The sequence below is a fragment of the Tenrec ecaudatus genome, chromosome 16, assembly GCF_050624435.1.
Source record: "Tenrec ecaudatus isolate mTenEca1 chromosome 16, mTenEca1.hap1, whole genome shotgun sequence".
NCBI lineage: Eukaryota > Metazoa > Chordata > Mammalia > Afrosoricida > Tenrecidae > Tenrec > Tenrec ecaudatus.
Genome location: NC_134545.1, coordinates 58222908 through 58294996, shown reverse-complemented (window position 1 = coordinate 58294996; position 72089 = coordinate 58222908). Strand labels below are relative to the sequence as shown.

The 72089-nt window shown below is 41.7% G+C and overlaps 2 pseudogenes; both read right to left on the bottom strand.

The window, feature by feature from the left end:
• Window positions 1-15997: 15997 nt before the first annotated feature.
• LOC142428981 (ubiquitin-like FUBI-ribosomal protein eS30 fusion protein pseudogene) lies at window positions 15998-16476 on the bottom strand (annotated as a pseudogene).
• A 1946-nt stretch (window positions 16477-18422) lies between these two features.
• On the bottom strand, window positions 18423-57798 carry LOC142428610 (cyclin-dependent kinase inhibitor 3 pseudogene; annotated as a pseudogene).
• Window positions 57799-72089: the final 14291 nt, after the last annotated feature.

Below are 72089 nucleotides of genomic sequence, written 5' to 3'. Positions count from 1 at the left end.
TGGGTTTGGGCAGCACTGGGTTGGAATGTTTTCTTGATTTACACTTAACCTTTATATAAAACTCTTTTATACATGAGTTTCTGTGGATTTGTTTCTTTAAAGTACCCAGACTAACACAAGCTCCATCACTTTCATGTATCAAGTTTCTATAGGTATGTGAGTCTAATTTAAGGGTCCTCCATTGTGCTCTAAGGGTGTCTTTGTATAGCTTTGTATTGAAACCCACTGCCTCATTTACTATAATTTTATCATAAATGTTTTTATTTGGTAGAACAAAAATTTTTCTATGTGTTTTGCCATAAGCTTCCATTTGGGCATTGAAGCATGAAAGCACTCATGGTTCTGCAAACTTGGGGTGGAAAGAGAGAAAGTGTACCAGACTTGTGGCTCCGGGATCTGACTCTAGTTCTGTTTTATCTGGTTCTGTGTCTTTAGGCAGGCTACATTTTTCTGTGAGTCTAACTAGTCTCATCTCCATAACATCTCATCAGAAAAGCCTGACTGCTTCATACCTATTTTGCTACGCTTCCAACAACCTACTCTTTCTCAATAACCTGTCCTGATGGGATGGAAGGATGGAAGAGAATCACAGGCAAAGCATATCTCTGACCTCTGTTTTATATATATATATCTCCTAACTGAATTTTTATCTCCTAACTGAATTTTCTCACGAAAGGCTCAACTACTTTGCTCAGACTTTCTGAAACAACTTGTTTTACATAAAGACTTTAGTTGGTCTCATTGGGACTGTAAAAATATATCTTCCTCTTTCAGAATAGACTTTTAAAAACAGTGATATATATTAATATTGCCACATAGTTTTATGTTGGTCAGTTGGAATTAGAACCAGCAGAAAAAATGCTCCTGAGTTTTAAAATGCAAATTAATTCTATAGTGACATCCCGTAACTAATGTGCTTTATGTTAAGAAGCATGCTTATTCATCTACAATTCAAAACAAATACTTAGTGGGAGGGTGGGTGTAACTATTCACAGCACTGAAGACATAACTTTCTAAAAATAAGTCTTTATTATGGGGTTTCTTTAAAACATTATTTTCTAACAAATAGTAACTGGCAAGACAGAATGTGAGAAAGTTGAGATTTTCTGATTTGTAGGGGACCTTATGAGGACAGTCATATCTATCCATTTTCAAGTGAGAAAGCTAAGCCTCCCAAGGAAGAAGAGCTACTTAGAGACCCCTGTGCCTCAGGAAAGTCTGTGTGAATTGAAATTGATCACTTTCCCACAATATTTAAAGGCAATGTTGGATATACATTCAACGGCATATCAAGGTTTTGTGTGGAAGCAGACATCATTCAATGTGTGTGGGGTGAGGGACTTCTACTATAAAATTAAATACTAAAAGGAATACGTAGGAGAGGAAAAGATCACAATCAATTACTGAAGATTTAGAAAGTGCAGTTCCTTTTGCTTAGCTCTCTTAGGCCTTCATAACGTTCTGAGTGCAGCCTGCCTTGCTCTTCCTGAGGACAGCTTCCCAAAGCGCTCAGCCATCCCAGCGTTCATAGCTTCATTAGCTTCACTATAAATCCGTGCCTGCACCTGTCATACATATTATTTCCCTGATTATTTAGGTGATCAATTAAGTTAGAAGTAACATAGCACATATTTCATCTTTATGACTTAGAAAAGACCTAACGGCTCAAGTAGACATTAGTTCAAAAGAGCCCACCACCTTCCCAGGGATTTTGACTCACGCTGACCCTACAGCACAGACTGGAACTGTTGCATAACGTTTCTGAGACTAAATTCTTACAGAAGCAGACAAACTCCCTTTTCTCCCTCAGAATGGTTTGTGGGTTTGAACTGTTGACTCTGGTTAGAAGACCCACGTAACCCACTGTGGCACCTAGATTCCTTAGTCAAAAGAAGGATCTAGCAGGATCCAGTATCAGGCATCTAAGACCCAGAATAAAACCATACCCAAGGTGAGGGGAGTGGGTGGAGCATGGAGTGGAAACACACAACTTTCCTCTAGCTCTTTGGTGCTTCCTTCCCCCCAATATCATGATCTCAATTCTACTTTACAAATCGGATTAGGCTACAACATGTGCACTGCTACAGATAAGAGTCTGAAACACAGGGAATCCAGCAAGGAGAGATGAGATAGCAGGAGAATTAGAGGAGGGTCGGGGGGGGGGGTGGGGAGTGGGGGAACCAATCACAAGGATCAACCTAGAACTTCCTCCCAGGGGGATGAATAACAGAAAAGTGAGTGAGGGGCGAAGAAGGACGATGTAAGATATGTGGGGGGGGGGATCTATAATTTATCAAGGGTTTGTGCGAGAGGGGGGGGGGAGGGGGAAGAAATGGGGAGCTGATATCAGGGGCTCAAGTGGGGGAGAGAATGCTTTGAAAACGATGATGGTGGCATGTGTGTAAATGTGCTCAACACACTGGGGGAATGAATGGATTGTGATGAGAGATGTAAGAGCCCCCAATAAAAGTACTTTTTAAAAGAAGAACAAGAAGAAGGATATGGCAAAATGATACTTATTCATTGTCTGTTACAAGCCAGACTCTACCTTGTTTTGAAATAACGATGATTCACCCAGTGATTCAAGAAATGGCTTTATTCAAATGTGCTGTGGAGGACCTAGTGTAGAAGATGCAAAGTGACAAATGAGGCTATTCCCAGGGGTAGGGTTCAGCAGCACAAGCCATCTCTCCAAAGATAGCAGACTTCATCATAAGGTGTACTTTCTTAGCAAAATTATAAATCTCATAGCTTGTCAGAGACATAGTTTGGGTTTCTCCCCAACATCAAGAACTCTAGTCTGCTCTGAAGTCTGCTCTGCATCATTGTGCACGGATGCAAAATGTTTCTTTTTAATTTGTGATTCTATTCCCACCCTATTTTTAAAAATCTGTTTGTAGACTAGAGCTCCTGTTATGAATTGGATTATGTGCCCCCTCCCCCCCAAGATATGTGAAATCCAAAATCCTAGGACTTGTAAACTTGAAAATATTTGGAAATAAGGTCTGATTTTTTGGTTAGAATCTCCACTTACCCCAGTGCTGCAGGTAGACTCCTTACCAAAAATAAGGCACAATTATACATTTTATTCATTGTCTGTACAAGCAAGACTTGACCTTGTTTTTAAAATGGAAAAGGAAGGACCACAGAAGCTAAGCAACTTGTACAAATGACAGGTGTTGAACTGGCAAATGTTACTTACCTATATATTTTTTCTAACAATTAAAAAAATCATATTTTATACACTTGGTAAAGATGAGGGGCTCCAAAGTACTCATGGGAAAATGGAATTGAAAAATAATATAATTCTTCCACCAGCTTTTTGAAGCCTCCTCATATGTTAAGTGCCCCAGAACATGTTGTCCATCCTAATTTTGAAAGAGTTGAGACCAGGTATTTTTCCTGCCTTTGCATTGAATGTTTTTCTCCATTTGATCACTTCTGACCTTTGACTGCAGGTGGCAAAATCCTTAGTTTCTTTCAGTGTCGGGTCCTCAGCTATAAAATAAAAGGGTTAGGCTAAGAACTCTGGAACAGTCTGTGACTTGTTCTTCATGGAGTCCTGATATATCTATTGCCATTGCATGTACATATAGCTTGGCGCTTGTAACAACAGAATAACACCCTGTGGTTACATATCTAACCTATTTGACGTATCCAGGCTTAGTACAGTTCGCTATGTTACTTCCAACTTTCCCCTCCAATACTCCAAATAATTCTGGAATGAACCTTCTCATGCTCCTCCCAGCAAGCCAGTCTCCTGCACAAAAGCACTCAGCTTGACTTTCTTCATGGGGTGGCAAGACCACCACTCTGGTCTGTGTTCTGCCTCCTGGTTTTGCTGTTACTCCACTGATGTTCTACCAGTCTTCTGAGTCCAGGAGGTTCACTGGGCACTTAATTGGGAAAATTAGGCTTGCTGACCTATGGAGAAACCAAATGCCTTTGAGTTGAGGGTTACAGTGGAGTGGTCTGCCCCTTTGGGCATTTATTAGCAGATCTGGAAGAACTCTATGACAGGTACTGGTAAACATCTCAACCCTGCGTTACAACTTGTTAGCTTCCTTAATGAACCTGCTAATCATGAATTTTGTCTGTGCATTTTGTGTTGCCATTGCGATGGGTATTAGAAACTAGAGAGATAAAACAGAGAACACTAATAAAAAACAATGCACTTACAATAGTGCCTGACACATTGTAAGCACTATTCACATGCTTGTTAAGTAAAAGTAATAATATTTCAGGAAGGTTTATTAACGTATCTGTAAGCAGGTTGAGATTGCTATGGTTTTCATTTTATGTCATTTGCTTTTTCACAGTTTCCTGTCTGTTTGCAGCTCACAGTGAAATATATTTCTAGCACCTCCCTTTACTCCCTTATTAACTAATAATTTTAACTGTGGGAGGACCTGGGAAAGAAGATATCAACTTTTTAGAATAATGTTTCAAATGGAATCGCTTGAAGATCTTGTTTCTGAGTTACACATCTGGCCTCTAATCCTTTGCTGAGATCTCCATCTTACTTGTGCGGATCATTCCCTCTTCCTCCTCTTCTAGTTCATATCCAGGTAAATTGCTAAATGTCCTCCGGCTAACTGTCAGATTATTATTTTTTCTCTAAATATATTATGTTGTGCATCGCAGTTCCTCCCCCTGTCCTCCCCATTCTTACAAATGCTTACATGAAGTAGCTATTGCTCTGGGAGAGTGTAGAATATGTTGGATGAAAGGGGCGTAGACAGACATTCATGGTTGATGCCGGCTGGAGTACCTCCTCTCGCCCCAGTCCTCTACTGCTGATTGCAAAGAGCAGTTATAAGGATCTGCTAACAAGGAAAGCAAGGCTTCGTAAAAGCTTTTGATACTCTTGTGCTAAAGCAGGATCATTTCCAATTGTGATATACGAACTGAGGTAAAGCTTCTGAAACGCATGGAAATCACTACTACATTATGTCCTTGCTCCCCCCTCCCACCCCCCTTTTAAAAATGCCACACCCAAAAAGACCAACACACCATTCCGGTGGAATTATTCTTTTTGGCCTTGTAGCTAATGGCAAAAATGAGCTTAAGAGACATCTTGAAGGTAGTCAAAGAGTCCTCAATTTAGGACATGGTTATGACATTTTAGAGTTGGAAGATTTCATAAAGATTATTTAATTCAATCTTCAAATTTTCAGATAAGAAAATTAAGGTCAGGAAATGTAAAGTGAGCTGGAAAAAAATCATAAAACCTGCAACTTGATGAGGCTACATTTTGTTTTTTAAAACAAAATTTGATAAAAGGAAAGTTTTATGCTCTCTAAATGTGGACCATCTTGATCACCACTGTCCAATCACCATGTCTACTACAGGTCCTGAGGCATATTATAAAGTGTACCAGTTTGGTTTCTCTCTGTTGTAAGAGCTTTTTAGAATTCTGCCTGTACCCCCTGGGGCCATTCTACTCTGTCATACGGAGTCACTATGAGTCAGAATTGACTTGGTGCTCCCAACAAAAACAACAAAACTTGCTTAAAGAAAGGGGGAAATTTATTGACTCATGCAATCAACAATCTAGGGAGAGCTTTGGTGTCAGGTTTCCATGACCCAGGGGCTCAAATTATGTCAACAGAACCCAATTTCTTTCATTCTTTTTTTTCTTCACTCTTTAACATTTTATTATTAAAAGAATAATTTTATTAGGGGCACATACAACTCTTATCACAATCCATACATACATACATTGTGTCAAGCTCATTCATACATTTATTGCCATCATCTTTCTCAAAACATTTTTGTTCTACTTGAGCCCTTGGTATCAGTGCCTCATTTTCCCCTCCCACCACCCTCCCTCCCTCACACCCTTGATAATTTATACATTATTATTATTATTTTGTCATGTCTTATACTGTCTGATGTCTCCCTTCCCCCACTTTTCTGTTGTCTGCCCACCAGGGAGGGGGTTATATGTAGATCTTTGTAATTTGTTCCCCCTTTGTCCACCACCTTCCCTCCATCCTCCTGGTTTCGCTACTCTCATTATTTGTCCTGAAGGGTTTATCTGTCCTGGATTCCCTGTGTTTCTGGCTCTGATCTGTAACCTTGTACATCCTCTGGTCTAGCTGGATTTGTAAGGTAGAATTGGGCTCATGATAGTGGGGTTAGGAAGCATTAAAGATCTAGAGGAAAGTTGTATGTTTCATTGGTGCTATACTGCACCCTGACTGGCTCATCTCCTCTCCATAATACTTCTGTAAGGGGATGCTCAGTTGCTTATAGATGGGCTTTGGGTCTCCACTCTGTACCCCTCCTTATTCACAATGATATGATTTTGTGTTCTTTGATGCCTGATACCTGATCCCTTCGACACCTTGTAATTACATAGGTTGGTGTGCTTCTTCCATGTGGGCTTTGTTGCTTCTCAGCTAGATTGGCTGCTTGTTTATCTTTAAGCCTTTAAGACACCAGGCACTATATCTTTTGATAGCCAGGCACCATCAGCTTTCTTCACCACATTTGCTTATGTACCTGCTTTATCTTTAGTGATTGTGTCAGGAAGTGAGCATCGTGGAATGCTAGTTTAAAGAACAAAATATTCTTGCATTGAGGGAGTACTTGACTAGAGATACAATGTCCATCTGCTACCTTAATACTAAACCTATAAATATATGCACATAGATCTATTTCCCCATCGTCGTACATAAATATATTTATGTATACATATGTCTATGCCTATATTTAGACCTCTATAAATGCGCTTTGCCTCCTAGTTCTTTCCTATATTTTCTTTTACTTTCCTCTTGTCCCACTATCATGCTCAGCCTTCATTTGGGTTTCAGTAATTCCTCTCAGTTACATTGTCCTTGATCAAGGCCTACCAGGCCTCCTATACCCTACTCGCCATCGTTTTTGTATCACTTGTTGTTCCCTTGTCCCTGGGTTTGTAAACACCCACTTCCTTTCCCCCACCTCCCCGTCTCCCATATCCCCCAATCACCCTCCTCACCCCAACCATCAGTCCTGTTGTTTTCTCCTCCAGATTGTTTATCTTTCCTATCTTATCTAGATAGGCCTGCAGAGATAAAAATATGCACACACACAAATAAACAAGACAGAGCAAACAAAGCAACAAAAGAAAACAAACAAGACTGTCAATAACAAAAGAAACAACCAAAAAAAAAAGAAGAGAAAAACCTATAAATAGTTCAACGTCTGTTTGTGGACCTTTAGGAGTATTTCCCAGTCAAGACCGATGGGGTGCCATGCCCTGGCCCCAAAGTCTATTTTTGGTATTCCCTGGGGACTTTATTGCTCTGCTCCCCTTGCTGTTTTGTTGCACGTCCTTAGTGTTTTGCCTCAGTGTGGTGGGGTCACATCAGGTGCAATTCCTGCACTGTGTCTCTAATGTTGTACCCCGTAGTGCTATGGGTCAGTGAGGAATGTCATGTCTTGGGGTGGGGCCAGCCCTATGGTCCTCTCTGTGCTTTGAATCTACTCCACATTCTGTCATTCCCAAACAGGTACTTTTCTAAAGTTTGAAAGACGATGGCACCAGCTCTCGGCTCTAATATCCTCTCAGGTTCAAGTCTAATCTCTCCCAGAATTCCCAGAGAGACTGGTCATCTTATTAACATTAAATGAGACCATTGCCAACCATTCATCAATCACAGGGGCCAGGAAAAATGTAATTGATTGATTGGTTTAGGCTTAGGACCAGTATAGTGAGAAGTACATAGTATACTTCCCACTATACTGAGAAGAAAATTCATACACGTGTGTCATTTACTGGCAGTATGTATTCTGCCAAGTTTTCTAACAAGTATACAACATGTACAATGCCAAAGTGTTCTAAGAAGTTAACAAATATTAATACAGTTAATCACCTTTTAACCCAGTGAGATCATTAGTATTTTTAATCCATTGAGATAGGTAGTATTTCATCTCACTTAGCTCTCTTTGGTGGGTATTATTATAATCCCCAAGTTTTTAGAAATTAGAAAACCATGCCACAAAAAAAGGTTAAGTCCCGTGCCCCAGAGAGCCACAATCGGGCATCTGCAGCAGCTGCAAATCCTATTGAGGCAATCTGGCTGTTGAATCCCTGCCCTGATGCTGCTTCTGCGCCACAGGCACTGAGTGATTTCGTTCTTCCTCTTCATATCATTCAGCCACCTTCTTGGCCACGGCAGTTAACTAGAAGGGGGCTCTGGTTGTTTTTGTTTCCTGTTGTTCTCGGGAGAAGGTGCACTGGCAAGGCCTGCAGGAAAGGGGCAGATCCAGCTCTGTGAGGATCCCAACTAATTCATAGTGTCCTGGGCTTTCTTTTTAGAGTCTTTTGGGCGCTTGTAGAATGTGTTCCCATGCATATTATATTTGCTAATTCTGGGAACTGAGAAGATTTGCCAATAAGCTTCTTGGAGATGGATGGCTTCTTAAATGTCATATGAAACACTGAGCAGTTAAATTGTGCTGTTTAAAATGTCAGGAAAAGCCATTATTTCTGCAGACGGAGTTTCAGTGTGGTCTGATTTCAAGTCTGTGAAATGACTCCTGTCTTTGAAAAGAATTATTGTCTTATTTTGAAAACCTGCTGCTGCTTTTGTCCAGAGAAACGTGGTCTTGAGAGGAGAGGCAGTGCTGGCCTCTGAGCCCCACTTTAATGAGAGACAGTTTACTCTCCTCCCTGCCTCTTCTAAGATGCTTCTACCCCGGACTAGTCCATACTTTCCGCTAACCCTGTGGATCGCTAGTGACCTTCCTGTTCTCTTTCTCCTGTCTGAGTAGCAGAACTCCGAATGTTGTGTCCTCCAGAATCCAGTTCCAGCCATGTTACTCTAAACTATTTTTTTTGCAGAGCAGATAATATTGTAATTGTGTCATTTAAAATAGGATAGCCTAAGAACTACATAACAGGTAGCCTCAGTGGAGAGTTAGTTCATCTTGAGGCTTTGGGGTGTGTTTCTCTACACTTGACATTCTCATCCAAGTCTCGTCAAGTGATTAGGAACTTGAACTAACTCTCTAAAAAATAAGCTACAGTTTGGAATTCAAAGGGGGTTAGTGTGTTTGGCTACTAATGAAAAGTTTAGTGGTTTGAGTCCACCCAGAAGTGCCTCAGAGGCAAGACCTGATGGTCTACTTTCTGAAAAATCTGCTGCTGAAAATACTGTGGAGTTCTGCTCTGTGACAGACGTGGAGTCATCTTGGGTTGAAAGCAACAAGACTGCACTGATTTGAACCTGTTGTTTAAATATGTGGCCAGGTAAGCCAGAGAGAGGTCGATGAACATCCTTTGTGGAAGGAAAATGGGAGAGGACGGGTAAGCGCTGACTCCATGTATGTAAGAACTCCAGCCTTTTAAAGCACGATTTTAGTGCGGCCTGCTCCTCCTCCACTCCCTGTTCTCATCATGACCCAGCTTGATCATCTCAAAATTGCTAGGTTGTAGGAGATGACTCCCAATCCCTTTCTGTATCTGAAATTATATGGTAAGGCCTACCACATAATTGACGAGAAACACTTTTTTGTGTGTGTGGCAACCCTAGCTTGAGAATGTAGGAGACTGCCATCTTGTGTCTTACCAAGACTCAATGTGAACATATTGTTGTCCATATTCTAGATCGTCTCATTTATAACGTGCTTTGAATTGGGTGTGCAATATGCCTAGCGCTAAAGGCATTGCACTGCTGTCAATAGACCCAGGTTTTGTTTTTTAGTATCAGTTCTAGAACCATCTAGCTGGGTGACATGGGACAAATAAAGATTGTTCTGATCCTTTAGTCTTCTCATGTGAAATGAGAAGATGAACCATTTCCCCCTTCCGCTCCTTACTTGAACAATCCAGGGTGTATCTATAAAGTCAGACTTTAAATATCTCAACAGTTATTTTCTATCTGTGCAGTCTGGGAAATGCAAATGAATAGTGACTTCAACCTAAGAGACTAGAAAACCAAGACACAGAGATTTATAGCCCATCTAAGAATAGAATCCTGAGTTCTTCAGAGATTTTTTTGTGTTAATGTGTGAGCCACTCTGTCCTCAGGGCATTTACCTGCATCTCACAAACCCGTGCTGGTTCCTCACCTCTTGGGGGACCACAGTAAAGTCAGTAGGTTTGACTGCTTTGGCTCCCAGATTGCTCAGGTGGGGGATGATATTTTGAATGATGACTTAAAAACAATTTGAGCAAGCAAAGCCTTACTCAGCTTGGGAAGAGCTTTATGGCTTGGGAGCAACTTCCGAGGAAGGAGGAGGTAACCGTATATTCTATTCATCCCAGGAGGACTATTTGCCATAAGTCAGTCTGGGAAGAACATGATTTGAGCCCACACAGAGAAAAGAGAGGCAGTGAGAAAAGCCAGCTGGACTGGGTGTTAGAAGACTTAGCTTCTGGCCAAACTCTGTCATATACTTAGCCCTGGGCAAGGTACATAGCATTTCTGGCCTTCACTTCTTCATCTCTAAAATTGGAAAGCAGGCAGATGAGTCAACATCGATTTGACTCTTTTTGAAAGTATACACCCTCTTCTGTGCCACAGACGTGATCCAAAGGCTCTGCACTAGTTTTCAAAACCAATCATAAACAATCAGCACCATTTCTCTCCCCACCCCTTCTCTTTAGCTGTGGGCCCCTCCTTGTAAGCGGCCTTAGATGATACAGTTGGTAAAGTGGTCTGCTGCTAAGGTGGGCGGTTTCAACCCACTAGCCATTGTGTGGGACAAAGGTGTGGCCGTCTGCCTCCATCGAGATGGATCGCCGTGGAAAGCGCAGGAGCCAATGGTACGCTTGTCCTGTGGGGTCTCAATGAATTGGAATTGACCGGGTTGGTTTGTTTGCTAGTCATTTATGTTTCCCTTCTCACTTGTTGTGAGCTCTTGGGAGGCAGGGAGGACCAGATTTTATTCCTTTGAGTGGCTCTGGGGGTTAGAATTTGGGCTGCTAACTGTAATGGTGCCAATTCTGAGCCATCAGAGGCTCCTAGAGAGAAAGATGAAGCTGTCTACTCCACGCCTGGAACCCTCTGACGACTCAATGACAGGGGTTCTATAAAGAATGGCGCAAGCTGTCTTGCCGGCTGTTAAGTAGATTTGCATATCTAGCAAATCGCAAGTCTATTGATTGTTCAGCGTTCTAAATATTATTTCCCAAATTTTCTATGCTAATTATTTAACATGAATTCCTCAGTGCTGCAAATACTGAGTGCACTCAGATACTAACCTAGAGGTTTGAACCCACCCAGAGGCACTTAAGAAGAAAGTCCTGGCGACCTCCTTTGAAAGCTCACCCATTGAAAACCCCGTGGAGCACAATTCTCTCTGACACCCAAGGGGGGCACCATGAGTCCAAAGCAGCTGGGTTTGAAAACACACTGTATTCAACAATGTCCCTGTGTTAGAGAGGGTTCTCTAGAGAAACAAAACCCGAATGCTAATAATTTTATATATATTTATACAGATAGATAGATATATAACATAAGAAATAAACAGTTAATGAAATTATAAAGCAGTACAAATGACTCAGTGTGACTCACTCCTGTGAGTCAGTTGTGAGACACTGGCAGTCATTCAAGTCTTGAAGGCCACCAGGTAATCCTCTGTAGAGCAATTCAGGCTATCCAGGCACAGGCAGCAAACAGCAAGGCAGGTTACCAACAGTCAGCCAGATGATAGAGTCTGACAGTCCCCAGCTCAAAAGATGTAAATTCCAATGGTGTGGCAAATTAGGTCTTGAAGGAACCTCAAATTACAGCGACACAGTCCACGGGTTAGGTGTCTCACAGGTAGTGTAGCTTGCAAATTGAGGCAAAGAACAAGCAAGTCAGCCACACACTGGTCTGATGATCAAAGAGCAAGAGACAAGAAAGGCAAGGCTCACCGAGTCATTTATCTCTCCGCCCTTCAATTAATCTCACATGTGTTTATCGGCCAGGTTGGCACAATAAACTAACTACCTCAGTCCCAAATAACTATCACAGTAGACTGAGAAAGCAAAACATTGAACCTCCTCATAGTAGCCCCATAACACTGATATGTGAATCCAGGACTGCTTCACTTGTGTGTACAATTACTGATTCACAACTACCTGTTTTTGTTTGTTTTTATTGAAGGGAGCAACCGTTTGAATGTGCGCATCTGTGTGTGCATATTTGTATCAAAACCTATATTCTCCTTGCTGGAATATATTGTATTGACTTTTAAGAACTAAGCCATTTTTATATAGACTTTTAAATTTTGTGTTAGAACCCTGGCCACCTGGTTTTTGCAACTTTTTACTATACCTACTTGTTTTCCCCTACTGAGGCACTGATGTAGAATTTTAAAACGAAAGTGTCCTTCAAGGCCATCTGTGATCCAATCTCTCATTTTATAGTTGAGGAAAGGGGCCCAGCGAGAATATGATACCAGTGCTGGTCGGAGCCAAGTGAAAGCTAGAACCGATGGGTCTTGATCTTCTCTTCAGGGATTGCTTCCCTGCTGCTGTGCAGTAATAAATATTTCTGAGCTTGCTTGCATTCTGCTACAGAAAGGTAGAGAAATTCAGGTGTAAATCCCCCCCTTGAATGTATTAGAGATGTGCATCTTTATGAATATTATTCATTGGTTGAAGCAAACACTGCTGGGTAAGTGGAAGATATGTGTTCTCTTTCTTCAGAAGCCTATTTCATGCTGCGCCAAGGGGATGGCGTGCGAGTGCAGGTTAATAATTTATAGAATGCATTCATCTCCATTCCTCTTTGACTAAAATATTAATTCTCCATTGATCATCATTATTTGCTTTTTGCCCAGGCAATATACAATGCAGAGAGTTTGATGAAAGGGTTATTTCCTAGACTAATCATGGCCCCCTGTGCTCTGCCAGTAATTTACTGACTTTATTTACTTGTGGTAATGAGCACACCATGTAGAGCCTGCCAGCAGCTGAAACGCCCTGGAAGCCTTCTCTTTCTAGGGCAGGACAATGCAAGAAGCCCAGCTGCTTCTCTGATTTAGTATTTGCAGCATGATCCTGCATTTTATTACATCTTTAATGGAACAGTGTAGGTAAATATAGTATATAAAAATCTTAACCTGATTTCTATTAACAAAGGGAACTTATTTTAAAATATCTTGAGAAGTGTTGTTCTGTGTGTGTATGTATGCATGTGATTATTATTTTTTTAAGGCCCTAGAAAATGAACCACAGATTTGGTTGATGTTTAGTGATTTAGGAATTATGTCATCTTATACAAGTTGTAATCTAGAAGATAGAAAAAAAATTAGGATGGAAGTCATTCCGTACCATATATAAAAAGAAGGGCCCTTTATATTTGGTTTTGGAAAGGGAAAGGCAACCCATAGAGCATTCTTTGCTTCTTGTGAAATGCATTTTGAATTTTTATTTGCCTGAGGAAATCTGTTTTTGCAAAATGTGAACATTTTGACTAAATTCTGAAGCCGTGCGTGACTGAACAAAGGAAGAGCTAGCGCTTTCCTGCTTCTGCATTTGTCCATTTGTCCATTTCCCTTTTGTCACTGGTTCCACGTTGGAAATTGGCCCCTTCAGCCCCGAGGACCACACAGGCTAGCTATTCTCACCGTCATCTCGGACTTTCACCTGCCTCCTCTTTTGTAGGTTGAAGAACACGCCTGTTTTTATCCTCCCTACCACATCTTAAAATCGTCTATTAATCTCAATAAACTCACATCCTCCAGAGCTCTAGTACACTGGATTGGAGCGGTAACCCCATTTTACACTCTAAGTTCCTCGTAGATGGAGTGATGCTGGTGGGGTGCTTGGTTGCTTAACACACTTTAAGAATAATGGAGTCATATTACAATTGCTCCTCCTCAGCTGGTGGCCCAGTTGTTCCTGAAGCTCAGCGAGACATCCACGGTTTAAATAGTCATTTAGGTAGCTCCTGTGCATTCAGGGGTGGAAGAGAAAGACTGTAATTGTGCTCTACTCTTGAATAGGGTAACTTCACTGCTCGGAAAGTCATCATTTTAATATATCGATTATACACAGGTGCACACACACACATACATATATCACTGTTGACCAAGGAAATTAAAAACCACTTTAAGTATTTACAAGAAAGGGAATTCAATATTGTTTACCCAGGTGTTGAAGAAGCTGGAAGTCAACAGGAGTTTATAAATAGAGAGATGTGAAGGAGAGAGAATTACAGCTCAGGAGTCCAGATGACTCCAGGTGACTAGAACGCCAGGTGGCTAGAACCATGATCACCAGGTGCTAGAGCTGGAGAGATGACACATGAGTCACCTGAGCAGTCACCCACGGTGGAGAGCTGTGACCTCAGGCTCCTTACCAACCTCCACCCACTGCGCGGTCTCACGCCAGGGTGCCCTATTAGTCAACCACAGTGGGAAACTGGCGACAATGAAATTTTGGCAAGAGACATGTGATGAGTGCCCACCCCATCCCCTTGCCCCTCAGTACAGATTAGAGAGTGACGAGGCAGCATGGAGAAGGGAAGAATAGATTATATAACAAATAGGTTTAGGACATGTTCACAAAATTTAGCTGACCCTAGCTAAACCCTCTCGAGTCTTATTACTGGCTAAATCTGAGTGCAGCTTTAGGAATTCTAGGGGACAGGGACCCCTGGAGGCCCAAGGTTATCCAGCGTCTCCTTTGGAAGATCTGCCTCTGCAAACTTCCCTTTGGAACTTTGGTTTTCTTCTTCCATCTCATCCCCACCACATACACTTGCTTGAACTTTCTCTGTGCTTACCAGTCAGACTAATGTGAGTTTATTGAGGAAAACGCCAACGTTTCTCTTGCTGGTCCACCAGCTGGTTTAGGGTTTGAGTCTGAAGTGCAGGATGTCTAGGAGGATGGGGGAAAGCCTGAGAGGTGATCAGCCTTTCTCCGAATACCAGCAGAGTTTCTTGGCGCCACTGTCAAGCACTCATCATCTCCTGCTAAATGTTCGCCTTCTTTTTTTTGTAGTCTCAATCGTCTTAGAACTTAATGTCACTCAAATATTGCAAAGCTGCTTATCTAAGGCAAAGATCCCTGGACCTAGAATTGTAAAACGCTAGCTTTTGGAATCTTGGGTGTTATATATCTTTGAGCCGCCTTTTAATGATTTTGCTTGGTTTTATCAGATACAATTTGAAAGACCACGTTTTTATGTCCTGCCTGTTCAATTTTGGCGCCCCGGTAGCATAGCGGGTACGAATTGGGCTGTGATCCCAAAGGTCAGGATTCAAAACCACCAGCCACTTTCTGGGCATAAACCCGGGTGGGGCTTGCCACACCCATAGAGTTACAGTCTTGGAAACCCACAGGGAGCGGTTCTACCCTGTCCTACAGTGTCGCCGGGAGCTGGCAGTGAGTTTGGCTTGGCTTGGTTCAATTTTATCACAAGCAATTTGAGGGTAAGGATGGCTTATACTTTGGTATACACCTGTAGAATCTTAATACTGTCTTCTACAAATCAGATGTTGTAATGCACGTTTATTGAAGAAAGAAGTCACTGAAAAATTGATAACCTGATTGGGCAAGCTGCAATGTGAATGGTAAGAAAAAGGTAAGCATCTACTCATCAAGGGTACAATCTCAGTGCAGACTCAAGATCAAAAAAGTGATGTGAAGTGAGCCTGATATGTCACAAAAGGTAACAGTGTGGACTATGGCGACCTTGAGATGACTGGAAAGAACTTCCAAGATGCCCTTTAAAGAGGGCAGCTGGTATTCTGTCCTAGCCAGGTGTTGCCATGTGTCACAGTGGACCCAGCGTTGTCAGTACTTCTGAATATGTATGTGAAATCTTCGCATGTTTTTGGCTTGATTAATCAGTTAGGGACTTCTGTTACTATGATGGCAATACATTAAAAATGAATCCATTTTAGACTTTTAGGTGTTCGTCATACTTATAGTTCTTTACAAGCACGTACATAAAATTCGGTGAGAATTATTGCATGACTTTAGCGCTCTAATTTCCCTTGTCTTCCTTTGCAGTTTTAACTGCACTATGTCTTTTTTTTTTTTTGCCTGGGGCAACACGGCTTTATTATTAGCAAGCCAGGGTTTCAAAGGCTTTAGGAGTTGGCATTCGGCCCCTTCTTGCCAAAGGTGGGTACAACATTGACAAAACGCCGGTTGTACTGCATCCGCCGCTTGGCCCGGCCAGTCTTCTTCTTCTTCTCCTGTTTAGCCACCTTGGGAGTCTGGCCTCTCACTTTCCCAGCACAAGCCAGGGAACCATGGACTTTGCCTCCAAGCACGCGGCCAGTTACTTCTAGAGTAGCCAGGGCCTCCAGCCCACACTGGTTCAGGATCGCCCCATCCTCCAGAGGCGAGCCTCCCAGAAGCACCACCTGGTCTTCGGGGGCGATGCCCTCCAGCGACGCAACATGGGCCTTGATCTGCGCGACCTTCTCCTGGCCGGTCACCTCGAGTGTGTGTAGCCCCTGGGCTCGGACGAAGAGCTGCATAATGGCGGCTGAAAGGTAGCGCCTGCTCCGGCTGCGGCGAAGATGGAGGCGAGAAAGAGCTGCACTATGTCTTTAGGGTGTCTCTCTGTTGTAACTTAGTTAATTTTCAGAAATAACTACTGTAGAAAAGGGCACTACTGGCTGTATTTTGATGTTCTGAACTTGCTTTCCCAGGTTTTTACCTACCATCAGCTTTGTAACTTATCTGAGTTATAATGATAGTCTACAATCAACTAATCACTCAACTCACTGCCATCACATCGCTTCTGACTCATAGTGACGTGATTTAGGACTGAGCAGAACTGCCCTTGTAGGTTCCTGAGACTGTAACTCTGTACAGGCAAAGAAAGACTTGCCTTTCTCCATCAGAGCAGCTGGTGGTTTCAAACTGCTGATCTTTCAGTGAGTAGCCCAACTCATAACCACTCTGCTATCAGGCCTCCCAATCAACTAGTAGACTAACAAAAAAGTGTTTGCTGTGTGGAGATCACAGAGATTATAAGCAACCTTATTTTCAGATACAGGTAGTTCAGATCAGTATGACATATTCTTGACAAGGCTGGGCATGTTCGTTCTTGTGCCAAAGCAACCAGTTAGCTTCATACACAGAAATCCTCGCTTCTGGTTGTTCCAGCAGAGGAGTCTGGCCACTTAGGTTTCATAAGACCGGCTCCAATTTGCAGTGATTTGCTGTTGAGGGAAGCTAATCCAGGTAGTAAAGTGAGTCATTTTCCAGCATGATATAACTAGAATTGGTTCTTAGCCCAGAAAGACATGAGTCAGTTTTGTCCTGACTCAGTTCCTAATGTGATGCACAGTGACTCATGCCCTTGTATGATGTCATCTTTGTTCCTTGTAAGATTTGACCTCCTCAGTGTTTTGGTTTGTTGATTTTTTTTTCTCCTGAAGGAGAGAATGAGAGTGTTGTAGAATAAGATGAAATCCTCCAAGGAATGCAGAATCAGACTAATAAAGTAAGCCTTCATTTTCTCACAATAAGCCTGAAGGAGTAATTAAGCCTTAAATGCCTATATTGTTGTTCTCATCTATTAGGATTGTTAATTTCCAAACAGTCTAGCTATCAGCCAACATTTGATTGAAAATATTTTGCATGTAAAAGAAGAAATGACAACAGTTCAATAATTTGGCTGATATATTTATAAAAGGCAGCTGCGTTTGAGAAAAAAAATTAACAATAAATGGCCAGATTAAAGAGGACACATGGGTTGGTCTTTTAGAAAGATCTATTAGTTTATATTCAGAAAGTAAATCAAAATTGGAACATTTGTTCTGAAAACCATGAGTATTTTCAGAATATGTAGAGTTTATAAAATATTGTAAAATGATCTTGTTGTGCTTATGTCAACTATAAATCAATTTCAGTGTGCATGTCTTGTGTTGGGGTTCAAATATGGAGGCTGAAGAAAAAGGCAACCCTTTATTGTAAGATGGATCAACTTTGACCTTTTTCTCAAGGCAAAGGATCCCAGGCTATGAGTAGATAATGGTACTGATAAAGTTGAATCAACTGCTCCAACAATCTTCTCAGTCTATTTCTTAACTGTTCATGTTCCGAATTCCAGGAAATATTAATTAACCTAGGTTGGCAGGTGTAACCATCTCACCTTGGTTCAATTATCCTTGACATAAAGGATATTAATCATTCCAGCGTGTGTCTGCTATAAAGACCATTTAGTTTGTCCTCCAATTTCCTTTCTCTCCAGCATCAATTATAATAATGTCTTTATTTGTCCTGCAGAGCATACTTCTCAAACTATAATGTTCATATGGATCATTTATTGATCTTTTTAAGATGAAATTCTGATATAGCAGAATTGGGGTATCTCCTGAAATTCTGCATTTTTGATCAATATAATCTTTAGGAATATTTGCATACATTTGATATTTAGGTGGATAACTAGTGGTTTAGTTCCCATACAAATTTCATTAGTGATCTCTTCAGTTTCACACATGGTCAGATGCATACTTTAAGCAATTCTTTATCTAGCTACAGATCTTGATAGTGACTCTCTTGATGATAGATGGGTAGCTAGTAGGTCCCAGAACTCATGAAGATAATTATATTGCTTTATGGTCTGTATGGCCTCCGACCCTCTGAGGTCTCTCAGGCTGTCTATGGCTTGCTGTGTCAGACAGGTATGGAAGGAGACAAGCAGCTACAAGATAAGATCCCCACAGTCCTCCATAAAAGCGTACCATTATGTCACAGCATTGGGCTATGTCAGGAGTCCCGCCATCTGGGATTGGATGATGATGCGTGATAATCCTACACTGCTGGTAGAGCTCCCAGGTTTGGGGCTCTGTATTTTGATAGCTCCTTTCTGTATCTTTTTGGATATTTCTTCTTACATCTTTAAATTTACAACCTGGAACAGAACAATTCACTCGTGACAGGTGGAGCCATGGCATCTGTATTGGAGGTTGTTCATCTTCAATAGGTTCTTTATCAGATGAGTCAAACTCACTTCTTAGCAATGATCTAAGGCTTCCCTCAGCTCATTGGCACATCCTTCTGGGAGGTGGGGCGTAGCATCTTCAAGACCCAATCAGGGTTCCCTTCTTTTTCTTACTCCGCCTCTGGGTTCTCTGGTTAGGTGTCCTAACTGTTCATTGGTTCGTAGTAGGCCTTTAAAAAGAGCGCGGAAGGAAGGTCTGTTGAGTGTTGATTGGCTGCAAGAGCGCCCTCCTCCAGCCAGTTGCCAGCGTGGAGTGGGCAAGGGGCGGGGCAAGGAGGGATGGGGCAGAAGTGTTTAAAGGCAAGTTGAAGAAGAGCGTTTTCTCAGCCCCGCTAGGTGGTCCTCGTGGAGATGGGAGACCAGAAAGCAGGAGAGAGGGGGAGGGGAAAGAGGACAAAAGGAACAGGGGAGCAAGGAAGGGGGTGAGGAAGGGGTCATGAGAGAAGGGAGAGCAAGGGGAGAGAGCTCTTTATAGCTAACCTAGGCTTATATATCTTTGGGGGGCATGTAAACCCCCTAATTCGAAATTCTGCATTTCCAATAGCATCTAGTTAATGCAGATGCTACTGCTTCATGGAGTACCAAGACTATTCCTGGAAGATCAGAAGTCTTTATTGAAATATCTGTTCCTACATTTATATAGCTCATGTGAAAATTACCACAACTCCGGCTCTGGAAGTGAATACCAATTGGCTTAAATCAACCAGTTATTCAATGCTATTCCAATATTCCAGGACCTACACTAGTGATTGGTATGTAGTAGGTGCTCGTTAAATATTTTCAAATAAATGAGTAGATACTGGAAAGTTTATTTGAATGTATCACCTAAGATGAGTTTCAAGAGGCTTGCTTAAAATGCTGGTGTGGAAAGACTCTTTTTCATTGGAGGCGAATGGCAGAGACAGGATTTGATTGGCAGTCTTCCTACAACTTCCTACAACTCTAAAGGAAGTCAGTCTTAGAGTGAAACTGACACCGAAGAAGACGGAGAAGAGAGATAGAAACATCGAGACATTAATCATCCATTGTCCAGCTCAACAGTTATTTGAAGCAATAAATATTTTCAGCTTTTAAAAGTTTTAGCATTTTAATTGACATAAAATGAATCATGTTAGAAGTATAAATTTGAGTGACTTTTCGTAAATTCACAACGTTGTACAATCATTATTGCTATCTAATTCTACAAGTTTCATCACTCCCAAAGACACTTTGAACCTAGTAGCAGTTGGTACCAATTTCCTCCTCGTTTTATCCCCTGGCTACCACTGATCTACCTTCTGTCTCTATGGATTTGCCGGTTCTGGAGGTGTACTTGCAATCACACAACATGTGACCATTTGTTTCTGACATTTCCTTAGCATAATATTTTCAAGGTTTATCCATGTTGTAGTATCTAAGAGTACTTGATTTCGTTTTATGACTGAATAATATTCCCGGGAGCAGAATTAACTGGGTCCTAATGTAATTCTGCTTAGTTTTCTGATGAACTACCAGATCGTTTTGTACAGAAGCAGTACCATTTCACATTTCCCCAGCAGTGTGTTAGGATCCTGGCTTTTCTATAGTCCTTACCAATGTCTGTGAATTGTCTGGCTTTCTTTGCTTGTTTTTAAAAATTGATATCCTGATGAATATCACTAGCCCTGGTGGTGCAGTGGGTTAAACATTGACTGCTAATTTAAGGTTGGCAATTCAAAGGCACCAGGTCCTCTACAGGAGAAAGATGAGACTGTCTCCTTTTGTAAAGATTTACAGTCTCTGAAACCGGATGGAGCAGTTCCACTCTGCCCCAGGAGGCAGGATGAACTTGATGACAGTGGGAGGGTAACGGATATAAAGTAGCAGTTTATCATTGTGGTTTTGATGAGCATTTCCCTGGTCCTATAGTGAACACTTTTCATGTGCTTGTCATTGAGGTTGGGTGCTGTCAAGGCACTTTCTAATCTTGTTATTGTGAGATGACATCAAGGTGGTTCTGGTTCATAGTGACCCTAAACAGAGCAGATTGTAACACTTCCTCGTCCTGCACAGTCTTCATCATAAGCTTATGTTTGAGTCCACTGTGGTCAATGCAACTTGTCAAGGGGCTTCCTCCTTTCTGCTGCCCCTCCACTTTACCAAGAATTAGTCTCTCCTGGGAACATGTTTCAAGGATGTGATACCAAGTCTTGCCATTCTTGTCTCTAAGGAGGATTTTGGTTGTACTTCTTCCAAGATAGATTTGCTTGTTCTATGCCAGACCCATTTAGTTCAAACGCATTGATTTTTCTTCAGTTTTCCTTATTCCGTGTCCAACTTTCAGATGCAATGGAGGCAATCGGAAATACCTTAGTGCATCGGGTCCTTCAGTTTCTTAATCGCTGCTTCCAAGAGCATTGGTGTGGATCCAAGCAAGACAAAATTCTTGACAACTTCAAACTTTTCTCCATGTATCTTGGTGTTACGTATGGGTCCAGTTGTGAGAATTTTGGTGTTCTTTACATTGAGTATCATTCATACCAAGGGCTGCAACATTTTGTCTTCATCAGCAAGTACTTCCAGTCCTCCTCACTTTCAGCAAGGAAGGTTGTGTCATGATTATTATGTTTGAGCCCACTGTTACTGTGACTGTGTCAATCCATCTTGATGGCTGTCCTCTTTTTCACTGACTATTAGGCATGATGTCCATTTCCAAGGACATGTCCATTTCTAGTAACATGTCCAAAATACGTGAGATAAAGTCACGTCTATCCTAGCCTCTTAGAACCATTCTGATTATTCTTCCTTCAAGGCAGATAAGTTTTTCTTTTGACAGTCCATGGTACCTTCAAGGTTCTTCATCAATACTATAATTCGAATGCATCAAGTCTCCTGTGATCTTTCTTATGCATTGTTAAGCTTTCACGTGCATATGAGGAAATTGAAAATACCATGGCGTGGGTCAGGTTCACCGTAGTCTTCAAAGTGACACCTTTGATCTTTAACACTTTAAAGAAGTCTTGTGCAGCAGATTTGCCCAGTGCCCTACATTGTGTAATTTCTTGACTGCTGCTTCCATGAATGCTGACTGTAGATCCAAGTTAAGTGAAATCTTTAACAACTTTAATCTTTTCTTCATCACAATGTTGTCTATTAGTCAAGTTAGGAGGAATTTTGTTTTCTTTACATTGAATTGTAATCCATATTCAAGGTTGTACTTTTTGATCTTCATCAGCAAGTGCTTCAAGTTTTCCTTGATTATATCAAGCAAGGTTGTGCCATCTACGCATCACAGGTTACTCACGAGCCTTCCTCTAATCTTGATCCCATGATTTTCTTCATATAGTACAAACAGCTCAGCATGCAAATTGAAATAAATATTGTGAAAGGATACAACCCTGACACACACACCTTTCCTGATTTTAAACCATGTAGTATCCTCTCATCATGTTTGAACAGATACCATACAACCACAATTAAGTATTCTGGAATTCCCATTCTTCACAATATTATCCATAGTTTGTTATGATCCATACAGGTGAATCCCTTTGCATAGCCAATAAAACACAATAGACATCTTTCTGATATTCTCTTCTTAACAGCCAAGATTCATCTGACATTAGCAATGACATCTCTTATGCTATCTTCTTCTCAATCTGTCTTGGATTTCCGGCAGCTTCCTGTGGATGTACTGCTGCAACAATTTTAAAATTATCTTCAGCAAAATTGTTCAATAATTTCCATATTATTTAAAATATATATTTACACATTCTTTTGAGTCATCTTTCATTGAAATGGGCACAAATAAGAATCTCTTCCAGTTAGTAGACAGGTTTGCTGTCTTCCAAATTTCTTGTCATAGACTAGCAAGTGCATGAGTTTTTGAAAATATATTAGGTGGAATTTTGTCAGTTCTTGATCCTTGTTTTTCACGAATGCCTTTAGGGCCGATTGGACTTCTTCCTTCAATGCCATTGGTTTTCCTCAGTCATTAGTGCTCAATGTGTCAAATCTGTTCTTGATATGGTCGCTAAATTCAGGTGGGATATACTCATGGCCATATTTTGACTCTCATGATTTGTTTTAATTTTCTTCAGCTTCAACCTGAACTTGAACATGAACAATTAGTGGTCTGGTCCACAGTCTTACATTCCATGTTCTGATTAATAATGGATGTTTGCACTGTTTCTTCTCCTTTTGAGTCATGCCCCATCAGCAAATTAAGGTCCTGAAAGCTTCACACCATTCCCGTTATTAAAGATGACTCTCTTTTGAGAAGGCATCCATTTTCTAGTCGTAGGAATGCCTTCCAGCTTGAAGGGGCACATCTTCCTGCATTGTATCAGAGATGTTCCACAGCTATTAAAAACATTCCTTTAAACCTTATTTATTTCAATAATTTGTGTGTATATAGTTGTTTAAAAATAATTTTATTGGGGGTTCTTACAGCTCTTATCACAATCCATACATCCATTGGGTCAAGCACATTTGTACAGATGTTGCCATCATCCTTTATGAAACATTTTCTTTCTACTTGAGCCCTTGGTATCAGCTCCTTATTTTATTCCTCCCTCCCCCACCCCACCCCTCATGAACCCTTGATAATTTATAAATTATTATTTTCATATCTTACACAGACCACTGTCTCCCTTCACCATGTTTCTGTTGTTCACCCTGGGGGGTGTGGTTATACATCTATCATTGTAATCAGTTCTCCCTTCTTCCCCCAACATTCCCCCTACCCTCATGGTATTACTACTCCAATTACTGTTCCTGAATGGTTTATCTGTCCTGGATTCCGTGTATTGAGAGCTCTTATCTGTATCAGTGTACATGCTCTGGTCTAGCTGGATTTGTAAGGTAGAACTGGTCATGAAAGTGTGGGTGGAAGAAGCATTAAAGAGCCAAAGGAATGTTGTATGTTTCATCTGTGTTATACTGCACCCTGGCCGGCTCATCCCTTCTTTGCGACCCTTCTGTGAGGGGATGTCCAATTGTCTACAGATGGGCTTTGGGTCTCCACTCCGTCCCCCCCCCTCCATTCACATCAGTATGATTGTTCTGGGTCTTCTGATGTCTGATACCTGATCTCATCGACACCTCATCATCATTTAGGCTTGTGTACATCTTCCATGTGTGCTTGGTTACTTCTCAGCTACATGACCATTTGTTCATCTTCAGCCTTTAAAATCCCAGATGCTATATCTTTTAATAGCCAGGTATTATCAGCTTTCCTCACCACGTTTGCTTATGCACCCATTTTGTCTTCTGTGCTCATGTCAGGAAGGTGAGCATCACAGAGTGGCAAGTTATTAGAACAAAATGTTCTTGTGTTGAGTAGAGGCCCAAGTACTGCTGTCTGCTACCTTAATATTTAACATATAATATATGTACAGAGATCTCTGTCCCTATCATTATATATAAAGATGTTTATATATGTACAGTTCCACAGCTATTAATAAGGATTTCAGTGGCTAATTTTTTAGAAGTGAACAACCTCTTCCGTCTTCCTAGACTATTCGTAGTCTGGAAGTTCTATGCACCCTGGGTAAACCTGCTAGCATATGAACTACTGGTGGCCTAGCTTCCAACATCCAAGCAACATACAAGCCACCAGAATATGACAAGCTGACAGATGAGTGGGATCAACTGACCATGAATATATGAACTATTTGTATGCCTCCTCACCTTTAAAGCCATTTAGCCATTTTCTATTACTTATAAAGAGTTATAATTAACAACTGAGGAAATGTTTATTATGTTTCTGGGATATCCCATTTTGGGGTAGTGTGTGTGTATGTGTATTGTTGTTGTTGTGCTTCATGAGTCATCTGGGTCAAAATGTATCAGGCTTAGGAAACATTCCACCACACCACATAGTTTGGACCTAGAACTAAACTCTCTCTCTCTATATACACACACACACACACACACACACACACACACATATTTATTTATTTGTAAAGAGTTGTATTGGCATATAATTCACACACCATATAATCCAGTCACACTCACATCAAGAAGAGTTGTACAATTGTCACCACAATCACTTGGAGAAGATTTTCTTTATTCGTGCGCCCATCATTATTGGCTCTCAATTCCATACTGCTGCCCCTGCAACTTCTCCCATCATACCCTCAAGGAACCATGAATCCAATTACTCTTTCTATAGATTTACCTATCCTAAATTTCATGTACAGAAAAAACATTTAAAACAAACAAATAAAATTTAACAACAATAACAGGAAAGTGGAGAAATAGCTCAGTAGAAAGATAAAGCAGTAAATATTAGAAGCAGAACAAATTGAAAATGGATCATAAAGGAGAACAATTGATACTGGGCTAAATTTTAAACCTAATTATGTCTTCAGTAATCCACTTTCCAATGCACTCTGCATGATAACAGAGTTATTCACACCCCTGGTCCATGATCAGAGGGGATTCACCAAGGGCTTAAGCTATGTGTATTTCCCTTTCCTTTTTTTTTTTTTAACTAAAGAACTTTAAAGTAGGTCAAAAGGGAGACCAAATGATAAGATATTGCATTTTAACTTAACTGCATTTGCAAGAATCAATTTTACAATGCTCTCTGTCTGATAACAAGACTGGTCACAACCCTCAACTATGATTCGAGAGACTGCACTGGAGGCTTAATTCATGTGAGGACCCTGCACATGGTTTTCAGGCTTCCACTGCCAGCCAGGGCCTTCTGCAGACCAGGTGTTTACAATTCAAGCTCTGATACCATTCCCTACGGGGATTTGGATTATATCATTTACAATTAGAAACAGGCTATATGGAAGAAACTTAGCAAGCAAGTATAAGCAGGAAAACGAGGCAGAGCTGTGGTGCCCCCGCCTCTCATTAATTCAAGGAGAGGGCGCTGTTGGAATATGGAAGTTTATGTGCTAGGGGGAGACCCTCTTCTCGCCTTTCTTTGCACAGAGAGGAAGTATGAGAACAATTTACCAGTGGAGTACAAACAGATCATAGGCAATATGATCTTGTATAATCAGATATCCTGCTAGCTCTTCTTAGGGGTTAACCGAGAAAGCCAGCTTCCAAGCTCTGGATACTTGTGGTATTGGGGCAATTGCAGCCTCTCTGGTTGAGGTGGTAAAAGAGTCACCATCTTGAAATGTTGGGTTTGGGAGCATCCCAATCTTCTGGAAGAAGTCTCCTTCCATTTGGCTTGCTCTCTAGACCACCCAAAGTGACTACCCTGACTCATTTCTAGATGATCTTGCTGCCACTCATATTAACTAAACCTTTGACACAGTTGCTGCTTTAAAAGTCTTCCTGTGCTTCAGCCTTATCATAGTATATAGTCCAACAAACTTATTTTCTAAAACAATCATCTGTCCAACATAATTTTTCAATCTTTCTTTTGTCACCCTCCACATTATATCACAAAACCCAATACCAGATGGCCTGCTATGGGCCAAACATTTCAGGTATCATCACTTCTCAGTGATCGGGCGTCTTACTGAGCACACTGCCCACTGCATTTCCTTATGATCAAAGTCTGCTCATCCTGTATGTTTCTGCTCAACTCTTACTTTCTCTGGGAAACATTCCCAGATCTTTAATCCCCATAGCCAGCATAATTAATCATTGCTGCCTTTGAGTTCTCATAGCACTTTGTTCACAATGCTAGCATACACTTATCACCTTGTCATGCAGCTTATCCGTGGCCTCCAGTATTTATAAGTTTTCTGAGCAATGAGACCTGGTCTTATTTGCCTTTATGGCTTAAGTCCTACTGGGATTCTATCCATGGGACTGATCTGACTGTGAGATCCTGCCCTTTATTCTGCATTAGGTAATATGTTTTAAGGCTAAAGCAGCTGAGAACTTGCAAAGGAAATCGAAAGGGTTGTGGGGTGATACAAATGGACACACTCTATTACTAACTGGAAGATTGATGGTTTGAGTCCACCCAGAAGGGCCTTGGAAGAAAGGATTAGCAATCTGCTTCTGAAAACTTGGTCACTGAAACCTCTGTGGCACACAGTTCTACTCTGACATAGAGAGGGTTGCCATGAGTCAGAGTTAACTTGATGGAATTTTTTAAAAACAGGAACCTAAAGATAGTCTGAGGAGTGCTGGAAGTATAGTGGTTCCTTGCTGGACTGCTAACTGCAAGGTCTAGAATTCGAAACCATGAGCCACTAGGTGGGAGAAAGATGAGTCTTCATACTCTAATTAAAAGTTACAATCTCAGAAACCCACCGGACAGTTCTATCCTGACCTTTGGGGTCGCTATGGGAGAGAAATGAATCTGTGGCTGTGAGAAAGGTAGACTAGTTGCTGGTCAGCACATACTGGAATTTGCAGCCTAGTTGGGGAAGGCAAAACAAATTTGAGAGAATAAAATAAAGAATAGAATAAGTCAGATCTTTTGTAGCAAGTTTCTAGAGGATCTGAATCGCTCACCATGGAGACGACTGATGCATCAGATTATCCAGTATATGAAAGGAACAATATTATGTATGTATTTGTGTGTGTGTAAAGATGTAGAGTTTTAAAATGTGATAATAAAAGTTTTTCATTATCTTTTTATTGCAAGTTCCTACCAAATTTTTGAAGTCCTTTATATTCTCAAAGAGCCCTAGTGGCATAGTGGTTACACACTGGGCTGTGAGCCCACAAGGTCAGCAGTTCAAAACCACTAGATACTCCTTGGGAGAAAGATGGGGCTTCTATTCCCATAAAAAGTTACCACCTTCGAAACGCACAGAAGCAGTTCTTCTATCCTGTGTTATAGGGTCACTGGATGGCAGTGAGTTTAGCTTTGGTGTCTTGGAATAGCTTATAGAGGCCAAAGTTGTAATTAGAGTATTGACTGTGTCTATCCTTTTCTAGTTGGTAAGTTTGGTTGTTCAGAACAATATTTAAAAAAATTATTTCCTTTTCTTGACCTCTTCTCAGTATGATTGTTGTGCTGTTATTTTTATTACCAAAACTTAATGCCCAAGACACCAGGCCGTACTCCTGGAAACCAGTGCAGATGGAGCCATTGGTGGATTTTGCCCCCACCATTAGTGCATATGGGGGAGAGATTCCTGTTTCTGCCCCCAAGATACCTGTCTTATTAGAATACTGATGACAAACATTTAAATGAGACCACCAGAGTTAAGAAAACACTTCATTCCTTTTATTTTCACCAGGCCGCTGAACTCCAGACAAGATTTGAAATGGCCACTGTATGCATGCATAGATTGAAGATGAGGACATCCAGGAGGATGGTGACTGAATAACACACACACACCTGACGGACTCAGCAGAAATCAGCGTAGGAGAGTTACTAAGAAGGAAATTCCACACTGCCAGGTTGCAGGGGGAGCTTCATAAAGATAAGTAGGCACAGATCCACTAGGTTTTGAGGTGTGGGGCTTTTGACTTACCACAGTGGAGGCCAGCTAGGGTTTGACCGTAGTCCCACCACTATCTTGGCTGAAAGTGGGATCATTTGGAGCCGGCACAGGGGCTTTAGCTCAACACAGCCACAGCTTGCTGCTGTCTCAGGGCAGGGATTAAACCCCTCCAGTCCCATGGTCAGGGATCAGGACTCAGCTATATTGTTACTTTTGTTTCCCTCACTTCTCTCTATCCCCCGACATTCTCAATGGGTTTAGTGTTGGTTTTTTTTTTTACCTCTTACCTTTTCTCTCACAAGCCACTGCCAACCTCCAGACAGCACCCCTTAGACTAGGGCATTTATGCCTGCCTACTACCCAGCTGGGAATGTTCCACCCTCTGCAGCATAACCTGAGGCTGGGGAAAGCCCACCCATCCTCCACCAGGGGATATTCCACCCAACTTCTTCCCGGGGAAATTCTGCCTGCCTGCCCTCTGCAGTGCTTAACACTTGGCTGGGGAAATCTGACCACTTTCTTTGGGGGAAATCTTGCCTGCTTGGCTGGGGGAGCTCCTGTCCATCCTCTGTGAACCCACATGACTGAGGGAACTTCCTCCTGCCTGCCATAGTACCTCACACAGACTAAGGAAGCTTGGCCAACACTTGCCAATGTTCCACGTTGCTGCAGGAACCTCTGCCCAACCTCTACAGTGATCTACCCGACCAGGGCAATTCTGCTCACCTTTTGCGGTGGTCTACACCAAAGCGGGCAACCCACCAGCCTTCTGTGGCACTCCCATTGCAGCAGTCACCCCTGCACACCCTCTGTAGCTCTCCAAGCTGCTATGGGCCACATCATGATGGCTTCTTGTGAGATAATCCAGTACAACACCATACTCATGCGTCCACAAGAACCCAGACAGTGTCCCATGAGAGGACCATCTAATTTGCCCTCCAAATAACAGAATACTGGTTGATTAGGGAAAGAGTGAAGTCACAGAAGGATAAAGTTGGAGGCCAATTCCTTAGTGAAATTAGCTGCAGGCAGTTTGAAGAAGCATTCTTATGAGTCTCCCAGAGAGAGACAGTGCTCTTTGACTCCCTGGAAAATGGCACCTGGCTCCTCTAACACAATCCAACGCAAACAGCAATCAACATCAATAACCTCAATCAAAATAAACAAACAAGAGAAATAAAAGGAAAGGTACTGGCAGAAGATGTCCTGAACTTAATGATGTACATAGAAGAAGCAGACATTGAGCTGCCACAGAATGAAAATTTCAGAATGCTCCTTGGAGTCATAGAGGATATGAGGAAAACAATACAGAAAAAGGATAAAATGAGATAAAGTCCACACTCTAAAGGGAAATACAAGAGCTTAGGGATGAGATACCAAAAACAGTAGCAGACTCACAGACTTTTCCAATTGACTGGAGGAACTGCACCAGTGACCTAGAAGACAGCCAAGCAGACTTTCACAAACACAAACAAAAATCTAATAAGATCATCAGAGAAGCTGAAGAAAACCTAAGAGCTATGTCTGATGCCATGAAGCAAAACAAGACACAACAAAGAAATCATCAGCAAGAATGGTGAGAAAATTCTTGGAGGAAAACTTTCCCAGCTTAGTGAATGAAAACCAGGCAACCATTCAGGAGGTTGAAAGAACACCAGCTACACTGAATCGCAAGAAGAAGTCACCAAGGCACGTAATATTTAAACTATCCCAATTTGAGGAAAAGGAGAAAATCCCGAGAGCAGCATATAAAGGTTCCCAAATAAGAATATGCTCTGACCTATCAACAGACACTATGAAGAAGAGGAGAGCATGAAGTAGCATATTCCAAAAATTGAAGGAAAATAATGCAACCCAAGAATACTTTACCCCGCCAAATTTTCTATCAAGCTAGATGTAGAAATAAGAGTCTTCCCAGACAATGAAAAACTCAAAGAATACGTTAGAAGAAACCAGACCCTACAAAAGATCCTTGCTGACCCAGTATGGGCAGAAGAACAACACTCACCAAGCATAAATAAGAGACCGCCACATACAACAACCCACCCAGAGGGCAACAAAGAGAAAACAGACCCCAAGATAGTATTGGCTTATGGGTGGAAAAAAGTCAAGAATGAAATACACACACACACACACACACACACACACACACACACACACACACCACTGCTAAGAAAGGGAGGTAGGAAAACACCCAACACAAAAGGTATAAGATGACATCACAGAATCCACAGATGGAGATAGTAACCCTGAATATCAATGGACTGAATTCAGGCATTAAAAAACTGAGGCTAGCAGACAGACTTAGAAAACACAACCCATCAATCTGCTGCCTAGAGGAGACAGCTCTCAAGACTATAGACAAAAATAGGCTGAGAATCAAAGGCTGCCGAAAGGCATACCAAGCAAACAGGAATTCAAAAAAAGCAGGGGTTGCAATCCTAATGTTGGTTAAAATTGACCTCAAAGTATAAGCCATAAAAAGAGATAAGGAGGGACATTATATAATGCTCAAGCGAATGGTAGACAAAGAACCACTAAGCATTTTAAACATAGATTCCCCGAACAAGAGACCCACTGAACACGTCAACCAAACACTCCAAAAGATGAAAAAGAAATCACAGTTCAACAATTATAGTAGGTGACTTCAATACACTGCTCTCTGAGAAAGATAGATCACAGGGAAAGACTCAAGAAGGAGGCTAGAGATCTAAACACTACCATTAGACAATTTGACCTGATAGATATTTACAGAGCTTTTCATTCAAATACAAAAAAAAAATCCACATTCTTTTCAAGCCCAGATGACACATATTCAAAGACAGACCACATCCTGGGGCATAAGGCAAATCTTCATAAATTTGAGCATTTGCTATCATACAGACCTCTCTCTCTCTGACCACAGTGCCATAAGTCAGGAAATCAACAAAAGGAAGATGAAGAAAACAAGAGCAAACAATTGAAGGATGAATAAACAATTGAAAGAGTACATACTGGCACAGATCGGAGATGAAATTAGGAAATTTCTAGAAACCAATGAGAATGAGAACACAATGTACAAAAACTTATGGGACACAGCAAAGGCAGTTATCAGAAGAAGTTTCATAGCAATACATGCATACATGAAAAAGGTAGAGAGACTTATGTTTGATATGCTGGCACAAAATTTACAACAACTAGAGCAGAATCAACAGGACAATACTACTAATAGCAAAAGAAAAGAAATTTTAAAAAATCAGGGCTGAGATTCAGGAGAGGGAAAATAAGAAAACGATGGGAAAAATTAATGCTGCTAAAAGTTTGTTTTCTGAAAAGATAAACAGAATCGACAGACCACTGGCAAACCTAACTAAAGAAAGGAAGGAACAAATTTCAATAGCAAGGATGAGGGATGAAAGAGGGGACATTAGAACAGACCCTAATGAATTCAAAAGGATAATTAGACAGTACTACAAAGGACTATAGTCCAATGAATTCAACAACTTGGAAGACATGGACAAACTCTTGGAAAAACAATCCCTCCCTAGACTCACGATGGACACCAAGAATCTCAACAGACCCATAGCAGCAGAAGAAATATACAAGGTTATCAAGGAATTACCAACAACAAAAATCCCCTGAGCCAGATGGCATAATTTGCAGCTATGAATATATGACCTACGGACAACCTCTACTTGTCCTATTATGTAAATTTACCCTCACTTTGCAATGACTGAACCAACCCCTAGTCATACCAATGTTTAATCACAATTACCTTCATTTTTTATGCTTTTCACAAATTGAAAAGGCTTAGAACTTTTTCTTACACTAAAGTAAGACTAAATAAGAACCATATGTGCCTTGCCTGAGTTACCTACACATTTAGGAAAGAATCTCATTCATAACCCAGGGACTGCCTATAATTTACCTTTTATGGATTTTTGTAATAGTATAATTTCCAGAAAGATAAAAACCAGCAGGACATGCAGTTTTTCATAAGGTTTGTTCAGTCACATCAGAACATACTGAAAGGTCATGTAAACAGAAACATTTCAAAGTGGAAGCACTCTTATCAGATGTGAAAAATGATGGGGCAATATGCATTCCAAGGAAGCAAAAGTCAGAATATAAGCCATGTGTTCGTAGGCAGAATGTGCCAAGATGCAAACAATTTGTTACTGGGAAAAATGTGTACCTTATTGCAATCATATATAACTGTGGTAGTCACCCAATCTGGTGTCAATTTAAGGATTAAGAGTGTAGGAGTGGAGTCCAGGCTGTCAATCTGGAGATAGCCGGTGAGACTTCTGCATGGGCATGGCCTTCTCCTGAGAATTCTGGGAAATCTGGTACTTCCTTCTTGGAGGCGGAAGCCACCTCTCTCTCTGCTACTCTCTGGGAGACACTGCAGTAGACAAGCCACATGGATGCAACCAGACCTCGGAAGCCATACAAGCCACAGAGAGACCCCTGCCAGCACTGAGATGCTTACAACGCCACTGAACCCAAAGACTTTTTACCCACTGGCTTGTGATCGTCCTGTATTTGGCTTCATTGCATGTGTTTCATGAGTGTGAAGAGGATTTTATAGATTGGTATCAGATATATGGGCTAATATCAGACTTATGACTGAGTGGGGATGTTTTCTCAATGTTCAATTCCTCTTGTATATAAATCTCTTTCTTATATACATATGTGTGCCCATGGATTTGTTTCTCTAGTCTACCCAGATTAACACAATAACAAAACCAAAAGGCATCACTCACCTGGGTGGTAACTCACTTCAACCTGGCCAAGTGGCCAACTTAACATTTCAAAGGACGTCAAGCTGAGGCTGATCTTATCTATAAATATTCCCTAGATTACCAATTTATGAACATGTGCCTATGAGCTACTTTCCCCAAAGCCTATTATATTAAAGGTTCAAGACATAGAAGAGTTTGTAATAACAAGTTGGTGCTACTCTTAGACATACATCAGAAATTATTATTATTATTATTATAAATGTATCATTATGCTAATTATGTTTTTAGTGTATCTGGAAATTCCTTAATACTTTTTATACCAAAAAATATACTATATTCTAAGACAGGCATTTGACTAACTGACATTAGATAAGAACTGTCTGTAGCCATTCTGAATAATGCACAGATTTAAACTTAAAGACAGACTTAGAAATGAAATTCATTTGCAGCCTGAAGACTAAATAACCAATAATTAATTCTTTCCTTGTCCTTGCTTTCTATGCATGTTGACCTTCTCACTGTTTGAAAATGGAGCACTTAGTACTTTTACTCCATACTGCCCAGCTCGAGCTGTAAAACTCTTTTTCATTCACTCCTAACAGAATTTGAGAATTTCTTCTTTGACATTGCTGATGTCAGAAGTAGGATTTTGAAGGTGTGTGATATAGTTAAGGTTTAATGTGCCAACCTGGCCTATAAACACATGTGGGGTTACTTGAAGGGCAGAGAGATAAATGGGTGAGCCTCACCTTTCGAGTTCTCAGGTTTCTTGCTTTGTGATGGTTGGACCAGAGTGCAGCTGCCTTAACCAGTTCCCTGCTTCCGCTGGCAAGCATCACTTCTTGCAAGACATCCCTGAGGAGAAGCCACATGGACCTACCCTGATGCAGCCTTGGGTGCTGGAGCAGCCCTGTGGAGACCCCTGCCAGCGCTGAGATGTTTACACATTCACTGACACAGCTTTCCTCCTGCAGTCGGCATCATAGTGTGTGTTTTGTGAGGTGTAGGAGGATTTTGTGGATTGGTGTTGGACATATGGACTTGTGGGCTTGGGTAGCACTGGGTTGGGATGTTTTCTTGATGTACACTTACCTTTTATAGGAAACTCTGTCTTATGCATATAAATTTCTGTGGATTTGTTCCTCTAATGTACCCAGACTAACGCAGTGTGTTAACTTTGACCATTCTTGGGGCATCCAGGCACTGGCATGGTACCTGCTGAGCCACTTTGAACTATGCTTCCTCAAATTCTTGGGAATCATTTATATTTTTTTAAGTAAAAGTTTTTTTTTCTCTGTCTCTCTTTGTAATTGTCCTAAAATGGGAATGCCATATCTAAAGGGTATTTGGAACCACCTTTAGGGATTCCTATTCCATACATGAACACACATTATGTTCTCTTATCATGCATTTTCTTTTCTGTCTGACATAACCTCACTTGAGACAGCTTCAAGATCAATGGTTACTTTGAAGTTCTTTTGATCTCTTTAAGTTAACTTTTCTATGCAGGAAGTTAGAGAACCTAGATTCCCAAATTAAGCAGTCTCTATAGAATGCTTACTTTGATGGGTTTATTGAGGCCTCTAAAAATATCAAGACAGTAAAATTACTTCCCTCGGGAACACTGGCTTGAAGGAACTGAGAAGCGTAAAGAATTACAATGTCAGACTTCAGTTCTGCTCCCAAGCTTCATACTGCCTCCTTATATGCTTTTTACTACTATGATAAAAATTTATCTGAAATTCACTTAACAACAAACAAACACCAACAAATAAACCACTGTCTGAAATTTCCTTTAAAGTCGCCCCAACAGCGATGCCAACGATTCCCCTCATTTCATGTTTGCCTCCGAACATGCTCACAATTGTGGGGCATTGTGAAAGATTTTCTTAAACTGTGAGGATGCCTAGAAAATTTCTGAAGAATTTAGGATTCTTATTGAAGCCTTATATCAGCTTGTTTGTGTGCTTACTGGCCCAGGAGAAGCCAAACTAACCAGGGTGGAAGAACCCAAATACAGTGTCACCTTAAATATGGATACAATGGCCACCAAGCTGTTGAAAGACTCGCAAACCTTACATAAAAAAAATGCTCAAGACTATTTAAAAGTTATTTTCTCCACTGGTTGGATTAAAATTCACGTTTGAAAGCGAAATAAAAATGAAAGTGTTTATGGTTACTGGACTTAACTATTCCAGTTTTCTGACCACTCTGGCCTGACTTTGACCATGTCTGGTGTCTAACACACTTGCCAATAATATTTTTTATATTCAATCTTTAGCCTGAAAACTCAGTCTTAGTAAACTGAATCAATTATACTGGGAGTTAGCATCAATCAATTGCTAAGCTAATAAACTTACCTTACAGACTTCCCAGACTTGAAACCAAAAGGATAGCATAGCTTAATAAATTAATGATCCTTCTCTTACAATAATTAAAACCCCCAAGTCAAAAGAAATATGCCAAACTTTCGAGTGGTGCAGACTGGTGTTTGTCACTACTGTAAAAACACTGATCACTGGGGGGAAAAAAAATCAATATTGTAAGTTAAAAAGTAAGCAAGCCTGACATGTTGTTATGTTGTTAGTTGCTGACAAATCAGTTCCCACGCACAGCTCCCCTATGCACTGCACTAGAAAGCCAGTTCTGGTCCTCCACTATCTTCACCGTTAACACGTTTTGGCCATTGCTCCGCCACGGTGTCAATCCATCTTGTCAAGGGTCTTCCTCTTTTTCACGGACCCTCTCCCTTACTAAGCACAATGGCCTTCACCAAGGACCGTTCTCTCCTGAAAATATGTTTAATATATGCGAGACAAAGGCCACCATCCTCAATTCTTAGGACCATTCTGGCTATACTTCTCCAAAACAGATTTGTTTGTTTTTTGGACAGTCCCTGAGACTGCCCATATTCTTCAGCATCATGATTCAGATACATCAATTATTCAATCTTCCATATTCATTGTCCAGCTCTCACCTGCATATGCGGCAATTGGTAACACCATGGGTTAGGTCAAGTGTACCTTAGTCCTCAAAGTGACCTCTTTACTTTTTAATACTTTAGAGCGGCCACGTGCGGCAGATTTGCTCACCAGGTGAATTCTTGACTTCCACGAGCAGTGATCGCATACGCAAGGCTGGTAGGGTGCGTTGTATGGAAACAAAACCAGGGACACTCATATATGAATAGAGAGGAAGTAACTAAACATCACAACTGGAGCATTAGGCAATATGATAAATGGGGAAATGATTGAAGTTGTCAGAAATCTTACTTGCTTGGATCTACAGTGAATGCTCATGGTAGCAGCAGTTAAGAAATCAAAAGACGGATTGCATTGGGTATAAAAGACTTAGTTAGAGTGTTGAAAAGCAAGGGGAGACTTAAAGACCTTAATACAAGGCATAAACGTAATACTGAAGATAATGAAAAAATATCCACACTATAGAAGACAAAATAAAGAACTGGGACCTACTAAAAATAAGACATTTGTACACACCAAAAGAATCAAAGGAGAACCCACAGATTTGGAAAAATATTCAGTAATAATACTTTGGATAAAGGACTGATTTCCAAAATTTATAGAAAACTACAACATCTTACTAAGATAAACAAACAAACCCAAATAAAAATAGGCACACGGTGGGGCTTAATCACAGGCAATGTAACTGTGAGGAATTACTGAAACCCAAATGAAGGCCGAACATGATAGTGGGACAAGAGGAAAGTAAAAGAAAATAAAGGCAAAGAATACTTATAGAGGTCTAAATACAGGCATGTATATATGTAAATATACTTGTATATAACAATAGGGAAGTAGATCTATTTATTTATATTTATATGCTAAGTTTTAAGGTAGTAGATGGATATTGGACCTCAACTCAAGTACTCCCTCAACGCAAGAACACTTTGTTCTAATAATCCAGCATTCTGTGATGCTCACCTTCCCTTACATGACAGCGGAAGACAAAATGGGTGCATAGCAAATGTGGTGAAGTAAGCTCCTGGTGCCCGGTCATCAAAAGATATAGTGTCTGGGGTTGTAAAGGCCTGAAGATAAACAAGTGGCCATCTAGCTGAGAAGCAACAAAGCCCACATGGAAGAAGCACACCAACCTGGGTGATCATGAGGTATTGATGGAATCAATTATCAGGCATCGGAAGACCCAGAATAAATAATCATATCAATGTGAATTGGGTGTGTGTGGGAGTGGGGTGACACAGAGTGGAGACCTAAAGCCCATCTGTAGACAATTGGACATTCACTTACAGAAAGGTGGTGGGGAGGAGACAAGCCAGTCAGGGTGCAGTGTAGCAACGATGAAACATACAACTTTCCTCTAGTTCTTTAATGTTTCCTCCCTCCCACTATCATGACCTCATTTCTATTTTACCAATCTGACTGGACCAGAGCATGTACACTGGTACAAATAAGAGCTGGAAGCACAGGGAATCCAGGACAGATAAACCCCTCAGGGCCAGTAATGAGGGTAGTGATATCAGGACAGGAAGGGGAAAGTGGGGGAGAAAAGGGAAATTGATTACAATGCTCTACATATAACTCCTTCCTAGGGGGATGGACAACAGTAAAATGGGTGAAGGGAGACAGCAGTTGGTGTAAGACATAGGGTGGCGGGGGTAGTATTATAAATTATCAAGGGTTCATGAGGGAGGGAGGGGGAGAGGGGAAAATGAGGAGCTGATATCAGGGGCTCAAGTAGAAAGAAAATGTTTTGAAAATGATGATGGCAACATATGTACAAATGTGCTTGACACAGTGGATGTATGTGTGGATTTGATAAGAGCTGTAAGAGCCCCCAATAAAATGAATTTTTTAAATGGGCAGAAGACATGCATAGGCATTTTATCAAACATGATATCCACATAGCTAACAACCATATGAAGTGTTGAGATATTTAGCAATAAGATAAGTACAACTTAAAATAAACTGGAGGGAACGGGGAGTGAGAGGAAACCTTTTCTTTTCTTTTCAGGAACACTTTTCCTATTGCCGGTGAGGCTGTAGAATTGTCCAGCCACTGTGGAAATCAGTATGGCACTTTCCTAAACAAATGCGACTGCCAGTAGCCGATGGATGATCAAAACATCTCTCGACTGCGCACATACCTTAAATGAAATCAACAATACAACATGAACAGACATATGCACGCATGTGTTTATGACAGCAATTCCATAATAATCAAAACATGGAAACAACCCAAAGCCTCAATTATAGAGGAATGGATAATCAAACTCTGGTACATTTCTATTCTGGAATATTACACATCAATAAAAAAGTGACAACTCTATTAAACACCGCAAAATATGGACAAAGCTAGCAAATATTATGCCTAGCAAATTCAGTCACTCTTACAAAGATAAATATTTAATAACACCATTGTTATAAGGAATAATAAATAAAAATAAACATGAGACTTTGATGACTATGCGAACCCCAGGACCGGGCCTAGAACAAGGAGAGCGGAAGTGTAGGTGATTGAGAGCGGATGGGGGATGAATGGGGGTGGGAAGAAAAAGAACCACATATATATGAGGGGTTTAACAAGATATTGTTGTTTTCATTTCTTGAGATGGATTGGGTAAATATATACATAGTATGTTTCCTTAAAAACAAACAATCAAAAAATCCCTCCAGCTTCCTTTTTCTTCAAACCCTATCCCTTAAGCTCAGTGGTCTGAGTAGCTATTAAAAAGTAAAAAAAGAGGAAGAAAAGCAAAATTAAAATGGACTTGGAGTCTTTAGTGACAGACAAGTTCATCTCAAACAAAGAAAAGCAAGCGTGTTTCTTTGAGGTATTTTCAACGGCCCCACACGCCTGTGAAACTTGGACATTGCCTAAGGAAGGCTGGAGAAGAAGTGGTGTTTTGGAATTGTTAGTGCTGGCGAAGTATATTGTGAGGACCGTGGACTGCCAGAGAACAAACGTAACTGTCTTGGAAGAAGTCTGGCCAGAGTGCTCTTTAGAGGGAAGCGTGGCAAGACTTTATCTTTCACACTTCGGTCATATAGTCAGGAGAAACCAGTCCCTGGAGGAGGAACTCATGTTTGTTAAAGTAAAGGGGCAGCGAAAAAGAGGAAGGTCCTCAGTGTGATGGGTGGACACAGTGGCTGTCACACGGCCTCAGCCGAGCACCATTGTGAGTCTGGCGCAGGGCCAGGCAGTGTTCCCTTCCATTGAGCATAGGGTCGGCATGGGTTAGAACAGACTCAGCAGATTCTAACTGTAACTACAAGCCCTTTTACCTGCCACCAATCAGAACAGCCATCCCTTCACATGATTGTTTAGACTTGACTAAGAAAACTTTAACCTCTCAGAAGCACAAGTAACCGCTGTAACCAATAATGATTTTAGTCTTGTTTGTTGATAGTTCCTATTGAAAACTTAGTCCTACTAGTCTCCGTCACTGTCAAACTGAAGGCTTAGCATAGCGGTCACCTGCTTCTTCTCACACTAGGGCGTTTCAGCCTTGCAGCCAAAGGAGTGTTTCGGGTCCTTTAATCTACTACAGGTGTGTTTAAGATGAAAGTTTATAGGCTTTACAACTTCTATGGAAGTCCTGGGCCATCAGGCTCTCCCGGAAGCCACTTCAGCTAATTGCCCTCACGAGTGCTTGTAGAACTGCTTCAGGAAAGTCTTAATATTTTAATGGACAGAAGACAATGTCTTGGAATCGTAATAATTTTGGCATGTAACAGAAACAAAGATGACTTTCATCTCCACAAGAAATGCCAGACAAAATGAACTTTTAGTAGTACAGCTTCTAGATGCTCAACTCTTCCACAGTGAAACGGTTATAAAAATACAAGCTCACCAGCCAAGAAGAGTATTCCACATTGAAAAAATTAGAGGAAATAACCTTACTGATATGGCAGCCCAACAAGCAGCCTCTCAAATGACTTCAGCATTTATGATAAATGAAAAAGCGACTCCAAATGTGTCTATTAAGAATTCTAATCTTCATGAATGAGCTTTAGAAAAACTTTTGATATCAGTAGTTAGTCCCAAGAGATGAAATTAAGGCACAGAAAAAGACAGGCTGCTACCAAGTTTCTACCACTTCATTTTCAGTCTAATAAGAAAATTGCCCTGCCCACTTTCCTGTATGTTCATATGATGTGCGCCTTAAGGAACTTTCTTGCATGGGATGAGATAAAGTAATTGATACCTTAAAATCATGATTGGGAAGGAGGGGCAACCTGCCAATGGGAAAAATGCTTAACATTACTTATCTAGACAATCATTGGGAGAATCCGCCTGGTAATATGTTCCTTATCATGCATTTTTGACCAAGTATCTATTTAATCCTGGTGAGCCAGGCTGTGTGCTGCTATAGGTTATTAATAATAAAACCAGGATTTTAGACTTTGTCTTTCAGAGGTGCACAGTATTCTTCATAGGCTGCACAAGGATCCAGTGTGAAAACCTCATTACATGAACTGGACTTTCTCTTAGACACACCTGCAACAGATCAAAGGAACTGAAATTAAATTAAAGGAGCCTCTCTGGACTTAAGGCTGAGGTGTTCTAGTATGAGAAGAAGCAGATGACTGCTAGCCCAAGGTAGTGGACTTGGAAGTTATTGGATCTGGATCAAATCTCTTGCTTTCGAGGGTGTGCATAATATTTGGCAATTCAAGACGCTGTGTTTGCTCTTCTCATACTCTCTTTGCCTTTTACGACTTGCGTAGTCTGGCAGAAGCAGTTCTGCCTTAGTGAAGGAGCATTATTGAATTTTTTTCCTTTTCCACCTCTGTGTTAGTCTGGGTACTTTAGAGAAACAAATCCACAGAAACTCATATATAAGAGAGAGTTTTATATAAAGGTTAAGTGCGCATCAACAAAACATCCCAACCCAGTGCTGCCCAAGCCCACAAGTGCAACATTAACCCATTAACCCATCTGTCCAACACCAATCCACAAAGTCCTCCTCCATCTCACAAAACAGACGCAATGATGCCGGCTGCAGGAGGAAAGCCGAGTCAGTGAATGTGTAAGCATCTCAGTGCTGGCAGGGCTCTCCACGTGGCTGCTCCAGCACCCAGGGCTGCATTGGGTTAGGTCCATGTGGTTTCTCCTCAGGGATGTCTTGCAGGAAGTGAGCCTTGCCAGGTGAAGCAGGGAACTGGCTAAGGCAGCTGCACCCTGGTCCAACCATCAGAAAGCAAGAGACCCGAGAACTAGAAAGGTGAGACTCACTGAGCCCTTTATCTCTCTGCCCTTCAATTAACCCCACATGTGTTTATCGGCCAGGTTGGCACAATAAACTAACTACCTCAACCTCTTACTGTTTCCATAAGCACTGTTCAGTCACTCAAGTTTTTAATCTGCCTAAATGAACATTCCATGTATTTTAGTCTAAAAGGCTTTCCTATATGTGTATATTCTCCCCTTATGAATAGTATTTTTAATTGGCTAATTTAATGAGGTTATTAGAAATACACAATGTCTCGGGTCGATTATTTAATTATTTCTCAAGAAATCAACAATAACTGTCACTCAAGTGGATCAGGGACATCTCTAAACTGCAGATATACAGATAGATTTTGAGCTTGCACATAATCCTAAACTCTAATCTAAGAGCAATTAGTTCTTACAACGTGGCCCAGCTGAACACTTGTCCTCTTGAAGTGATCACTGCAGAGTGTGGTGAGGAAATCAGGCGGTGCCCAGCTATCAGAAAGAATAGCATCTGGGGCCTGAAGGGCTTGACTGAAAACAAGCAACTATTTAAGTGAAGTACCAGCTAAGTCTGCAGGGAAGAAACACACCAGCCGGTATGATCAAATGGTTATTAATAATAAAATTCAAGATCAAAGATGGTGACTGTATCAGAGCTTAAATTCTGAGCACCTGGCTTGCACAAGGCTGGATTTACCAGTGAAAGCCCAAAATTCAGTTAGCGGTACCATATGGGCTAACACTCCTTTAAAATCCCTCACGCCATCGACCAAGGATGTGAATAGTCTTGTTCTCAGTGTGCAGTACAAAGGGGATTACTGCAGACGTGGTCCTCACTCATCGAATCCCCATGCACGCCAGAAGGAAACGCCACGGGTACTGTGCCATGCGCACAGTTGTGTTTGAGCCCATGGTTACAGCCACGATGTGAAACCATCTTATCGAGGGTTTCCTCTTTTTCTCTGCTCCTCCACTCTACGTTCTCATAGTCATAGGTTAAAGAACACCCCAATTGGATTTCTGCAGTGGTGACAAGATTGTCACCATAGTGGTTTTTTTTTTTTTAATGAAAAAGAAGTCTATTTTTCAGACTTGGTTCAGGATCTTGAGCCAGCTGTTGCCTCAGATGTTGGCATCCTTTCCAGAGGACATTTAAATGTTTGTAACCTTTAATTCTACAGGGTTGGCTAGTCCCACAAGCAGTTTCCTCCTTTTTTTAAAGCCACTTGATCCTTCACATAAAATCATGCAGTTTCACATGCTTTCACCTCTGACAGTGTTGTGTAGTATGCCATTTCACCACCTCTCTTTTGTCATCTTTACTATGTCTCAGTTTGACCGCGTCATGGTATGTCAATTGAGAAATGTTCCTTAAATGTGGCCTTACTGTTAATTTGGTCCCCCCAAAATCTTCTCACATAGATGAGGCCCATTAATGCAGCATGATGAGGAAAAAAGGTTATTAAACAAAACTCCATTAAAAAGAAAAAAGAAATCCCTTGCAGAAGAAAGGCAACTACATGGTGAGTGGTCAACCCTCCAAGTGGAGGCTGATCAAATGGGGAGATGGAAAGGTTTCAAACTGGAGGCCATCCTGCCAGATGAAAGAATGATGAGGTGGGAAGGGGGCGGGCAGGTAACATGTATTCCCAGGAAGCAAAAGGTCAAGGCATACGCTATTTGTTTATGGGAAGAATGTGTCAAGATGAAAAATATTTGTACTGGAGAAAATCTGTTCATGACTGCAGTCACCATGTATACCGGGACAGGCTGTTTCCATTTACTGACCTTGCTGCTAACTCACTTGTCGCTAGCTCAGTAGCCCGCATTGATCTATGTCCAAGGCTTTCCATCTAAGTATCTGTGATCAGCCATGAACCCCTCACCTTTCTCTTGTCTCTATCTAGATTCTATCTGGCCCTCTCTCTCTGACTGAATTAGGAAGCACTTTGAATTTTTACTTGTTGTTATCCAGCTCAAGAGGAACCTTGGCAACAAAGGTAGGTTGAGCTTGGTTTTGGTTAGATCCAGCTCAAGCTGTACGATTTAACAATAAAATTCCTTTTCTTTCACTTGTTAGATCTATCAGGGTAGAGATATACCCCGTCCTTGGCTCTGCGTGAGAAAGAATTCACGCTGAAGCCTGGTTTGTGATTCAAGTGAATTTTTTGAGCGTTAGAAGAAGTCTCAGGCTTACACAGACACCCTCATGGCCCCTCAACCCGTGTAGCCTCCCTGTAAGCTGCTCGGAAATTTAGCTGTTGGCTCTGGGCTCCTGCCTTTTCAATTATCCTGTGGGAGGTGTGGTGGACGACCCTGGTTGATCCCATTGGCTGAATTGAATTTACCTGGCCTAGGTGGGCTGATCCAGGTGCAGCGCCCACCCAGGTGTACTTCCCCTTCCTGGCTGGAAGCCTGAGCCTCTGAGCAGGCACAGTATACTACTCCTTCATGGGTTGGTAGCTCGGCCCTCTGGGCATGTGTAATGGATGCCCTGTCCCTAAGCTAAACTACCTAACACACTCATAAGAGAGTCTGAGTTTCTCTTTTGTTTTCTTTCCAATGACAGCAGGCTGCTGCAAACGTTCATGAGGTGCTGGATGTGTGCCTGACGGGAGCAGAGACAAGGAGGCCTAATGGAGGGCTTGGCACTGGTACAACCTCAAGTCTCAAGTCCCGGTCTGGCCAGTGTGGCAGCTGCACATATCTCTTGGACCAGAGCCAGGTAGTGGTTCATGGCAATGGTTTCTGGGTCTTGGCTCTATCACAAGATAGGTTTAAACTCTTTAGCCTTGACCTGGCTGTGACTTTGTTCTGGCTCTGCTCTGAAGCTGGGCTCCCTAAGCAAGACTGAGAAGCTGGCACCTTACACATTACCCTCTGCCCTCTGCTCAGCCTAACATGGCGTTTTGCCCCAGGCAGAGCCAGGACTGGTGTGACGAATTGGTTGGTTGAGGCTAAACTGTAGACATCCTCAGCACCTTTGCCCTCTCTGGGCTTGAAGGAACTTCAGCGTCGCTTTCTGTGCGTCAGAGACCTAAATGGGTTAAGGTCACACGGGTTGGAGCAGAAGCCTAGCAGGAGTTCGCCCCTGAACCTGGTTACAGGATCATTCAGTCTTTTGAAACTGGCCTTGGCTTTATAAGAACCTTTGAAATGTCACCCCCACATCAGGGTGTGAAGCAACGTGCAAAACTGTCAACATAAGATGGGTTTACTGAACCTCTTTTAGAACACTTACACTCCAAATCAAATCATCACTACTTAAACTCCGTGGTATGGAAAATTCAGTCTCCAGTGTAGTGTGTAAGTGAAGTATCCTTCAGCACCTTTATTTACCGGTTCAGGGCAATCTAAATAGAAGAGGAAGACTTTCCAGAAAAGTCTCCAGGTTTCCCCTCTCCACTCCCGGCTTGGCATCCCAGGTTCCTCCATCAGGGAATTGCAAGTCTGCTTTCAAGAGGTATGTTTCCCCGCTTTGGTTTCAGTTGAATTCTCCCAGACTGAGAGACACAGAGAAGAAAGAACACCACTCCCAGAGCTTCCCTATTCACTAACTCTTTTTGTGGAAACCACAACCTAGGGTCCCGGGAGAGGTTCCTGGGGGCTTTAGGACATCAATCAGTTTCGCAGCTGGAGGCGGAGGCTTCCCTCAGGGAAGACTTTTTACATAAAACAGATTGTACTTTGTCCTTGCCAGGGCAGACAAAGGTTTCAATTAAATATGCAGCAAGCTGCTCTTGGCTGCTTGCCACAGCCTGGGGGAAGGGAAGGGAGCTTGTGTCCATCCTCCCTGCTTCCCTTCTCCTCGTTTCTTTCCCCCTAGCCTATTTTTATAGTAGAAGGTTCTGGACTGACCTTTTATTCTAAAAATTATGAAGACCAGATACAAGTTACCTAGACTTCTAGGCTTCGGGTTTCCTTGTCTATACATTGTAGAACTGGAATGAGGACTCTTCATATTTAATCTTCTTCCAACTCACTGCCATCATGTCATTTCCGATTCATAAGGACCCTGTAGGACAGCGTAGAGGACCTTCCCCTCTGGGTTTCCAGCCTGGAACGCTTTACCAGGTCTTTCTCCTGCAGATGGCTTAGTTGGAAGTGCTGACGTTGCAGTTAGCAGCCCAAAGTATAACCACCGTGATGCGGGGCTCCTTCACGCAACCTTCTTACTCATCTCCAAATCTAGATGCATGGGTTTTAGCAAATGCCCTAGCTTCATCTGTCAGTAATGAATTTTCATGAGTGAGTGGCAGGGAGATGTGTGGTCCTTCTTCCTGTGCCAGACAAATCACATTATGAGAGAGAGGCGCCGTGGAAGAGGACGAGTGGCAACTTCCCGAATCTCCTCTTCCCTGCAGTAGAGAGTGGTGAAGGCTGCAAAAAAGAGGAGAGAGAACCAGTCCCAACAGAAGGGCAGCTACGACCGAACTCAGCCCAGGCCAGTTGCTGCCCTTGCAGAAAGGGGGGCACTGGGACGACCTAGTTTTCTTTCTTGAATGTGAAAATTCCAAACTCTCAAATATTAGCAACTAATTAAAAACAAAACAAAACAGAACTTCAGAATAGGCAAGTAGGTCTGTGGAGTAAAGTCAACTTCAAGGTGACCAGTTTGCCATTTCTGCATGGATCTTAAGAAGAACAGAATTCCTGTCATCTGTATCATACAGAGCTGTGCAAAGATTCTACATATTAAAAATGTATTCTAAACTGTAGCACAGTACTAATGGGTGAAATTTGGAAAATCAATAAGTTGTTCATTACACTACATCATATAGAAATGTTATACTAAACGGTAAGTTTCAAGAACATTAGTTGACCCCTATTCAGCATCCCAATCAACTCATGGTCTCAAAGGTAACGGACTATCCTATCACCTCCCTATTGTTTTTCTAAAGTTGATTTCATGGTCTTAACCTTCGTCTACATGTCATGGAGAGTCAGTGTGATTGCTGTTATTGTTGGGTGTCTTCCACCAATTGTGATATTTGAGCCCATTGTTGCAGCAGACTCCGTGTTAGTTTACCTGATTGAGGGTCTTCTTTTCGGCTGACTCGGCTTTACCAAGCATGGTGTCCTTTTCCAAGGATAAAGTAGTTTCTCTGGATAGCAAGTGACAAAGTTTTACCATCCTTGCTTCTAAGGGACATTCTGGTTGTACTTCTAAGACAGATGATAAATTTTTGGGGTCACCTACTGGAAGCATTTCAACATTTTGGTGACTTTGTCTTCTGGGAAACTGATCACTAGCTGCCAAAATAGAGCGTAGTGGTGGCTCAGTGACATGATTCCCTTTTTCCCTGCGAGAGACAAGGTGTGAAGTCTAGCCAGTGCCCCTCACGTGCAGTGGAGACTTGCTGCTAAACAGGATTCAGAGAGCTTTCAGATGAAGAATGGCCTGGTGAGCTACTTCCAAAAATCAATTGATGAAACCCTATGGAGTTCAATAGTCTGATCTACAATCAATCATGGGAATGGCACAGGACTGGGCAGTGTGTCTTTCAGTTGTGCACGGCGGTCACCTTGATTTGGGGCCCACTTGACAGCAACTAACAACAACAACAAGCAACCACAAAAGGCCAACTCTGAAATCTCAAGGACTCCGTACAGCAAAATGAATTTCTTGGCCACACAAAATGATCTAGTTGGCAGGAAATCTCTTCCACTCAGAGATGCCAGCCCTTCCATCTTGTAATGCTGTCACATTAACAAGTGTCTTACAAAGTCACAGCACCAGGATGAACGATGAGGGAAGTGTGCTACCTCTCCCCGACCTTGACCACCAGGGATAATCTGACACTTGTGCTCATATTTCATTGGCCAGAACTAAAAACGTGGCTCCAACCTAGTCTCAAGGGAGATTAGAAAGCAGTATTTTATTATTATGCTGTGAATATAACTGTCGGAAGCCAGGATACTGATTATTCTTTTTATTTTGAATCATGTTTTTAAAAAACAAACATACACAGAAAGTAAGCTAATATAGGATCTTTGATGCTGGCTTGATGTTGGGACTTTTTGGCTTCTCCTTCCCTTACTAATTTTATCACTCTCCATTTCAGGGTCAGCTGCCTGGAGAGCTATCTGATTGGCGCATTTCTTTGTCACTGTCTAGGTTTGGACAGAGCCTCTGTTTTGAGTCATCTCATACGCACCAGTGACCTATAGAGGGACTGCCCTTAATCATGTGCCCACACCTGCTTTAATCATCTGTGGAAGGGACTTTGGGGACACGTTGTTTAGGAATTTGGAGATAAAATGGATACATAAAGTTGGTAAAATTATTTCAGATATTTCAGATTATTTCAGATTTCAAAAGCTGACATCTAACAAAGTCCTCATGGCTATTCAATTGTTACGATATTACTGTCATTGCAAAATCCCAGTTTGTTGAGGTTTTGTACAGAACTACAGCTTTGTTTCTTTCAAGCACATTCAGCAACACAAAATAAGAGCAGTCAATATAAATGTCAGTCCAGAAACTTAGGTGGACCAAAAGAAGTATTTTTTTAATTTGACTATTGTGATACTCATTTTCTGCATTTTAAACTTTTTGACCCTGTTCATTAAGTGGAAATAACTTAGTTTGGCTAAATTTAATGTCAGGCCTTGCTTACTTGCCGAGGATTGCATCTAAACTTTAAATTGCTTCTAGAAGGGCAAACCTGGTGGCACCATGGGAAAGTGCTCTGTTGCCAACTAGATGACTGGTGGTTGGAGGGCGAAGGATGGAGCAGTCTGCTTCTCTCAAGATGGACAGCCTGGGAAGCTCTGTGGTAACCTTGTGTTTTAGGGTCACTAGGAGCTAGTCTTGACTCAACAGCACTGTTAAAAAAAATCTTGTTAAGGTAGTGTGAAGACATTAGGAGACCTAGGGTCCCGAGCTCTGTACATATCCACCCTGACTCTCAGGAGGCAGTGTAGTAGATCACCACCTGTCTGTAAATACTCATTCTCTTTTTTTTTGGAGTCATCATCTTGTTTAATCTGAGCACATGACTGACTACTCACCCAGTGACTACACTTTTCTGCTTCACCTGAGGCTAGGTGTGGTCATGGTCTAAGTGTTGGTCTCAGTGTCATGAATGGATGTGATGTGTCAACTTCTGGGCCATGTCCTTCAATGGCATCTAGGGACTCTCAGATTTCCACATTCCTTTCCCCAAACTCTGAGGTTGGAATGTGGCTCTGATGAAGGAGAAGGTTTGAGAGCGGCAATTTGGGGGTGAGGGCAACAAGAGAGAAGGAACCGGGTCTCCTGGATGACCTGGTGGAGCTCGAGCTACCACCATCTTGATTTTTTATATGAGCATAGCAAGCGTTCTGTCCCATTTAGACACTGCTATTTCCGTCTCTGTGAAAGCAGCTGAGCCAGTTCCTAATGGACTTACCACCTTCCAGGGCGGTGCTGCTCAGTCACTCCGCCCTTGTTGCTGATAGCTGCCTCTTGCAGGATGCTGCTTCTCAGGGGCACCCACAGTGGCTCATACTTCCACACCACCAGCACTATGGAAAACTGCTCTGGGCACTCCTTGCAATGGTCTGGTACCTTGCTGCTATGCAGTACAATTGTGTAGCTTTGGGAGTTCGGTCGGGCAACAGTGAGTAGGACTGTCTAGACATACATACGGATTTTCCTTCTACTATACATTCTGGGCATCGGAACTAAGGCGTCCTATAGCTCCCCAGATTCTACTTGGAGAGGGCCACAATAACTCTCTTCTAGAACCCCACACATCTATGGCTTTTACATCTTTCTCTGACCTTAGCCAGAGGGTTTCCCTTAGGATGGGTGGGAAACCAGATTGAGATCTGGTTTCCTTTGAAGGTTCTCTACTCACACCCACCAGGAAATTCTCTTTGAGTCATCAAACTCTGTTCTAACATGTCAGGCTTCTTTGTAAGCCTTTTGCTTTATGCCTAAACTTTAAAAAGATCTTGTTTTCCACGTTGTGTCGCTCTTCCTTTGAGGCACTCAAGGCAGAAAGTCTCAGGAGGTGGAGAGGGTCAGTGACCAGCATAATGCAGAAGAATGGGGATGCCTGTTAGGATCCCCAAATTCAATCTGTTTCATTGGTGGGGTGCATTGAGGTGTTGCGAATTCAAAGGTGTTTTGAAGTCATTTATGACTCATTTATGAAGTAGATACCATCTGTTCACCAAAAGAGTAACTTTTTTCTTTTTTTTTTTAACCCAGAGGTGTCTCGGAAGAAAGGCCTGGTGCTGCCTTTCTGAAAACACAGCTATCAAAACTCCCATGGCACACAGGCGTTCCCATGATTCAGAATCAACTCATCAACTTTTTTTCCCCCCTAATTAAAAAAGTTTGACTCGATGGCGTGTAAGAAAACAAAACAGCCAACGTTGTCAAGTCCTGGTCTTTGGGGGCTTGTTTTCAGGCAGTAAAGGTCTTAGCTGTCTAGCGGTGCCGTAGCAGGTCTGAGTGGAGAGCTTGAACCAGCACGTCTACGGTCCCACAACTGAAGATGCCGGCTGGAGGGGCGGCTTCTCTCTCTGCTGGCGTTAGAGGAAGTTTTCCGTCTTTCCAGCTTGCTTTCTTGTCCTTTGGAGATTGCCATGTGGCGTGGCATCAGTTTTATCCCATCTCTGGCTCTCTTGCTTGCTCATTTAGTCTCTTTTATATCTCAAAAGGGATTAAGGACTTAGAATTCGCCCTCCACTAATTTGGTCTCGTTAGCATAACAGAGGAAAGGATTTACAACACATTTTGTATGAGGGGGGAAAGACACAATTCAATTCATAACCATAAATAAGAATGAGATCTCCTTGAGCAGCAGGAAGGTCACGGCTTGAGATGTGGCAGACTTGTGTTCTAGTTCTAGTTCATTATCCGCTCTCTGGAAGCGCGCCTTCCACGTCAACAGTAAAGGGCTGTCCTACGTCTGCTTGTCTCTTTTATCTGTGGACTTTGATTTGTTAGCCTTGGGAAATTGACCTAGTTTCCATGCTTTCATTTTTAACATACACACAACCATAGCACTTTGTACCTCAGATACAAGCCCTGTGTAGAATCACCATCCTAGTTAATCTTTCAAAAGCATTTCTGAGTGCAAAGTATCATTCCTAGCATTGTGAATTCATTTATGACTCATTTATGAAGTAGATACTGCTATCTAACCCCAAGCAGTAACAGGACTCACATTTCCACAATCAGATCATTCTTAATTATTAAGCTGACTGACCTCTTCTAAGAAGGAATAAAATTAAGAAAGAGAACCAGAAATGTACTGTTGAAGTACTTCCCTAGTTGATCTGTAAGCACAGCGTCGATATTGCAAGAGTAAACGGGGATGACTCAATGGTGCCTTAATTATCGCAAAGTTCAAGTGAACAATAGTTGAATGCGTGTTAGTAGTGCAGTTCTTGAAATTATTATCTTTAAAATTAAGCAGCAATTGCCTTCGCATTAAGCGAATACCAAACACGTTTACTTTCTTGACCCCGTTGACTGACGGCAGATACGGTGGGGTCGGACGTGGAGTGGACGGTGGGGTCGGACGTGGAGTGGACGGTGGGGTCGGACGTGGAGTGGACGGTGGGGTCTGAAGTGGAGTGGGAACAAAGCACCACTAGGCCCCAGGCAGCTGTGGGAGGTTTGCCTCCTCACGGACTCCACGTTTTTCTTACCCTTCCCTTACATCCTTTCAAAAGATGATTTAAGCCAAGGATAAACATAAATATCTTAATTTTAGTACTCATTTAGAGACAGCAATTCAAAAGTAATATTAATTAAGTAATATTAAGTAAAGCTTTCTTGGGCCATGCTCATTAGCAGCATTTTTACCCTAGCCAACCCAATTGATATACTTGCATGATAAAACTTTAGCACCATCTGGTGTCAGCAAGGAAATTTGCATCAAGATTGCTTTTTGGTTTCTCTTTTGGTCCAACACTATATGAAACACCAGTGAGGAGTCCCAGGTGGTATGGTTCAATTCCTTTACCAACCACCTTCGATTCTGTCGATTGCAATAATTTGATTTTAAAGTAACTCAAGTCATGACACTGATCACTGACCAAAGCCCCAAAACCAAACTCACTGCTATCGAGTCGATGCCGACTCATTAGAAACCCGAAAGACAGGCTAGAAGAGCTCAGTGAGTTTGTGAGACCATCACGCGGTGGTCCTGAACTGCTGATTTTGAATACCGCAACCCAATTTGTAACCACTATGCCACCAGAGATCCCCAGTCACTTCCAACGCATGGTTCGTTTATGAGTAAGCTCTCCGGGCGAGTAAAAGAATTTTCATCTAAATCAGAGGGTGTATTTGGATATATTCACCATTGGAAGACCCCTTTGTCTTAGCTTCAAGATGCTGAAAAGGGGGAACATATTTGTGGTACATATTTTAATGTTATAAACTATGTTAGAGCCTCAGAAGAACATAAAGAATGACGCTGATCTATCAGGGACCAACTTTAGGAGTTATCTAGGGTTGTGTCACATAGTAGCTTCAGTGGCAAAGGCATTGATAGTCTCCCAGTTTCCTGGCACCAGGAATCCAGCCGTGGCCTAGCTGAGTGCTGTCAGCTCAAGATCTCTCAGGAGGTTGCTCTTAAGCCGCAGGCTGGGGCTTTATAGTGACTTCAAGGTTGAACAGGGGCTGGGAAGCTGCTTTCGATGAAGTTGCTGGAAGGTTTCTATTATTTTCATGCTATTGCTGACTCAGCTCCTTGACACACGGGCCTTGGTTGATTCTTTCAAGGCTTGCTCCTCCGGCACAAGAGATGAGCGAGTGGACGGGAGAAGTCAAGAAGGAAGATACAGCCCTTTTTAGTCCCTAACCTTGGAAGTAACATACCATTTCTGCCCTATGCTTGTGGTTGGCTGCCATCAAGACTGAAACAGAGTTAGGACTCCTGCTGTATACCATAGCCTTCTGCAAACCTAGTGCTTAGAATCCAAGTTTTCCCACATCCTTTCCTCTGATCAAGGGTTTGGCTCAATGACACCAATAATGAACACCCCTTTAGCTACGAGTCTCCTGGTTCTGCTGGTCATATTTCCGTAACACAATCGGGAGCTCATCAGTTAGCTCATCCCTGCCAGTACAAACATATTGTAACAGGTATCAGGAAATCAAAGAGCAAACTAGAGCGTCTGTTAAAATGAAAAGAGTTTATTGAAGGAACAAAATGACCCAGGATCCAGCAGTACTATACAAGGATTCATCAAAGTACTTCAGTGAAAGGTGCTTTCAATTTTCTATTAATTGGGATTGAATACATATATCACATTCTTCCATAATTCAATCACATCCAGTAGAATTGTACAATTGCTACCACAGTTTCCAAATGTTCTTTTTCTACCTGGGCTCCTTGTCATATCTCTCTATTATTCCTCACTCCCTCCCCCCACCCCACCCCCGTGCGCACACACACTGTACCCCTCTCTTCGGGAACCCTTATTCTACTTGCTGTCCCCGCAGGTTCATCCATCCTGGGGTTCGTAGACCGAAAAATGGGAAAACATATAACACAGCTTCAAGACGGTTATCTCCAACGACATAACACCTCTGAAATGCACCCTAATATGTACAAAAATCAAACAGAAATTATAAACCAAAAAATACAGAAAATTGTAGAAACCAGATCTTAAATTATCCAGAGACACAAAAGACTTAGAAGAGGAAAATTCTGATTGATTGACACTTATTGAATCCCACTTACCTAGCCGTAAGACAAGGGAAGGCCCCTTAAACATTTTGCTAATCATGAAATTTGACTATTTAACAGGTGATATGTGTATGGGTTGTTTTTTTTAACCCTAGCCTGAGTGAATATTCTTTCCAGAAGCTTGAGAAGAAGAGGGAGGAGGCAAGGAGGGACCCCTACAGGGTTTCTGAAGATGCTGGCTAGGTGGCCATGTCAAGCCAGCTCGGAAGAAACAGTAAACAGAAAAAACCTGCAGCCTGGCCTGCATTTTTGGCAGAAACCTCTCCTTCCTTCTCGCCGCTGGTCCTTTTGAGCCTCTTATCAAGGGCTTTGTTTGTCTTTATTGCTGATTAATAGCCCACAGTATGCATACATCTCATTTTGTTTATCCATGTATCTGTTGCTGGTCATTAAGATTGCTTCCACCTTGGGGCTATTTAAGAGCAGCCCCGTGCTTATTAAACTACCTAAATGCTCATCAGAGCTGAAGACTAACTGTATTTGTGGTATATTCACTCAAGATAATACTGGTGCTCTGTGCCAGGAGTTGGTTCCTTATGCATAGAGGCCCTAAGTACAGCAGACGCAGGACTCCTGCACCGTCCTCACAATTGTTGCTCTGTTTGAGCCCATTGTTGAAGCCACTGTGGCAGTCCATCTCCTTGAGAGTCACCTCTTTTTCACTGGCTCTCTGCTTTCCTAAACATGATGCTCCTTTCCAGGGACTGGGCTTTCCTGATCATGCGTCCAAAGTATGTGAGGTGGAGTCTTGGCATCCTTGCTTCTAAGGAGCTTGCTGTCTGCATTTCTTCCAAGACAGACTTGCTTGCTCTTCCAATATGCTTTGCCAACACCTTAATTTACATGCATAAATTCTTCTGTGAAATATGATATAACATAAAAAAAGAACTACCTAAACTATATACAACATTATGGACAAATCTTCTGAAACAGTGATTATAATAGCAAAGGGGAAGTGGGGAGTAAGAGTGGTCTAACCCACGTGTGGAGGTTGTCTTTGGAGAATTGAAAAAAGAAGGAAGGAAACAGACTGACAAGTAGGTCAGCAGTTTGAAACTACCAGCCACTGGGGGGCGGGGTGGGGGGAAGCAGGGACTTTCCATTCCTGTAAGCAGTCACAGGCTCAGGAACTAACAGGGCCAGTTCAACCCTGACTCGTGGCTCACTATGAGTTGGCAGTGATTTGAGCATGCTTTTTCTGATTTCTTGTACTGAAGCTTCAGGCTCTGAGGATAAGGCAGAGAAGCTCCTAATTTTGCTGAGAAGAAAACTGGCTTATAAAGCAGTTGAACTACTTGGGACTTAATCACATGAACCTGGGCATTCCTCTTTAAACACAGAGCGTTGATAACCCGCAATAGCTCCCCTTGGCTAGTTCTTTGGAGCATGGATTCTTTTTGAGGTCACCAACTGGGCAGCTGTGGGGCAGAGCTGAAGCCTGGAAGGAAGAGGGTGATGGGTGGAGCAGGTGGACGTCTAAAGAAGGAGCCGGGGAACAGGCAAAGAAGAGGAGAGAAAACCTTGCCCATCCATCCTCATCAACCGGAGGACATCCAAGGATACAAGAGCCCTCCCGCATTCATTGTCTCTGAAGAAGGACACGTCTCTACTCCACAGAGAGAACAAAGGAAGGCACCTCAGGATAAACGACTCTCAACATTGAGTAAGTTTATCTTTCTGAGAAGTCTGTGTCTTTATACTTACTTTTTGTATTCTCCTGGGCATAAGTAAAAACCTTCTCATTATCTGATATTTGAGAAGGATGGCTACTCTATTCCAGGAGTTGCCAAACTTTTTTTGGTAAAGGGCAAGCTAGGCAATATGCCAAACTATGCAATTACCCAACTCCTAGTGTAGCATGTAAGATGAGGCACTATCTAAATGATTGGAGAGCCTGCCCCCCAACAAAACTTGATTAATGGGCACTAAAATTTGAATTAAAAAATTGAATTTCATGTACAATCCTTGTGCCATGAACTATTATTCTTGTTTTGATTTTCCCTCCCAACCAATTAAAAAGGTAAACCCATTCTTACTTTGCAAAAGTAAACAGTGCGAAACAGGCGATGGCCTGGGTTTGTCTCAACGTACTGTAATTTTGCCCATCCCTGTTCTTGCTTATAAATGGAGTTCTAGGGATTTTCATCCCCACCTTTACTCCAACAGTCTCCTGGCCTTATTTTCGTCTCTTATCATCTTCTCTGTATCCCATTAATCCTAGCATATGCATACATTCAGAGGTTTCTTTCAAGGCCTTCATGTATGCAATTGTGCTGACCGGCAAGTGCAAAATCGGTAGCCCCATTTGCAAGCTGAAGACTCTCTGGAAAGAGCTGAAGTTAGTCTTGAGGAAGAATTTCTTCCTCCTTAGAGACACCTTAGTTCTACCCTTAAGACCTTTCAAATGATTGGGTGAGACCAACCCAGGTGATTGAAGATAATCTCCTTTATGAAAGTCAGCTGACTGTAAGTGCTAGTCACATCTATAAGATACTTTCAGTGAGACTTAGATTAATGTTTAATTGAATATCTGGGAACTTAAAATTGCAAGGTCAGTGATTCAAATCCACCAGCCACTCCTAGGGAGAAACATGAGGCTGTCGGATCCCACGAAAATGTGCAAACCTAGAAACCCTATTTAGGGTCAATTGGAATAGCCTTGATGGCAGTGAGTTTGGTTTTTAATCTGGGGACGTTTTTTCAGGCAGGCAATGTTTCATCCTGTTTTACATAAGTAATCCTTTAATATGTAATATGATGGCCTGACTCTGAACTGATTTGGTGGCAACTACACAATTGCAGCCTTGCTTGCTGAATGTGAGGAAGACTTGAAGCACTTGCTGATGAAGTTCAAGGATTACAGGTTTCAGTATGGATTGCAACTCAGTGGAAAGAAGACCAAAATCCTTACACCTGAACCTATGGTAATAGTGTGATAAATCGAGGAAAGATTGGAGTTGTCAAGGATTTTGTCTTGCTTACATCCACCATCAATGCTTGGGAAGCAACAGTCAAGAGATCAAATGACACATTGCAGTGGATAAACATGCTGCTCAAGACCTCTTCAAAGTGTTGAAAAGCAAGGATGATACTTTGTGGAATAAGGTATGCCTGACCTAAGTCATGGTATTTTCCATTGGCTCACATGCATGTGAAAGTTGGATATTGGATAAGGAAGACCAAAAAGCACCAATGAGTTTCAATGATGGTGCTGAGGAAGAAAACTGAAAGTACCATGGACCGCCAAAAGATCAAATACATCTGTGTTAGAAGAATGATAGCCAGAATGCTCCCTAGATGCAGCACTTTGTCCCAAATGCTTTGGGCAAGTTGTCAGGAGAGACCAGTTTTTGAGGAAGGACATCATGCTTGGTAAAGTGGAGGGGCAGCAAAGCCGAGGGAGGCCTTTTCAAGATGGATGCACACAGCGGCTGCAACACTGGGCTCGAGCATAAGAACTAGTGTGAAGATGGCGTGGGACCAGGGGGTGGCTTGTTCTGTTGCACACAGGGTTTTTATTGTGTCAGAACGGACTCCATGGTACCTAACAACAACAATAACAATAACAACAGCAGAATTACAAGCCTCAGGCTGTGGGAATATTATTAGAACCTTCCTGAAGATATTGTTTTCATTTCTGTGTTAATTGAAGTAGTGCACTTCACATTATACCAGATGTACTCTAAGAGCTCAAAAGTGTGAGGTGCTTAGGTTATTAGATGGCTACTATATAATAATTTTGTTTCTTCATCTAAAATGTCCTACCCTCTAATTTTGTCCCCTAATACTCATAACAGATAGCATAGGGACCTACTTATAGCAGGTCAAACATTAGTTAAATTTAAGAAAATTAATATTTTTCTAAGCATAATTATATGGGAAGTAGGCATGATAGCAGCAGCCCAGGCCATGACTACTGCTAGAAACAGACTCTTGACCTGATGCTTCTCCAAATTCCTGTTCTTTAAGTATTTGCTCAAGATCTCTTCCCTAGAGGAGATTGGGCCCTCTTTGTTGGGGAATATTTTTCTTCTATAAAGGGCACTCCCATGTAGCCCCACCTTGCTCACATGCCTAAACAAATCAAGGCTCAGAGGCTAACAGACCCTCTTCCCTAAAGGGTACTTTAGCAACCAATAACAAGTTGCTACTTCTACACTCTTTTAAGCACTAACAGAGTGCTTTAAAAATTGTGGAAAATTCCATTTTTCTTTGAACTTTTGGAAGCCCGAGGCACCTAATTTTACTACAAAAACTGGGAAAACTTATTGACTCAAGTATAAGCCTAGGGTGGGAAATGTAGCAGCTACTGGTAAATTTAGAAATAATAATAGATCCCAATAAAATTACATTAATTGAGGCATTAGTAGGTTAAATGTTTTTGAATATTTATTTAAAAGGAAAGCAGCAACTAGATCTGTAAGTGAAAAAAAGGGTCAACAAAAACAATATGGTATCAACAATAACTTTAAAAGCGCAAAAACCTTAGCTCAGTCAGCGACCAAGCTAAAACAGAAGAGTTAGAATCCTTCAAAACTGGATTCCTCTATGAGCCCCAATAAATTGTTAAAATTAAAAAAAAAAACATGCACAAGAAAAAAAAAACAAAAAAAAACAACACTGGATTCCTCCTCCTCATCCGTACGTCCACACAGAGCTTCAGCTTAGGCTGGTGTGAGGTGATCAGCATGGACACTGTCATCCTCTCTGAGTCCGCCGTCATCACCGTCATGTTGTCGTTCGCATACAAAGCGCTGTCTTCACTGCCATCCACAGCATTCCTAATGCCACACTTCTTGAGGGCATGTTGCACCATGTCCTCTGGAATCTCCTCCCATGCATCCCGAACCCACTTTGCTATCAATTCTATGTCGGGCTTCATCAAATTTCCAACTTTTGTCAGTCGGGTTTGACCAGATGACATCCATTCATGCCACATCTTTCGCACATGCTCTTTGAAAGGTTTATTTAAACACACATCTAGGGGCTGCAATACAGGTGTAAGCCCACCTGGAATAATGGCCAAAGTAACTTGAAAAGACTTTGCCAATTTTTTATAATGTCATCAGATGTTTGGGCTCTAAACATATCTCAGACTAACAAGAATGGTGTTTCTCTTTAAGGCTGCTCCTGGTCATCCATTCCTAATTTCTTCCAGCCATTTTTTTGGTTCCATCTTCATCTACCCAGCCTATAATATGTGCGCACACTGTATTTATGAAGGGAATTTGACCTTTTTAGGCAAGGTCTTTCTTTTAAAAATCATGACAGGCTGAAGCTTAGTTCCATTAGCCAAACATGACAGAATGAATGTGGATTTTTTTTTTTTCATTTCCTATGGTTCTGAGTAAAAAAGTAGTTTGTCTCCCAAACTTACCACAATTCTTTTGCGTGGAAGATCAAAGGTCATAGGTGTTTCTTCCATATTCTCAAGATCTCCCAGGTCATAGTTATGGATCCTTCTTTGTTTTATGGTGAATGAATGGGATGACATAACTTTTTCATCAAGGACTTTTGGCAAATTCTGTGAAATCTTTGTTCTTTGCCGCAAACATAGGGCAAGCCTATTCATGAAGCTGGTACATCATCCTGCTGACTCAACACAATTTTCAATGCCTGGTGCTTTTAAGTTGTTGTCTTTAGCCATTTGAAGGGCATATAAGCAAATTCCCATGCATGTTACGCAGTAATTATTTTGATGACACCCCATAATCTGTGCTATTCAGTCTCTACAGCCCCATATGAAGTCGTTAAACCACATCGAGCTTTTTTTTTGCCTTTGGAATCTTTTCCAAGTTAGCTTTCATTTTCCGCCATTCCCTCACTTGTTTTTCATCAACATAAAATTCCCTACTTGCTATACTGTTATTGCTTTTTTTCTTCTCTTGACACAACCTTAAGTTTGAAACCAGCTTCGTAAGACTTGCATTTTTGTTTTGGTCAAGGAGTAGAAGTATTGGGATCCATTTCTAACAGGATAAAAAATAAAGACTTTGAAAAAGAATGCTCTACCATTGTGATTGAATTCTCAACCTATACCGTAAGCCCCATTCCAAAAATAAGCCCTAGTTATAGGTCTTCAAAGAGGTCCATTTACAGTAAAAACAGTGACGTCCAGGCAACTATACATATAAACAAGTAAAACCAATTGGCAGTAGAATACAGCAAGACAGACTTTAAAAGAATTGCACTCAAATGACACACAAGACTCAAAATATGCTGGATCACGATGGGAGCTGACAGTAATTCAGGGTTTGGAGAGTTTGGTATGATAATATTCCAGAATGTGTTGACATCACTATGTTTGCATAGAGCAGCCTGTGTTAGGGCTCATCCTATATACTCTGTGTTAGTGCATGCGCTGCATTACTACATACGCTGCCTTACTGCATGTACACAACTTGCAGCTTGTATAGCTTGAAGCCTAACGGAGGTTGATGATATTACAGAATGTGATGACATGACTGTTTGCATAGAGCAGCCTGGATTAGGACTCATACACGCTGCATTGTGTACGCACTGTGTCATTGCATATGCAGCATTACCGTATGTGTGGGAAGTGCTAACACAACACATGTAGTAACAGTGCATGCACAATGCAGTGTGTATATTATGAGCCTTAATACAGGCTCCTCTATGTAAGAATAGTCAACACTGGCTCCAGATAGGGGTTAATAAGAAAATAAAAAAATAAAATATAGCAGACTAAGTACTGTAAATAAATGTACTGTAAATCCTAGACCAGAGATAAACGGATACTTGTATTCAGCAATGCTTGGGTGGAGCAAGGCGGCGTGACCTAGCACGGGTAAGACTGTAAAGGTTACGTCATTGGTTGCAGCCCCGGAGAAGAGTGGAAGAAGAAGAGCAGCTGCATTCGACAAGGATGCGGTGCGTCCCAGGTGCTAGTGCACAGAAGCGGGCAAGTTCTCGCCCAATACAGCACGGACAACAGAGGCTGCCTGGGTGCAGGAGGAAAGAAGAGCGTTGATATCAGCAGTCATCTGACCACCCAGAGAGGCTGCAGGCGCCCACAGATGACTGGGAGAGACCTAGAACACCCACTCTGCAGCCGAGAACCAGTAAAGGGGGACCCTCACTCGAGGATAAGCCAAGGGCGGCATCTTCAGCATAAAAAAATGTGCTGAAAAACTCGGCTTATACACGAGTATATACGGCACTCTAATACTAATGTGTTCACACTATTCAAGGAAGAAATTCTGGGAAATACAACATTCTATATCTAGTTACAATTTCAGAGCTATCTTAATGCTCACGCTACTCTTAGCTCAGTTAGTAGAAAGCAGGTTGCTAGTGGGTTTTGACACAAAAAAGAGCGAAAACTTTAGCTTCATGGGCACAGAACAATAAGCTGTGTATGTTATTTTAGTTCTCAGACCCAGCCTAGAAAGAGAGGCATTCCAGGCAGAGGGAGGTCTCTCAGGAAATGCTCTGTAAGATACTGGGATGAATCTGGGCTCTGATACTAAAGAGGGACACCAGGCGAGGCGAGAGAGCCATTCTCTGGTCTACAGTTCCGTGTCTGAGGACTCAGAGAGTGGGCAACAAGTCTGTGTGACTACATCTCAAAGTGGGAACTGACAATGGGTTTCAGAGATGTGACAAAATGCCTTTGTGTAGCTTTGCAAGTGGAGAAGACGGGACAAGAAGCCCAACTGCCTGTAGGAACACAACATGGTAGTAGACACTCTGAAAACAAATGGTGTAGAAGAGTGTGTAGATATTAGGAACTTTGGAGTCAGATGTTCTACTACTTACTAATAACTTTGGGCTATTTCTTAATCTAGAAAACAGGGATAAGGGTAACTAACATCCACTACATAGGATTGCTTAAAATGTTAGGATAATAAATTTAAAGAAAGTGATATGAAAATATCAGAAGACGATATGGTCAGGAATACTTCATGAAGTATTCCTGACAAGGAGATCCTATTTGAACCTATAAAGGGTGGTCTGGCTTTCAGACACATGAATGATGTATGTTTCCATACGCATTGGTGGCCATGAAATGAAGCCGTTTTTCCCCTCTTAAAAACCACTTCCTTTTATTAGAAAACGACAGCAAACACCATGCAATATGTGAAAAGGACCACATATTTATTATCACTACATGTCAGAAACCATCTGGACCATCTTCTGGTAGCAGATGTTTGCCAAATTAACTTTGGAAACAGAGAACCCATGCAGGGTATTTCTGTTAGCCCAAGGAATGCAACTAGGGCAGATGCAGATACAATTTTCAAAACCATATTGAGCCATCTTACAGTCAGGTAAAAACCATGGTGAGTGCACACATCCTTACAATTTGCTACAGATTGCTTAAAAAATGTCAACAAACTCTCTCTTCATTTCAAAAAATGTTTTCTTCCCAAATGATCTTAAATTCAAGGGCTCAAAAGACTTGCCTACAAGGACTTGAAAACCTTCAGCTTAGGTTACTCACAACAATGCCAATTAAGAGGGAGAGGCACTTTTGGTTGATTTGTAAAGAATATCCGATTTCCTCTCTTTCAAAAACACACACTATGCTAGGATCAAGGAATCAGAAGTCTATCAAGAATTAGCCCATTCAGAGGACATGAACAGATATGTAACTAAAGAAGACTTTCAGCAGCCAACAAATATATGAGGATATACTAGCGATCATTAGCCAGTAGAGAGATGAAAATAAAAATGACACTGCACTATCTCCCTCCATCATTAATAATAAAGTTGAAAAACAAATGAGACACAAATAGAGAACATCACATGTTGGCAAGGGCATGAAGAGAGCAGGGTTCTTATGCACTGCTAGTGGCACTATAAGATGGGCACCCACTGTGGAACATGCTTTGGCACTTCTTGAAAACAATGTAAATCGAGATACCATAAAACTAAAACAACAAACAAATAACTCCAACAACAACAACAACAACAACAAAAACCCCTCATTGCCATCAAGCCAATTCTAATTCAGCACTGAGCACGCTTTACAGGACCAGACAGCCTCAACGTGCTCTTTCAAATTGGCTGGTGGGTTTGAATCATGGACCTTTCGATTAGCTGCCAAATGTCTGTGCTACCAGGGCTCCAATGTCCCTTGACAATGAACAAAGCTAGAAGCAGATAGTGGTGACCGATAAACAAGATGGGAAACATAATACATGTCATTGAATTGTACACATAAAATGATTCAAATGGCAAATGTTTTTGATCTGTTCCAGGACAACAAAAATACTAGCTTCTGTCCACAGGGATTTTTTAGTGTAGTTGGAAAACAGATAAACCGACACATATACTATGGTCAATGGCTAGAATTTGGTGTGCCCCACATGTCATAACATCTAGGTAGAGGGAGACCAGGAAGTAAAGAATAATGCTTCAAGGATGGGGAGGAAGAGATGAGAGAGAATTTGCAAAGCCAAAATAGACAGTGGTGAGGTAGGTAGGGGATCATTACAGGTAAGACAATATATAATAACTTCCAAATTAGCTTAAAAATGTCAATCTTTAATGATTTAAAATTTTCAATTTAAAAATTTTCTATGTAAGTACTTGTTTTTAATTTAAAAATATTTTCCTATAAAGTCTAAAATAAATCAGTATTTTTATCATCTTCTTGAACAAAATGATTACTTTTAGAATGCTTTCATGCTCTTCAGTCTTTCCACTGTCTACCTTTGAACACCCTTTCTATTTTCTGTGTTATTTTTGTCTTTATTTTAATTCCATTTCTTAAAATGCAAGAACTTATTATTTTTTTATCATCGATCCTTACTTAAATTTACTGACAGGTATCCTGAATTTTTACTGTGCACTTTTTCATACATTTCTTCCTTTTTTTTAGCAGTTTTATCATCACTTAATCCATATATCACACAATTTAATAGTTCAATCATATCAAGAAGAGTTGTACAATCATCACCACATGATTTTCAGAACATTTTCTTTCCCCGCCCCCCGTAATCAAATTACCTTTAAAGTGAGTGGTGCAATCTCATCAGTTGTAGTGCTCACTCTCGTTTTTCATTGTTTATTCCAAAGATTCCCTCCCCCCACCCCACCCCCTACTCTTCATACATTCCCCTCCACCCCCAACTCTTCATACATTCTCCACCCACCCCCTACTCTTCATACCTTCCCCCCTCCCACCCCCTACTCTTCATACATTCCCCCCTCCCACCCCTTACTCTTCATACATTCCCCCCTCCCACCCCTTACCCTTCATACATTCCCCCCCCCACCCCCTACTCTTCATACATTCCCCCCTCCCACCCCCTACTCTTCATACATTCCCCCCACCCCCTACTCTTCATACATTCCCCCTCCCACCCCCTACTCTTCATACATTCCCCTCTCCCACCCCCTACTCTTCATACATTCCCCCTCCCACTCCCTACTCTTCATACATTCCCCCCTCCCACCCCCTACTCTTCATACATTCCCCCCTCCCACCCCCCACTCTTCATACATTCCCTCCCCCACCCCCTACTCTTCATACATTCCCCTCTCCCACCCCCTACTCTTCATACATTCCCCTCTCCCACCCCTTACTCTTCATACATTCCCCCCTCCCACCCCCTACTCTTCATACATTCCCCTCTCCCACCCCTTACTCTTCATACATTCCCCCCTCCCACCCCCTACTCTTCATACATTCCCCCCTCCCACCCCTTACTCTTCATACATTCCCCCTCCCACCCCTTACTCTTCATACATTCCCCCCTCCCACCCCCTACTCTTCATACATTCCCCTCTCCCACCCCTTACTCTTCATACATTCCCCCCTCCCACCCCCTACTCTTCATACATTCCCCCCTCCCACCCCTTACTCTTGATACATTCCCCCTCCCACCCCCTACTCTTCATACATTCCCCCCTCCCACCCCCTACTCTTCATACATTCCCCTCTCCCACCCCCTACTCTTCATACATTCCCCTCTCCCACCCCCTACTCTTCATACATTCCCTCCCCCCACCCCCTACTCTTCATACATTCCCTCCTCCCACCCCCTACTCTTCATACATTCCCCTCTCCCACCCCTTACTCTTCATACATTCCCCTCTCCCACCCCCTACTCTCCATACATTCCCCTCTCCCACCCCCTACTCTTCATACATTCCCCTCTCCCAACCCCTACTCTTCATACATTCCCCCCTCCCACCCCTTACTCTTCATACATTCCCCCCTCCCACCCCCTACTCTTCATACATTCCCCCCTCCCACCCCTTACTCTTCATACATTCCCCTCTCCCACCCCCTACTCTTCATACATTCCCCTCTCCCACCCCTTACTCTTCATACATTCCCCCCTCCCACCCCCTACTCTTCATACATTCCCCCCCTCCCACCCCTTACTCTTCATACATTCCCCCCCTCCCACCCCCTACTCTTCATACATTCCCCCCCACCCCCTACTCTTCATACATTCCCCCCTCCCACCCCCTACTCTTCATACATTTCTAGATCTTCCTCTTATGTGAAGCACACTTTTCAGAGATTCTTTCAGTGGATAATAGAGACAGTGCCCGCTCTATGTCTTTGTCTGTCTGGATATGGGAAGGAACCGAAATTTGTTGGAAAAATGGAATTAAATAATGGAGTTTTTCCTTAATGTTTTGAAATCCTCATTTAACAGAAAAAAAGCTTGTAAAAAAGACTAAAAATATTATTTATGATTTCTAAAAATGCAAAAGAAACATAGCTATAATTTTTCAGGTATGACATCTATTTGTTGGTGCTGTTGACTGATTTTATCCATTGTGTGTGTGTGTGTGTGTGTGTGTGTGTGTGAACTCATCTTTATGGATGTTATTTCCCTCTGTCTGGGTCCATGATATTTAGGAATTCTGAACGAATTAAAATTTTTTATTGTTGAAAATATACCTAGCAAAATATAGGCCAATTTAACAATTTCTACACCTGTAATTAATTCAGTGACATTGATTACATTCTTCACATTGTGCAACCATTCTCAGCTGGTTTTCCAAAATTGTTCTTGTACTGTGAATTTGGTCCTTGTACATGTGGCAGAGATGCTTTTTCCAACTCTTGAGTGATCTAATCTTAAATTCGAATCCTGGCAGCCATAGGAGGGTTTTAACCTATTTTGTATTTTAAAAACATTAATATTAATTCAGGGTAGAGGACTGATTACAAGGGTGAGGAACTGGGAATAAACAGATAGTCCAACGTAGCATCCACGGGGCTAGAGAGACATCACAGGAAAGACCAAAGGACAGGGAGCACTGGTAGAATTTAGTGGTGATGTGATTGGACAGAAGTACTTGTGAGGAATGGGAAGGTGACCCCCCAATTTTTTTGACTGATTTATTCACTTCTTCCACCTGCTTAACTGAGAAAGACTATTGCTAGGAGTCTTCCTTTTGTGATTTTTGTTGGCAAACACCTGCTCTGCAGCTGCCTAAGTCTTGTCGGTCCCATCGGAAGCTTTCCTGTGTACATTCTGTTTAGATTCATATGATGTCCCTTTCCTACTAGATTGTTATCTGGGCATGGGAAAGGACTGAGTCAGCTTGTACCAAGCACCTAACAGTGTTTTATTCAAAGCAGAGGCAAAAAAAAATCTATCATTTTTGAAGTATATTTGGTTTGAGCTTTTGATAAGAAGTGTATTTTTCTTCAGTTGAACACTGAAGATCTTATTTTCCTTCAGATTCCAGCAAGTACCTCTTTTTTTTTTTTCCAAAGGAAAAATCATAGTATTTGAATATCTTTTCAGGTGAATTCAAGCAAGCACAAAGGTGCAAGTACCTCTTTTGTTCTAAGCTTACTTGTCAACTAAAGTGCACTTGACCTATTGGCTATCAATTCCACTTATTTTCCCCTTTGCATTTTGACTTTTGTCTAAGGTCGAGCCGAGTCTGTGGGCTAGTAAAAAGCCTGGCACTTTATCCAAGTCTGGTATTGATATCTGTGAGGCAAACGCTCCTGACGAGCACACCCAAGCATTTGCGCATGTGGTTTTCTCTTTTGCCTCTGTGGTAAGACATTTTCCTAGCTGGGCCTTGGACTTTGTCCATTCCCCTGTTGAAATTTCCACATGGGGGTTTAGTCAGTTGGTAAGCTGCTCTCAGAGTCCCTGCTTGCAATCAGGGTCAGCTTTTCAGCTGCTGGATCTTTGACATCTTTCTGTTTTGCTGAGCCCGTGTTCACAGCCCTTCTTGCTGGCTTCTTGGCCTTTATTGTTCCCCAATATTTCATGGTTGTGATGTTCAGGCTCTTCCTGTCAGCAGCTCTCTGTCCTCAGGGAAGCACTCCTTCTTGTCTTGCTCCATGGTTTTTGATCTTGACTTTGTTGTTACCCAGCTGTGACCACTGCAGCTTGAGTCCCAGTGCCCTAGAGTGTGGGCCATTGTTCTTTGGCCTTGCCTGTTTTTCATCTTCTGCCCTCACACGGTTTCAAACATATTTTTTCTCATTGTTCTCTTTTCTAGTTGTGGATTCTAGCTTGTCTCTTTAAATATATTGTCAATTTCATAACTCCCCCCCTCAAATTTGGCAAAATTGAGATTATCATTGCACTTGACAGCTGCTGTTCACTATGTCATTACTCAGCCTTGGAAGTAATTTTAGGATGGCGTGTGGCCCGGCCTGTGGAACACTGTGTTACCCAAATCCTGAGGGTGGTGCATCTGCAGGTGGGGATGACCCGGAGAAGAATCTGTGACATTTGTACATGCTCTACAGTTTACAAATGACCTTTAAATACATGCTCTTACTTAGTGCTCACTAGGAGTCTCTAACTGTAGCAGTCCGTCATAACTGCCTATTGTAAACTCAAGAAACATCAAGATAATAAAATTAAGTGTGTTTCCCAATGTTGTCAAGGTAGAAGGGGGTGGATCCAAGAGTTGAGCATACGTCTACCAGTGGTTTTTATAATAGAAGACAAAGTGTTTTCAATGTCGCTTCAATTTCAGGCGAGGGCAATGTGGTCTTCAGGTCCAGTTAGCTTCAGGATCTCAAACAAGATTTCCAGGGAATACTTTCTCCTCTCATGGATCCACCTTCCTCTGAGATTGGAGGCAACATACTTCCAGAAGCTCCAGACTAAAATCCTGCGATCGAGAAGTGTTATAGAGAGGATGCTCAGTGTTTCTGATTGGGTTATATGCTAATCTCTGAGACATTCACTATGATTGGGGCTTGAGATGCTCTGATTTGATAGGGCTGGGGCTCATGATCTCTTTACATTACAGTTTCAATCACGTGCATTAAAACCACATGGTTGGAGAGTGGGAATAATGGTTTCCAGAAGAAAATGAAATTATGTGACCAGAATAAAAGTGAAAATTGACTGGGAGAAGATAAGAGAAGATGTCCTCTGTGCTAGATATTTTTCATTTGCCCCTCCAGATCCACTGACCACTGGCATCTGTGCCCCAGGATTCTGACTTACATAGATTACAGTTATGGGCTCTCTTTTCTTCAAGTTTCTAATTATGTCTGGCCAACGAGAGCTCCCACATAAGGTTAGAGTAAGAGAAAGAGGTGAGGGGAAAATACTCCACAAACCTCTTTCTTGTGAAGGATGCACATTTACCTGGCATGACAGCACCTGTTAAGATAATCATGCAGCAGCTCAAAAGAACTAAGTGCTTGATGTCAGGAGATGCTTTGGCCAGAGATACAGGTCAAATTTTATTTTCCCCGAGGAGAAAACAACAGGACCAATGATTCTGGGGGGGGACACAGGAGAGGGGGAGGAGGGGGCAAGGAGGTGGTGTTGATGAACCCAGGGATAGGGGAGCAATAAGTGATCCAAAATCAGTAGCAAGGAGGGTGTGAGAAGCCTGGTAGGGATTCAGCAAGGGCAAGGTAACCGAGAGAAATTACTGAAACTCAAATGAAGGCTGAGCATGAGAGTGGGACAAGAGGAAATTAAAAGAAATAGAGGAAAGAACTAGGTGACAAAGGGTATTTATAGAGGTCTAAAGACTGGAATGTACATATGTAAATATATTTATATAAGAGTGTGGGGAAACAGATCTATGTGCATATATTTATAGGTTTAGTACTAAGGCAGCAGATGGACATTAGGCCTCCACTCAAGCACTTTATTCAATGCAAGAACACTATGTTATATTAAATTGGCATTCCAGGATGCACACCTTCCCAACACGATTGCTGAAGAAAAATGTGTGCATAAGCAAATGCGGTGAAGAAAGCTGACGGTGCCCAGCTATCAAAAGATATAGCGTCTGGGGTCTTAAAGGCTTGAAGATAAACAAGCGGCCATCTAGCTGAGAAGCATCAAAGCCCACACGGAAGAAGCACACCAGCCTGTCTGACCACAAGGTGCAGAATGGACCAGTTATTAGACATCAAAGAACTAAAAATCACATCAGTGGGTGCCCACCTTCCTGATATGATCACTGAAGACAAACATGTGCATAAGCAAATGTGGTGAAGAAAGCTAATGTTGCCCGGATATAAAAAGGTTTAGCATCTAGAGTCTTAAAGGCTTGAAGATAAACAAGTGGCCATCTAGCTCAGAAGCAACAAAGACCACATGGAAGACACACACCAGCCTGTGTGATTACTAGTTGTCAAAGGGATCAGGTATCAAGCATCAAGGAACAAAAATTCATATCATTGAAAATGTGGGTGAGTGCAGAGTGGAGACTCAAAGCCCATTGGCAGTCAACTGGACACCCCTTACTGAAGGGTTGTGGGGAGGAGATGAACTAGTCAGGGTGCAGGGAAGCAATGATGAAACATATAACTCTCCTCTAGTTCTTAAATGTTCTCCACCCCCCATCATGATCACAATTCTACCTTACAAATCTGGCTAGACCAGAGGATGTACATAGGTACAGAGAACAACTGGAAACACAGGGAATCCAGGACAGATGACTCCTCCAGGACCAGTGGTGAGAGTGGCAATGCCTGCAGGGTGGAGAGAATGTGGAGTAGAAAGGGGGAACTGATTACAAGAATCTACGTATAGCCTCCTCCCTGGGGGAGGGACAGCAGAGAAGAGGGCGGGGGAGACATCGGACAGTGTAATATATGACAAAATAATAATATATGAATGATGAAGGGTTCATGAGGTAGGGGGAGTGAGGGGGAAAATGAGCAGCAGATATTAAGGGCTCGGGTGGAAGGCAAATGTTTTGAGAATGATGATGGCAACAAATGTACATATGTTCTTGACACAATGGATGTATGTATGGATTGTGATAAGAATTGTATGAGCCCCAAATGAAATGATTAAATACAAAAATTATTTTCCCCTTGTTTCTTGCTTATTCTGAGCTGGCCATCAAAAACCAGGTAGCCAGCATATCTCAGGAATCCTACAAGTACCTTCCTCCCCACAGTGTGTTCCAGGAAGCGCTTTCTTTCACAGTGCACTTCCAGGAAGAGCATTTACCCAGCCTGGTCCTTGAACTAGCCATACATTACAGTGTGAAATGGCTCATTTTTTGCAATTAACGAAATAACGTAGAAGGGGTCACGTATCTATGAAGGCATGATTTTGTAAATATCAACCAATCAGAACTTTCTTCTTGCAAGTTCTTGTGTCCTCTGTATTTAAGCTCTCTGAAAAAATTCCTCTTCCTGTAATCCTTTGGTGAATCCTTACAAGGTACAATACTGGATACGACTCTGGGTAATTTTGTGCCTTCTATAAACTTTTCAATGTTATTAGAAGCTCCAGGTTGCTTTTTAACATTTCTTGTCAGAAGCAGCGATTATAAAGAAGTCTCATCTTCAGCAGTTCTGAGAGGCTGAGGACCTGTGGTCTTAGGGCCAGTTGAAGCTGGATAATCCCAATTACTTCCACGGATTCTTGGGACTGGGAACTGGGGGAAGATCCTCATAAATCTCAAGCTCTACCCGCCCTCCCCCCATCTTTCTCTTTTGAATGGAAATTAGGCGAAAGTTTTCACAGAGCCGTTCATCAGTTTTACATCCAACAACCCATCGAACCCTTCACGGTTGAGCTCTGCCCTTGGCATTGAGTTCTTGGACACTTGCTGCAGGGCTCTAGTTTTGTTTTGCCTTTTGTCTTTTCATTTGGGCTTATCTGTCTTCATTCTGGTCTTCTGGGACTTGTGTCAAGTTTTAGCTCTACTAGTGGCACCTGTGTGAGGCACTTTGACATTTACTGTCTCAGAAGTTTGTGAAACTGTGCAACTTCCGGCACGAGAGGTTGCAAAGAAATACAGGGCACAAGAGGACCAGGAAATTCTGGTAGGGTAGCTCCCAGGTATGAAGGATGGATAAAGACTCCCATGGCAGGATAAACTGGTTCAGGGGACAGGCCAGAAGAAGTAGGCTGCTCACTGGTTAGAAGGCAACACGTCTGCAATAAGGCATCCATCGGTATAAGGAAAACGCATCATTCCAACCTTGTAGTGATCCCACCAGCATTTTGTTTAGTCTGCAAGGCCTACGTTTCGAGCACACTCAAAACTTATTCGAAGATGGAAAATGCATGTCTAAGGGCAATGTGCAATCCACTTCTAAGGCTCCTTCCTGATATCTGGATAACCAGTATGACTCTGTTGCATGTCACTGATTAGTAAATTTTCATTAATGACAATCTAGGAAAATGGGTGGCAATTTTTTGGTTCTTTTGAATGCTCTAAATTGAATTTCCTGCACAGCCAGTTAGAAAAAAAAATGGCTTCTGACTTAAACAGAAACAACGGGACAGTTTTTAAATTTTATTTATTCATTATTATTATTTTGGGGGGACAGTTTTAAAGAAAGAGATTTTGAAGCTGCTAGAGCACACAGCAATAAGAGTAGAATAACTTCTCTACAGGATAAGGCATCAAAATTAACAAAATAAAGCCACGGATTGCGATTTCAGATTCTTGTTCCCATTACTCAAGCTCGGCATTTATCCCAGGACTATCTGCTGCCTCGGCACGCTCCTCTCTTTTGATTCCTATTCTGCCTCCTTGCTTTTCGATGCTACTAAATATTTCTCGAATATTTTGTTGAAACATCCCTTTTCCTCTAAAGAGACTACCGAGAAAATAAAGCTTATTTTTGAAATGCCTTCTAAATCTATCCCAATGGTTTATCTTCAACATTCTTCCTGTATTACTTTGTCTCTTGAACACATTCAGAATTACATAAAATTGCTAAAGATTTTCCAAAACATTGGGAGGCTCTTTAAGGATTTGTAGAGGAATTAAAAATTATTGTTGAGATTTACCAGCTTAAATACCCTGATTTGTATTTAAAAATCCACATAACTGGACCTAGAGAGTCCCAGTTGTGGTTAGAGCAGGCTGACTGTAGAAATCCCAAAGATAATTTAGCTCAAGATCTAAACAAAACAGCTGCTGAACAGTTAGAAGATTCTTAGGTTTTCAATAAAAGGTTGCTAGAAGGTATTGGAAAGGCTTTTCTCTCCAATAATAAATTTGGACAAAATTTCACTGTTGCATACAAAATAAAGACAAAGACGTGTAATTACTAGACTACAATATAGAAAATGTTTGCTGAACATTCCATTATTGATCTACCACCCCCCTAGGTTACAGGCACTTTCAAAAAGAGTGTTCATATCTACTTTTAACCATGAACTTCAGTCCTAGTGAAAAGGCTATGACTAGATTAGAAAGTAGTTCCCATTGCTAAAATGACCAATTTAACTCACCAGTGTTCTCAGGCCTTAGAGATTAAAGAAACCTCTATGGCAATTAAATTAACATTTTTTACAATTACCATTTCAATCTCCAAAGCATAAGAATAAATTCAGCACTTGAAATTATTGTAAGAACTCTGGACAGTGGAAAAGTTTTTCTATACGTTAAGTAAGCAGTTTAAGTCAGAGACCTTCAATCAATGATAGAATGAGGAGACTCTGGGAACACAGTTGGGATGTTCCTATGGTGGTACTTAACCCACATGAAGAAATTTTTATGTACATTCCTGGAGAAACTTGCAAAGTTCTAATTGCCATGGCTCTACATGCTGCAATCACTGTATGTTTACCAAAGTCTCTGTTCCACAGGACTGAAACTTCCACCGTTGTTGTGGTTACAAATTGAGAATAGACTTACATTCGTTCAAAACCAAGTTTTACTTTCCTTGCCCTTATCGAAGACTTACATACATTTTTTTGGTTAGCACTTAAAAAACCTGTCAGTTTTTTTCTAAACCAGCCTATCATTTACGATTTTCAGAAAAAGGAAAAGGTAGCTACCAGATCCCTTAAATACCTCTAACAAGAGGTCTAT